The 71,786-nt window shown below is 39.4% G+C and overlaps 3 protein-coding genes across 4 annotated transcripts in view; all 3 read left to right on the plus strand.

The window, feature by feature from the left end:
- Positions 1-16,548: 16,548 nt before the first annotated feature.
- LOC138991214 (uncharacterized) lies at positions 16,549-24,450 on the plus strand. Its single transcript, XM_070384523.1, has 2 exons — positions 16,549-17,485; positions 24,314-24,450. The coding sequence occupies exon 1, from the start codon at positions 16,549-16,551 to the stop codon at positions 16,645-16,647; it is 99 nt and encodes a 32-aa protein (XP_070240624.1). The 3' UTR covers positions 16,648-17,485; positions 24,314-24,450.
- ZC3H11A (zinc finger CCCH-type containing 11A) lies at positions 24,380-54,204 on the plus strand. Its single transcript, XM_070384522.1, has 16 exons — positions 24,380-24,513; positions 25,612-25,731; positions 32,964-33,087; positions 34,185-34,388; positions 34,512-34,628; positions 34,903-34,983; positions 37,183-37,293; positions 38,098-38,160; positions 39,434-39,532; positions 41,027-41,095; positions 46,638-47,141; positions 47,954-48,033; positions 50,272-50,602; positions 51,129-51,295; positions 51,726-51,793; positions 52,210-54,204. The coding sequence occupies exons 1-16, from the start codon at positions 24,460-24,462 to the stop codon at positions 52,466-52,468; spliced, it is 2,451 nt and encodes an 816-aa protein (XP_070240623.1). The 5' UTR covers positions 24,380-24,459; the 3' UTR covers positions 52,469-54,204.
- A 10,774-nt stretch (positions 54,205-64,978) lies between these two features.
- The window catches only part of SNRPE (small nuclear ribonucleoprotein polypeptide E), a 16,736-nt gene continuing 9,928 nt past the window's right edge, over positions 64,979-71,786 (plus strand). The window contains exons 1-5 of one of the 2 annotated variants that reach the window (XM_005891895.3): positions 64,979-65,115; positions 65,836-65,862; positions 67,758-67,820; positions 68,744-68,822; positions 71,221-71,786. The exon at positions 71,221-71,786 is cut by the window's right edge and continues 9,928 nt beyond it. In XM_005891895.3, coding sequence (XP_005891957.1) covers positions 65,062-65,115; positions 65,836-65,862; positions 67,758-67,820; positions 68,744-68,822; positions 71,221-71,276 — 279 coding nt within the window. In that variant the 5' untranslated portion in view covers positions 64,979-65,061 and the 3' untranslated portion in view covers positions 71,277-71,786. The remainder of the gene's footprint in view (positions 65,116-65,835; positions 65,863-67,757; positions 67,821-68,743; positions 68,823-71,220) is intronic. The other variant, XM_070384524.1, reaches the window with a different exon arrangement.

The raw sequence follows: 71,786 nt of genomic DNA on the forward strand, positions 1-71,786 counted from the left end.
AATCAATGAAGTGGGAACATACCCTCACACCATACACAAAAATAAACCCAAAATGGCTTAAAGACATGATACCATAAAACTCCTAGAAGAGAGCATAGGCAAAACATTCTGACATAAATCATATCAATGTTTTCTTAGGTCAGTCTCCCAAGGAAAGAAATAAAAGCAAAAGTAAACAAATGGAAACTAATCAAATTTGCAAGTTTTGCACAGAAGGGAAACCATAAACAAAACAAAAAGACAACATACAGACTGGGAGAAAATATTTGCAAATGATGCAAGTGATAACGGCTTAATTCCCAAAACATACAAATAACCCATACAACTCAATAACAAAAAAGCAAACAACCCAATTGAAAAGTGTGCAGAAGACCAAAACAGACATTTACCCAAAGAAGACACAAACAATCAATAGGCCCATTACTACGTGCTGCGTCACTTATGTCCGACTCTTTGCAACCCTAGGGACTACAGCCTGCCAGGCTCCTCTGTCCATGGGATTCTCCAGGCAAGAATACCGGAGTGAGTTGCCACGCCCTTCTCCAGGGGACCTTCCCAACCTAGGGATTGAACCCGTATCTCTTATGTCTCTGGCATTGGCAAGTGGGTTCTTTACCACTAGCACCATCTAGGAAGAAATAGGCACATTAGGAGATACTTAACATCTCTAATTATTGGAGAAATGCAAATCAAAATGACAGTGAGTCAGAAATTACAGTCAGACCATGTCACACTGGTCAGAATGGCTATCATTAAAAAGTCCACAAATAACCAATGCTGGTGAGGGTGTGGAGAAAAGGGAACTCTTCTACACTGTTGGTGGGAATTTAAGTTGCAGCCACTACGGAAAACAGCATGCAGGGTCATTAAAAAACTCAAAATAGAATTGCCATATGATCCAGCAATCCCACTGCTGGGCATATATCTGGAGAAAATTATAATTTGAAAAAGTACATGGACCCCAATGTTCATAGCAGTACTATTTACAATAGCCAAGACATGGAAACATCTTAAATGTCCATTGACAGACGAGTGGATCAAAAAGATTGTGTGTGTGTGTGTGTGTGTGTGTGTTGGAATACCACTCAACCATAAAAAAGAATGAAATAATACCATTTGCAGCAACATGGATAAAACTAGAGATTATCACACTGAAGTGAAACAAGTTACAAAAAGAAAGACAAATACTGTGTGATATCACTCATATATGGAATCTAAAATACGACACAAATGAAATTATTTATGAAATAGAAACAAACTCACAAACATAAAAAACAAACTTACAGTTACCAAAGAGAAAAGAGGGTAGAGGAGGGGTAAATCAGCAATTTCAGATTAGCAGATACAGACTACTATGTACAAAATGGGTAAACAGCAAGTCCTACTGCACAGCACAGGGAGCTATACTCAATATCCTGTGATAAACTGCAGTGGAGAAGAACATGAAAAAGAGTGTGTATGCATACATGTAACAAACTCTTTGCTGTACTCTAGAAATGAAAACAACATTGTAAATCAACTATAGTTCAATAATTTTTTTTTAAATACAAGACACAAGAGGTGGCCATGGGTAAGATCAATACGGGACCACTCCTTGATACTCCCATTGACTCTTATTGCCATTACTCCTGCTGAACATTACCCCTAGTTTAGGCTTTATGAAACACAAGTCTGCAAATATCACGTCCTCGGCTTTGTTGTCCCTGTTTCAAAGCTATCAAGGAATTCCTGTGGTCCAAGGAATATTATTGAAATGTCTTCCCAACATTCAAGGCCCTCCATAATCTTGCTATGTCTACAATGCTATATGTATACAATCCCTATAATCTGTAGACTTCCCCAGCTGAATTTCTCTCCTAGCTCCTTCAGGGATCCCCTTAACAATGTCTTCACTTACCGCTTGCTCTGTCCTAATTGAAGGTCAGCTTATACCTCCAGAAAGTCTTTCCTGGAACACTACACTTTTCAATGATCCCCTCTTCCTTTCTAACTCTCCTAGAACTAGAGTGACAAGCCAGGCCACGAAGTGAGTTTTTTCTTTGTTTCATTTTAAGCAGTGTAATTAGAAGTTTTCACATAAAAATCTGAATTTTTGGCTTCTTTTGAAAAATCAGGCCTTCTCTCCTGGCAAGTCTGGACTGGAGTTGAATGTAAAGTGGGCCCGTCATCTAGGGTGTGCATTCTTAAGTTTTATTTTTATACCTGGCTCATCACTCTCATACACACTTGTGCCTGACTCATGTAAACATTTGAGTTTGTAAACCCAAGTCTAAACTGTAGCCGGACACTTGGTGTACAGTTCAGTTCAGTTCAGTCGCTCAGTCGTGTCCGACTCTTTGCGACCCCATGAATCGTAGCACGCCAGGCCTCCCTGTCCATCACCAACTCCCGGAGTTCACCCAGACTCAACGCCCATCGAGTCAGTGATGCCATCCAGCCATCCCATCCTCTGTCGTCCCCTTCTCCTCCTGCCCCCAATCCCTCCCAGCATCAGAGTCTTTTCCAATGAGTCAGCTCTTCGCATGAGGTGGCCAAAGTACTGGAGTTTCAGCTTTAGCATCATTCCTTCCAAAGAAATCCCAGGGCTGATCTCCTTTAGAATGGACTGGTTGGATCTCCTTGCAGTCCAAGGGACTCTCAAGAGTCTTTGCCAACACCACAGTTCAAAAGCATCAATTCTTCGGCGCTTAGCCTTCTTCACAGTCCAACTCTCACATCCATACATGACCACAGGAAAAACCATAGCCTTGATTAGACAGACCTTTTTTGGCAAAGTAATGTCTCTGGTTTTGAATATGCTATCTAGGTTGGTCATAACTTTCCTTCCAAGGAGTAAGCGTCTTTTAATTTCATGGCTACAGTCACCATCTGCAGTGATTTTGGAGCCCAAAAAAATAAAGTCTGACACTGTTTCCATTGTTTCCCCATCTATTTCCCATGAAGTGATGGGACAGGATGCCATGATCTTCGTTTTCTGAATGTTGAGCTTTAAGCCAACTTTTTCACTCTCTACTTTCACTTTCATCAAGAGGCTTTTGAGTTCCTCTTCACTTTCTGCCATAAGGGTGGTGTCATCTCCATATCTGAGGTTATTGATATTTCTCCCGGCAATCTTGATTCCAGCTTGTGTTTCTTCCAGTCTAGCGTTTCTCATGATATACTCTGCATGTAAGTTAAATAAACAGGGTGACAATATACAGCCTCGATGTACTCCTTTTCCTATTTGGAACCAGTCTGTTGTTCCGTGTCCAGTTCTAACTGTTGCTTCCTGACCTGCATACAAATTTCTCAAGAGGCAGATCAGGTGGTCTGGTATTCCCATCTCTTGAAGAATTTTCCAGTTTCTTGTGATCCACACAGTCAAAGGCTTTCACATAGTCAATAAAGCAGAAATAGATGTTTTTCTGGAACTCTTTTGCTTTTTCCATGATCCAGTGGATGTTGGTAATTTGATCTCTGGTTCCTCTGCCTTTTCTAAAACCAGCTTGAACATCAGGAAGTTCACGGTTTACATATTGCTGAAGCCTGGGCTGGAGAATTTTGAGCATTACTTTACTAGCGTGTGAGATGAGTGCAATTGTGCGGTAGTTTGAGCATTCTTTGGCATTGCCTTTCTTTGGGATTGGAATGAAAACTGACCTTTCCAGTCCTGTGGCCACTGCTGAGTTTTCCAAATTTGCTGGCATATTGAGTGCAGCATCTTTACATTTCTCATGTTTCCTGGAAAAGTTCCACATGGAACTTTTATGCCTACTTGGGATTCCCCACAATGCCTAGCACAGCAACCTAAACATAGAATATTTTGTATAAGATAAATGGGGTCCCATCACTTCATGGGAAATAGATGGGGAAACAGTGGAAACAGTGTCAGACTTTATTTTTGGGGGCTCCAAAATCACTGCAGATGGTGATTCCATCTGCATTTAATTCCATAAAGTTAAAAGACGCTTACTCCTTGGAAGGAAAGTTATGACCAACCTAGACAGCACATTAAAAAGCAGAGACATTACTTTGCCAACAAAGGTCTGTACAGGCAAGGCTATGGTTTTTCCAGTGGTCATGTATGGATGTGAGAGTTGGACTGCAAAGAAAGCTGAGCACCAAAGAATTGATGCTTTTGAACTGTTGTGTTGGAGAAGACTCTTGAGAGTCCCTTAGACTGCAAGGAGGTCCAACCAGTCCATCCTAAAGGAGACCAGTCTTGGGTGTTCACTGGAAGGACTGATGCTGAGGCTGAAACTCCAGTACTTTGGCCACCTCATGTGAAGAGTTGACTCATTGGAAAAGACCCTGATGCTGGGAGGGATTGGGGGCAGGAGGAGAAGGGGACGACAGAGGATGAGATGGCTGGATGGCATCACTGACTCGATGGACATGAGTTTGAGTGTACTCCGGGAGTTGGTGATGGACAGGGAGGCCTGGCGTGCTGTGATTCATGGGGTCGCAAAGAGTTGGACACGACTGAGCGACTGAACTGAACTGAACTAACTGAAATGGGAATGAGAACCTAATCTGCCTTTTCTTAACTAACCCATCACCCAACAAAACTACAGTTATCCCATTTCAAAAATAAATTCCAAGGAAAAAATTCTGTACGTGGAAACAAGAAAGCACTGAGAGTGAGGAGGGGAAGGCAGTCCTAGAAACGTTGATTTCAGTGATACCAGCTCTGTCTTGCAGCTGGAGCAAGAGGTTTGAAATTTATCCGTTGCAGTTAGCAGATATTTGTGACTCTTATCAAGGCTTCAGGCTAGGAGACTCTGTTGATTCTTATTTCCTCACTCAGGTCAGATGGTTGAGACTCAAAGGCAGGAAGAAAAAGAGCAAGGATGATGGATAGTGGTGATCAGAACTGCTTATATGGTAGTTCCTCTCCCACTTTATTCTCTAATGTGGGAAATACAAACAGAGGGCCATTGCCAACTTGTACAGCGTACAGAGTTGATTAGAGCTTCAGGGGAGGGACAGGCCATGATTTGAATCCTGATCGTATGATGCCACAGTCAACACATCCTAACACTATGCCAAGAAAGGAGGATTTGCCATGAAGTTAACAAACTTTAACCTTCAGGACCACTTCCTTGCACAACCCCTTTTCAAGGCTCTGGGCAAGGCCTTAGCAATGTGCTCATACGATCATTATAAAATTCTATAAGTAAAGTATTCTCATAGCAATGATTAAGATCCCTGTATCCTTTCACTCAGACTCTCTCTCCAATACCTTCCCCCTGTTAGACATTTCTGGGATCTGCTAAGAGGAAGTTGAGTTGGGATACAAATATTTTGAATTGTATTTATGTGGTATACAGTCATTTTCACTTAGAGTCATTGCCACACATGTAAATGTAGAAATGGCTCTCAAGAATGTCTCTAATACCTGCTATGTAGACTCATTTGGCGTTATGGCCCATAGTTGTAGGACCAGAGGTCACATCTTGATATAAGTGGCATGTAGATTGTGGAGGAGAGACAGGTTTGAAAGTTATGCAATCAGAAGTTAATTTTTGGAAAAATCTTCCAATCATCACGTGAAAAATTTCTAATGGAGGATTCAGTTATCATTAACACATGATACAATAGCAAGCATTCAAGATAATAAGCTCTGTCTCCTGTTATTCATATCCCACTCCCCTCCCACATTATGTCAGTATTGATCAATAGAATACAGAAGAGGTGGTGGCATGTCACTTCCAAGGCTAGGTCAGGATACCCATTGCAGCTTACACCTTCTGTCTCAGTCTCCCTCTTTCTCGCCTTCTTTCTCTCTCTCTCAGGAAGGAGCCAGAAGCCCATAAGATGAGCTGCCTGGTGGAGTGGTCCATATGGTAAGAAACCGAGGTCCCCTGTTAACAGTTGCATGAGAGAATTTTGAAATGGATCCTCTAGCCTCAGTCAAGTCTTCAGATGACTTGTAGAGATGGCTGACAAATCGATCACCACTTTATGAGAAAACCTGAGCCAGAACCACCCAGCTAAACTGCTCCTGAATTAGTGACCCACAGAAGCCATGGGGTGATAAATGTTTGTTGTTTTAAGTCAGTAAATTTAGGGATAACATATATAGCAATAGATAACTAATACATCTACCAAAAAGGACTCTTCTCTCTTGGCTAAGAATATATTAAATAATTCAATATTAACTCTACAAAGTTTTAGTGCTTATATATGTAAGAAACTTGATAGAAGTTTCCCTAAATTTGACAACAATCTAAAATTGTCACCAATTTCACCAGTAAGTTATGAAATACACTTTTCTAAACTATCATGGATAAAAACTATTTTTATTAAAAATGCCAGCGAGAGGGCTCCCTGGTGGCACAGTAGATGAGAGTCTACCTGCCGATGCAGGGAACAGGTGGATTTCTGGTCCAGGAAGATTCTACATGCTGTAGAGCAACTGAGTCCGAGCGTCACAATTACTGAGCCCGCGCTCCAGAGCCCGCGAGCCACAACTCCCGAGCCTGCGTGCTGCACCCACTGCAGCCCAGGCACCTAGAACCTGTGCTCCGCAACAAGAAGAGCCACCGCAGCGAGAAGCCCGCGCACGGCAACGGAGAGTAGCCCCCACTGGTGGCAAATAGAGAAAGCCCCTGTGCAGCAAGGAAGACTCAGCCAGCCAAAAAAATAAAATAAAATGCCAGAGGGAAGACCGGTCTACTTTTATACTCTTTATAGAAGATATTTTAATACTTTTTTTATAAAAAGAAGATACTTTTTATCGAAGATATTACAAAATTGTCATATGAAAAGACAAAGACTATGTAGCTAAACATATAGAAAAATCTATTATAGAAGATTATAGAGTCTATTGGTTAAAAAATGACTTTTTTAGTTTGTAGTGTATATGGTTTAAGATCATTTTTATATGCAGTTTATTGTTCCTCGTCTAAATAAATGTTCACTTTTATTTTATTCTGTTTTTGGCTGTGCTGGGTGTTCATTGCCACGAGGTCGTTTCTCTAGCTGTGGCAACTGGGGGGCTACTCTCATTGCAGTGTCTTCTCTTCTTGTGGAGCACACGCTATAGGGCGTGAGGGCTTCAGTCGTTGCTGTACGTGGGCTCAGTAACCACGGTTCCTGGGCTCTAGAGCATGGGCTCAATAGTTGTGGTGTACATACCTACTTACTCTGCTGTATGTGGGCTCTTCCTGGATCAGGGATCGAACCTGAGCCTCCTGCATTGGCAGGCAGATTCTTTACCACTGAGCCACCAGGGAAGCCCCAAATAATCACTTTTTAATCTAATTTTCTCACAGTTGTGTCCAACTCTGAACAGTCCAAATCCCATGGACTGTGACTGTTCATGGAATCCTCTAGGCCAGAATACTGGAACGCATAGCCTTTCCCTTCTCCAGGGGATCTTCCCAACCTAGGGATCAAACCCAGGTCTCCCACATTGCAGGCAGATTCTTTACCAGCTGAGCCACAAGGGAAGCCCAAGAATACCGGAGTGGGTAGCCTATCCCTTCTCCAGGGGATCTTCCCAACCCAGGAATCGAACCCTGGTCTCCTGCATTGCAGGCGGATCCTTTACCAACTGAGCTATCAGGGAAGCCCAGAGGGCTAGGCTACAAAACCTTTGCTCTGACACTGGACACCGTAAAATGTTTCATCAATTATTTACTAAAGAGGTCTTTATTTACTAAAGAGGTCTAAAAATTGAATTTCATTTAGAATCAAGCGGGGTGGGGTGTGAGTAGAGAAAATCTGGCATTGTGCCTTTGGTCTAGATAATTTAACTCTTTTTAACAAACCAAGAGCAAGCCCACATTCACCCCCTGAGAATTCTGTTTGTATATATGGAGTTGGGTGGGGGGTTCTCACCTGGACTTCAGAGGATCTCCTAACTGGTTCTCCCTCTTTCTAATTGCCCTAGCTTTAAACTTCTGACCCCTTCAGTGTCCCTAATACTCCATTATTTTTCCTTCCCGCTTTGGGAAAAACTAAATAATCATGATTATTTCCATCAAAAAGGAACTAGGGCAGTTTACTGCAAAAGAGACTTACTGTGTTACCAGAGCTGCTAAAAAAGAATATGGTAGGCCTCTAAGAATTGATGACCATTAAAAGATAAAGCTATATTGTAAAGGGGGGTGGGGTGGGGTGAGGGTGGGGGAAGCAAGTTGCAAAACAATATGCATAGTTGTAGCCTGTTCTTATCCTAAAATTACTATATTTCATTCATTCTAAGATACACACACATACTATCAAATTTTAACATCTCTGATCAATGGTCTATCAGAGTTTAATTGGCAGTTTTTTCTCTTAGAGGTCTAGAAAATAAAATACATAATCAATGATACCTTAGATTTGATGAAATACAACAATTGTTAAAGAACAAAACTTGAACTAAATAAGTTTAAAGATGAAATTTACTTTATTCAACGATTCATGAACCAGACAGAAGACAAATAGAAGGACAGAGTTGTACAAAATGGAAGTTTTGCTAAGAGGAAATAGAAGCTTTTTTACAGGCAGAAAGAGGATAGGACAAGGAAGTTTAAAGTGGATTATTTGGGGAAGTTTACCTTTCCTTTGAAAGGTGGGTGGAATCTTAGTAGGCAGATTGCCTCACTAGTGCAGACCAGGACATTTCAGACTGATTGGTTTAAAATGTCTCACTCTTGGGAGAGGCCAAAACTACCTTAGGTATTAGGTCTTGGTGGTGCTTAGCATAAGTGACCCCATTTGGGGGCTCCTGCTTCTTTTTTAACACTGTATATAGCACACTAATCAGACCAGGATGCATCTTGAAAGCCCTAGTCTGGAAAACCCTTCAGCTGTTCAGAAAGCCTTCTATTAAACTGAAAAACCCTAGGTGTTGAGGCACAAACAGAAACTGGTTACCAAGAACCTGCTTGTAGGGCTGGTTGACATGGCAATCAGAGGATTGTCATGTAAGGGAGTGATTGGGGCTGGAATTCCAATGTGGCTTCTCACTTTGAAAGCAGATAAACGTCCAAGTGTGAAGAGACTCAACACCCTTCTGACCTGATTCATGCCCAGTCCTGGACTGGCTGGGACTCTCACATTAAGCTGGTAGCTGAAGGAACAAGACCGAGAGGAAATAAAAGGTGCCTGGAGTCTCAACTGCTTTACCATCAAAGGGTATCCTTTCTTAGCAGCAGGACTGTATCCTTTATCCAAGTTCAGTAAAATGTTATCCTAAGCAAGTTCTGTTGAGCTTATAACCCTAGGGGGATCTTGGGTTCCTACTATATTAGTGTAATATATTCAAATGTATTCGCATACAAAAAAGTTAGAATACAGGATAAATTAATGAGAGATTATTTCTCAGGAATGAGATTAATAGAGATCTAAACTTTGTACTTTTATGTTTCCCTATTATTACCTTTAAAAAAAACTCACTTAAATTATACCTTTATAATCGAAGAAAAAAGGTAAAGATATTCCATTGGGAAAATAAGGTTAATATTAATAATTAAGTGGGTAAGCAACGGATGTATTTCCTTTTCATATCTTAACCCTCAACTTTCTAATGAGCATGAATTGTTTTTTCCAATACGAAAATTTGTTTTAAAAAATAAAACTCCCTTCAAACACATTTCACTTCTGCAAATAAAAATAAAAGCACAAATTCTTCAACATCGCAGGAAAAAATTGTTTATTTCTAAATCAAATTTACACAGGATTTGGATTTATTCATTAAGCAAACACTGGTGAGAATAAACTGAGTGCCTACTGTTGGCTTAAAGAAAACTCTCGCGGCTTTCTCGCTTATTATGTCAATTTGATTTTAAAAATCTGTTTTTAATAAAAGACAGTTTCAAGAAACCTGTAACTTTATAAAACTTCTAAAAGATAAGGGATGCTGCGGCTTAGCGCCTCCCGTCTCACGTGACCCTCCCAAACGGGGAAGCCATCTTAAGCATCGCCTCATAGAGGAAACTACATCTCCCAGAATCCTTATGGCTTGCGTCGTGCTGGCACTTTTACTGGCAGGGTCTTAGAGCTGAGCCTGTAGCCGGGCGCCATCTTTGACTCTGGCAGTCTTGGATTTCTGCTGGTGTTGCTGCTGAGAAGACGGCGGGCGGCAGCGGCTAAGAAAGAAGAAAGACGTGGCAGCAAGCGGGAGTCGGGGATAGTGTCGACGGTTCGGTAAAGTTTCTGTTCTCTGGTAACTAAACCCGTTTTTTGCTTCCCGGGTGGCTTGGGGCCGGGGAGGTGGGGGAGAGGGCGAGGGGAGTGGCCGTGGCCTCCCCTCGCCCCTGGGTCGCGGCCTAGCCCGGAAAGTCAGAGCGGGTCCTTAGGTCTTGCGGTAACGACCCACTCCTCCACCTTCCAGCGGCCGCCGTCGCCAGGGTGGGCTGGGAGCCCCAGGTTCCCGCTTCCAGTTCCCGTCCACCCTGCCCCCACCCCGCCCCCGCCTCACTTCCCCCACCCCCACGGCGCCTGCTCCTTTCCCAACCTTCTTCCCCTCCCCCACATCCGGTGTTGGCGAAACTGGGATCCTGGAGCAGCCCCTGGAAACAGACTTGTTACCCTCCTCCAGAGGAGAACTGACACTAAATCGGTTTCTTCGGGGGCCAGAGTTTCCCTAGTTTAGCGGACCCCTGCTGCGTAAATCGGATTGAGTGCTAGGAGCTGATTTTACCTACTCTCATTCCTCTCTAGGGCCCCACTACTTGGGAGATTTTCTCAAACTCCACACACAGAAAGCCACCGACCTTATTCCGGTATCCTACACCCCTTCCGTACTTTAATTACACTTCCCACCCCCAGCCCTCAGCATCGGAATCAAGAACAACAGGGACACTTCCGTTCTCCTTGTGGGATTGATGAAACCGTAATGAAGAACACCCCCTAAACTCCCATAATCGGTGCGGATTCCTATGGGGAAGGCTCATATTGTTGACATCTTCCAGCCCTTGGTTCTGGACCTTGAGAAGGAGGCTGAACTAGTGATAGCGATGTTTTTTAGGGTAAATGTGTGTAGGTACTGGGGGAAGGGGAGGGATCAACCAAGAAGGCATGAGAATGGTTTAAAGCTAGTATTTCATTTCTTGCTGCTTATATAGAGTCAAACTTAGGAGTTACTCGTTTATAGACTGTACAGCTTCTCCAGTCTAAACATGTCTGAAAACCAAGCATGGATTAACTCTTGATACAAAAAATAAATTGAAAAATCGCTTGTGAGTAAAATTTTAAAGTTTTACTCTGAAAGCTTTTTTTTTTTTTTTTTTTTGCTGCCCATATTTTTAAAAGAACTGTGGTACTGTTTTAGAGTTGAAAGGGCTCAAATAGCATTTTGCTGTTAATGACCAGTATGTGGAGTCTGATTTAACTTTCCAGAATTGACGTTTTGAGTTATATTGCCAAATTGCAGCCCTAAGTGGTGAATGTTGAATGATGCACTATGTTTTTGTTTAAATGAAATTTACGGAAAATAATTAAGTTCATATAGAATTAGGGGAAATTGATGTTGCTATCCTGAGGCAGCATTAAAAAATACATATTTTAAAAGCTGAAGACATTTCAAGGAGGTTTAGTTTTTGTTGAAAGAGAAAGAACATGGACCTAAGATTTAAAAGACCTGGTTTCTAGCTGCTACTTATCAACTTTATTACACTGGGAAAGTGGGTCTCCGTTCTTTTTCTATAAACATGAATAAATTGGACTATTTGAATTCAGAACTCAAAAAGTTGGAAGGGATCTTAAAGCCCTCTATGAAAAAGTTTGGGAATGTTCTCCATTGCTGTCATTTTTCCTCCAAAAATAACCTGGCTTGGAAGTCATTGGTCCAAAGGGAATTTGACTCCCCATAGAAATTGGAGAAAAGGTAATGCAAGTAGAGAGGAACAGCTGTGTATATGTTTGAGGAGTAAACTCAGTAACAGATTCTGGTACGAATTTTGGAGACTTAAAAAGGATGAGTGTATGTACCTTAAGTGTACCAGTTTCCTCACTTTCTCCTGGTAGAAGATGTAGCACTTTTAGTGGTGCTGGGATTCTGGGGTGTGTTCCTGTTACTTCTAATACAGATGAAGAAGATGTGGTAGAGGGAAAGATGGTAGCAGAAGGAATGGATAAAGAGGCAGAATTGCCCACTAAAAAGAAAAGAAAGAAGGGTTTGCGAATTAAGGGGAAAAGGCGGCGAAAGAAACTGATCCTTGCGAAAAAGTTTAGTAAGGATTTGGTATCTGGGAGGCCAGTTGCAGATGCCCCTACTTTGTTAGCTTCTAGTGCCCCTGAGCAGGATGAAGAAAGTCTGTTTGAAAGCAATATAGAAAAACAGATCTATTTACCGAGTACCAGAGCCAAGACCTCCATTGTGTGGCACTTCTTTCATGTGGACCCGCAGTATACCTGGAGGGCTATTTGTAACCTCTGTGAAAAAAGTGTTAGTAGGGGTAAACCAGGCAGCCATCTCGGGACATCTACTCTTCAACGACATCTGCAGGCAAGGCATTCACCTCACTGGACAAGGGCCAACAAATTTGGAGTTACAAGTGGAGAGGAGGATTTTACTTTGGATGCACCTTTATCTCCCTCTTCTGCTGGAAGCAGTGGAAGCTTTGAATATATCCCTGCTGATCCATTAGATAATGGAATGGGTAAGAAACGTGATAAATCAGTATCTGATGCCCTGAGGGCACAAAGAGGGAGATTTCTCATTAAAAGTAACATTGTCAAGCATGCCTTAATTCCTGGAACAAGAGCCAAGACATCTGCAGTTTGGAATTTTTTCTATACTGATCCTCAGCACATCTCAAGAGCTGTGTGTAATATATGTAAACGAAGTGTGAGCCGGGGTAGGCCAGGTTCTCACCTAGGAACTTCAACACTTCAACGACACCTGCAGGCCACTCATCCCATCCATTGGGCAGTTGCCAACAAAGACAGTGGTGCAGTTGGAAATGGATTAGATGAAGCTGAAACTGAGAGAAATGATCTCTTGAGTGACAGTTTGCGTGGAGAGAGGTCTGCAGGCAGCCAAGATGTAGCAGCTGAGCACCTTAGTGACTCTGATTCAGATGAACCTCCTGTATTAGAGGTTGAAAATAGAAGATCTGAGAGTCCTACTCCTGTTGCAGAGCAAGACACTCAAATGCATGCACAAGAGCAAGAAACAGCATACTGTGAAAATTCAACCCCAAGTCAAATAAGTCAGGCAATTATTCAAATGATTGTGGAAGATATGCATCCTTACAACTATTTCTCAACCCCAGCCTTTCAGAGGTTCCTGCAGATTGTGGCCCCTGACTATAGGTTACCGTCTGAAACTTTCTTTTTCACTAAGGCTGTACCTCGATTATATGATTCTGTCAGAGAAAAAATTTTCTTAACTTTGGAGAATGTTCAGACTCAAAAGATCCACCTGACTGTGGACATATGGACCCATGACCCATCCACTGACTATTTCATTGTGACTGTACACTGGGTCTCTTTGGAAACTACACCTTCTTTCAATAATGGCAGGATCCCCAACTTTAGAAGGTGGGCAGTTCTTTGTGTAACAGGTTTAGCCAAAAACTGTTTGATAACCAACGTTTTACAAGAATTAAATGACCAGATTGGTCTGTGGCTTTCTCCTAATTTCCTCATCCCTAGCTTCATTGTCTCTGACAGTTCTTCTAATGTAGTACACGCAGTCAAAGATGGCGGTTTTACCCACGTACCATGCTTCCTGCGTTGTTTAAATATAGTCATTCAGGACTTTTTCTGTGAACACAAAAGCATTGAGAACATGTTAGTGGCTGCCAGGAAAACCTGTCATCATTTTAGTCATTCGGTCAAGGCCCGTCAGATACTGCAAGAGTTCCAAAATGATCACCAACTTCCATGGAAAAATTTAAAACAAGATGAAGCTGGCCATTGGATTTCTACCTTTTATATGTTAAAATGGCTCTTGGAGCATTGCTACTCAGTTCACCATAGTCTTGGTAGAGCCAGTGGAGTTGTGCTCACCTCCCTTCAGTGGACTCTAATGACATATGTTTGTGATATTCTTAAACCATTTGAGGAGGCCACCCAGAAAGTGAGTGTGAAGACCATAGGATTGAATCAGGTGCTACCCCTCATCCATCATCTGCTCCTTTCCCTGCAGAAACTCAGAGAAGATTTTCAAGTTAGAGGTATTACTCAGGCCCTCAATCTGGTAGACAGTTTATCTCTGAAACTTGAAACTGACACCCTACTAAGTGCCATGCTCAAATCCAAGCCCTGTATCTTGGCTACTTTGTTAGATCCTTGCTTTAAAAACAGTTTGGGAGACTTTTTTCCTCAAGGTGCTGATTTGGAAACTTACAAGCAGATCCTTGCAGAAGAAGTTTGTAACTACATGGAATCTTCACCAGAGGTCTCCCATATTGCAACTTCAGAAGCTTCTGGCCCCTCAGCTATAGTAGGAGCTGATTCATTTACCTCATCTATAAGAGAAGGCACCTCCATTTCAGGATCTGTTGATTGTTCAGCTGCAGATAATGTTGCCATTGGAGGCAAAAGCTTCATGTTTCCTTCTGCTATGGCAGTGGTGGATGAATACTTCAAAGAGAAGTATTCAGAGATCTCAGGGGGTGATGACCCTTTGTTTTATTGGCAGAAGAAGGTGAACGTATGGCCAGCTTTGACCCAAGTTGCCATTCAGTATCTGAGCTGCCCCATGTGTAGTTGGCAATCTGAATGTGTCTTTACTGCAAATAGCCACTTCCATCCAAAGCAGATCATGAGCCTGGACTTTGATAATATAGAACAGCTGATGTTTCTGAAAATGAACTTGAAAAATGTTAACTATGATTATTCTGCATTGGTTCTAAGCTGGGATCCTGAGAATGAAGTTATTCAAAGCAATGAAAAAGAAATATTACCTTAATTTCTTTTTCCTTTCTCCATTTAAAATGGGCAACTTATTGCTATGTTAGTGTATCCTAATTGCTATAATTGTTATATGTAGTTATACTAATTATTCTTTATGCACTATCTGGGGAAACCTGAAAACAGAGAAAGGGCAGAAAATTCCTCAGAGGTAATACAGTATCGACAAAGTGAAGATTAACTTTAAAGATTTCATAGTAGTAATTCAGTAAGCTATCACCTGAAATTTTGTTTGTACCAATTGAGAGGGCAAAAGAGATATTTTAATTAGAAAAATATAGTGCAGCATTGAAAGGCCTTAGGCTATTTCTGGCTGGTAGATTGAACTAGTAATTGGTTTTAAATTAAAATTTCTCTCAACTTGGGAAGGTTGATTGCTGTGAAACCAATAAAATAGAGAAAAGGCAGGACTGTATAGTCCATGGGTTCGCAAAGTCAGATGGAGCTGAGCGACTTTACTTTCATACTAAACTGATATATCTCCCCTCCCCCCACCACCAGTATTTTTCTATTTCTTTAAAAACCCTGATTCATACTTACAGCTTGGCAAAAACAAAAGTTGATAAAATTGTTTTATACTTTGGAATTTCTAATTGCCTCCTCATACTGGTCAATTTTATAATTTCAACTTAAGCGTGATAGAGTTGCCCTTTATATTTAAGATTGGTTCTATATAAAATGGAAACATTAGAAAACAATTAGGAAAAAATACTTTTAGTCTTTGAATTGCCCTATTTAACTTTTATTGTAAATACAATAAAAGATTATATAGGTAGTTTTATATAATTTATGGGTAAATGACAAAAAATTTACAGAATTGGAGAAGATTAAATGGGAATAGAAATGAAAGCCCCATGAGCATACTGTGACAAAACCAGTATCCGTTTCCCAAAGAATGTTTCTTTGAGTTTAAGTGATCGTAAATGTCTTCTTAAAAATTACACTGAATGACCCATAATACTGTATTCTTAACTGTGAGATTATTTTGGCCTTAACTCTTACTTCAAAATAAGCAGTCAGTATTTTCATGTGTTAGTAATCATTGCCTCACTGGTAAAATGAAAGAATTGATCTCAGTTGATCTTGTCCCTTTCCACTCTGAGAGTATGTTTTTGTGATCGAGTGGGAGGCCAGTTATGATGACTTTTAGTAAAAGTTTCAGACCAAATAACTAATGTAAGATCCCAATTTTTCCTTTTTTTCATTTTAGATTTGGGGATATTCCCTGCCCAAAAATTTCCTGGAAAATTGACTAGTATTAAGTGTGAGTAAAAGGTGTCCACTTTTTTTAAAGTTTTGATTTTAGTTTTGTCTTGGATAGTATTTGGCAAGATTTAGCCTAGAAATTATGTAGTATTTATTACATGAGAATCAAATTGCTTTGTTACTGGGCTGGTTTCAAAATCTAGAACTCATTTCTATGTATCAAAATCGCTCTTCATTTTTGTTTTTTTTGAAATTCTTAAATGGTAAATGTACCATTGTGAAATGAAATTTGAACTCCCAAAGTTTACCCTTTTACTAAATGGAATAAATGGATAATTACAAAGTCTTTAGTTGTAGCCATCACTAATAAAGAATTTGGAACTAGATTGCATAAGCCTTTGCAGGGCCACTATTGAATGTCATGCCAGTGACACTGGTGTTGTAAAAGAAGAAAAAAAATCTTCCCTTAGATAGAAACTTCCTGTATTTTGACAGTGCCAGTTCAGGATGGCTATAATGCTGCTCTGCCTTCTACAGCTTGCTGAACCACTCTGTAGTTACTCTGTAACTATACATTTCTATCTTTTTTGGTTAAACACTCCCTGAAGATGATAAAAGATGATGTGACAATATACATACATCCATATTATACACATTGATATATGTGTAAGGATTTCCCTTCATTTTTATTTTGTCGGCCGGGCAAAATTTAGTGTAACATTAAAATACTTCATGATACTTTGGTATAAGAGGAAATTCACTATTTTTATAATGACCCAAATTTAAAGGCTTTTGTAGTGTATTTTAAAAGGGAAAACTTACCCAGATGTTTTATTTCTACACATTTGTGTACGTGTGTGTGTGTTTATAAGCCAGTTAGTATATATGTATATGTATATTATACATAAAACACTATATTTTTACATACAAGTATGTTTTTATTATACAGATAATAAAGATGGGGGAAGGTTTCTGTTTTTTTCTTAATAGGTGAAGAAATCTTGAAGACCAGAAATTGGATCTTATTGAATTTTGTGTTTTTTTTTTTTTTTAATTTTTCTTTCTTTTTCTTTTTAAATTAATTGTTGGCTATGGAAGATTGATCTTTTTCTTTTTAATAATCCTTTGAATCTCAAGTTCATTTTTATATGAACTCTTTTTTTGTTGTTTTTTTTTTGTTTTTGAGGAGATAACTAACCCTAGCTGTCTCCAGTTTGACAAAGGTTATTTGAATGGACTTAAACTCTCAGTAGTTGAGAGATATTTTAAAAACACATCCTGTGTTTGAATTGTGGCTGAGAGGTTTCCTTGGCAATGTGAGGAGGAAAATTCTTTCTGCCTCATTATTATTAATTCATGGATTGAGTGTTGGTTCGACCTACAGGCGTAATAAATTGGAACTCAGTGAAGACACAGACATTCCTGTTGAGATCAACCAGCTAATGTAAGTGTGGAAATGGGTTTGTTTTTTTTTTTTAATCATTAAAGGGGTAAACATTTTTGTAATTTATGGCATAATTTTCCTGAACCAGTAAGAAATCAAAAAGATAGTTGTCAACACATTATTTTTTTCTTATAATTGTTTACAAGTTTTGGGGTTTTTTGATAGAAATATCACTACCCCTTCTTTTTTTCTTGATAATATGTACTTATAATAAAAGTAAAAACAATACAGACAAGGTGGATTCTTCCTGTAATTCTGCCTCCTCAGAGAAAACCACCATGAACAGTTCATCATGGCATAGTTCCATGTCCATACTCAGAGCTTTGCCTCACCTCTTTTTAATGACTGTGTTTGTTGCTTTATAAAAATGGATATGCAATAATTTAATATATCCTTCATTGATGGACATTTGAGTTTTTACCATTGAAAACAAAAATAGCCCCTAAAAACAGCTATATATATATATATATACACACACACACACACACACATATATGTGAACTATTTCTTTGAACCAGTTCTTAAATGTGAATTTGTAGAATTGTTATAATTCTCTAAGGAGGTTATACCAATTTACTGTATTAGTGAAGTCTTTTTGATTTTTAAAAGTTCTTAACACACCCCTTTTAGTGAAGGTATTAATCCTTGGCCATGTTGCTGATCTTCTGCTGTACGAATGGTTTTCATTTTATGTAGTCACATCTATGAGTTTTGTCTTGGTTTGTAACTTTGGTATCATGTTTAGGACAGGTTTTTTTTCATCCTGAGCTTACTAAAAAAAAAAAAAAACCCATGCATTTCTTCCCAGTACTTAAGTGTTTACATATTTTATATTAAAATGTAATCTAAGGATTGTAGTTACATGACATTGCCTGTCTTCCTCCCCTTAACCATTGTCAAAAATGCTTTTTAGCTCCTCATAGTTATGAATTCAGAATCTTTCTTATATGGTCCTTTTAGTGAGTTACAGCATCTTTGTCATCCTTGATTTTGTTCTCCTGAAACCTTTTTTGTATGATATAGAATTTATTTTTTTCAAATGGATGGCTAATTTTTTTGTTGTTGTTAATTTCAAATGCCACTTTTTCCAGAAATTGCCTGAATTCTGTTTATCTTGTACTCATTCATTTGCCAATATTACATTTAAATGTTATATTTCACACCTGTGGTAATTACAGGAAGCCCAGGGCCCTCTCATTCTTCTTAAGATTTTCTTAGTTACTCTAAGTAATTTTGCAGTCTGTCAGGTTCCAATAATAAAGTATCATTGAGATTTTGAATTGAATTGTATTCAATCTACTTAAGGTATTTAGGGGAAAAGTAAACTTCTTTAAGCCTCTACTCCATTATCTCTCCATTATCCAGGTCTTCTTGTGCCTTAGTAGTTTAATAGTTTTGGTTTTGTTTCTAATTTGATGGGGTCTTTTATATTTCTTTGTTTTCTTCCTATATATTTTAGTTTTATGGTGACTAGGACTCTTGTTATCATCTGAATGATTGTTGTTGGAACATAAGAAATTTACTGATTTTAAAAAATATGTTAGTTTTTAAAATTTATTTAATTGATTGTTAGATTGTATAGTTTGCAAGCCTGTAATCTACAGATACTAAATTTTTTGCTTCATCCTTTCTAATCTTTGTACTTTTTTCCCTTATTGCATGCATTGAACTCTGAAACGGTGTTGGATGGTAGTACAGACAGGCTTTTTTTTCCCTTGAGTGATTTACTTGTAATGTTTTACCATGTCACATATGATGATAGTTTCTGATCAATTAGTACACTTATGCTAAGAAGGTTCCTTGTAATTTACAGAGTTTTTATTGGGAATAGATGTTTGTAGCTTCTTTTAAAAAGCCATTTTAACTTTTAAAAAACTACAGTTTTAAATATTTTTTCACCATTTTTCTGTTCTTGAAATCTTAAGATACTGCAGAGTTTCCTTTTTTAACCCCTGTTTATTCTAGTAATGAATTTCCTAATGTTAAACCATTCTTAGTTCTGGAATAAACCTTCTTTGATCATGTTTTGTTACTCTTTTGATATACTATATGGTTCAGTTTATTTAGGATTTATCAGCTGTATCATAAATCAGACACCCCCAAGTAGTTGCTTTAAAACTTTTTAAAAAAATAATGAGAAAATGCCTTTTCATTGTTTTGTTCTTTTTCTATTTATTTTTTCTAATTTTTTTTTCTGAAGTTAGACCGCTTCCTTTAGTAATTTTTAAAAGAATATGTGGAGTACATATATGATACATATTTTATGAGACTTTCTAAAACCTTCTTCCCAGTCCTGAGCTTTTCTTGAAATGTAATTTGAAAAGCTCAATCTAGAGTAATAATATCACCTTTAAATTCTGGATATTTTGTCTTTTGAAATTTTAGAGATTCAAATAATGTGTCAGATGTCAAGTCTGATTTTCTTTCCTTTGTTTTCAGTCTGCTTTTTCCTAGAAGTCTGTATAATTCTGCTTTACCATTGGAATTCAAAAATTTCACCATTATATATATGGTATATGGTGAAGTAGTGATGTCTTTAAAGAACATTTCTGCCTGGCATTTGATGAATCCTTTAGTTAAAAGACTTAAGTTCATCCAGTTTAGGGAAATTTCTTTGTATTGTTATTTTATTATCATTTCTACCAGTTCCATTCCAACCTTATATAATTTTCATTGTGTAGAAATTGAATCTTCTGGAATTACTTCCATGTTATGTATCTTTCCTCCCACATTGGCATCTTTTTGCATTCTGGGGAATGTCCTGATAGTGATATCCTATAATTCAGTTTTGTCTTTTTCATCAGTGTTTATTCAGATTTTTATTTATCTTGGGTACTATTTCTTTTTTTAAAAAAAGGAAATGTGCACCATGGTTTTGGACTTTTGTCTTATGTAGTAATAATTACAGTGAATTTTTTACCTCTACATTTTTGGGGGCTATTTTCTTGCATAGCAGTTATAGCCTTCCCCCCACCCCCCAGTGAAAGTTTTAGAAGTTCAGTATGTAAAAGGGATATATGAAAGAACTGTTCTATTTAAACATTAGTAACGTGATGCATATCTATTCAGGATTCAGTCTCTCCATGCCTTGCCTTGCCTACCTCAGGGTGTTTTACAGAATCGATTTTGAAAAAATGGTGGGCAGGGGGGTGGGGAGTACAACTCATGCTATTCTACTATTTCATAAATCTCATTTTGTTTGATTAATATGTAGCAGTCTTACTGAAACCAACAACAGTTCATTTATGTTCTTTGGGATGTTGATTTCAGGGATGAAGGGGACACCAAAGCCTCCTTTCTGTTGTAAAATGTTTCCTTTCTTTCCTGACTAATACTTTTTCTTTTTGTGTGTGTCATTGTAGTTAATTCCTAGAGACTTGATCCCATTGGAGGCAGTTTTTTAGTTTTTATTTTATGTTGTAGTAGAGTTGATGTACAGTGCTCTGTTAGTTTCAGGTGTACAGCAGAGTGATTCAGTTGTGCATATACGTATATCCATTCTTTTTCAGATCCTTTTCCCATATAGGTTATTACAGAGTATTATAATATTCTGTGCTATACAGTAGGTCTTTGTTGATTATTTATTTTACATGTAGTAGTATGTATATGTTAATCTCAAACTAATTTTTCCCACCTCTAAATTTTCTTTCTTTTCTTTGGCCGTTCTGCTTACAGAATCTCAGTTCCCCAACCAGGGATTGAACTCAGGCCATGAAAGTGCCAAATCCTAATCACTGGACCCTCAGGAAATTCCCTCTCTTCCTCTGATTTTTAAAGTTACCTTTTGGTGTACCCTAAATGGTGGAATGCATTCTCTTTGTGGTCAGAGGAATGTTGGTAGTGGACTGGTGAAGTAGTATTAAAAACCCAGTCCTTGTTCTGTTCTGTAGCATATCAACAATGGTCAGGTCAGTTAGGGTAGACTTGAATTTTCTGGTACATCTGTGTTTCATCATATTAGAAAATATAGTGTTATTCTCAGCATAAAATAATAAATAGCCACCTGTAATCCTACCACCGTGACTATAACTACTGCTAACATTTGATCTATATTTTTCTAGCTTTCTTCCTGCTACCATATCCTCACCAGCACTTGGTGGTATCAGTTTTTGGATTTTCGTCAGCCATTCTAAAAGGAATTTGCAACTCCCAGTGATACTGAGTGTCTTTTCATATGCTTGTTTGTCATCTGTATATTTTCTTTGGTGAGGTGTCTGTTTAGATCTTTTGCCCATTTTTAAATTAGTTTTTCTTTAACTTATTTTTTTGGCTGTGCCGCATGGCATGGGTGATGGGATCTTAGTTTCCCACCAGGGATCAAACCTGTGCTCCCTGCATTGGAAGCGTGGAGTCTTAACCACTGGACCACTGGGGAAGTCCCTGATTTGTTTTTCTTATTGTTGCATTTTAAGGGTTCTTTGTATATTTTGAATACCAGTCCTTTATCAGTTATGTGTTTTGCAGAAATTTTCTCCCAGTCTGTAACTTGGCTTTTCATTCTCTTAATAGTGCTTTTGAGAAGTGGAAGTTTTTAATTTTAATTAACTCCAACTTATCAATGGTTTCTTTAATGGACTGTACATTTGGTGTTATGTCTAAAAAGCTATCACCACACCCAGAATCAACTGGATTTTCTCTTGTTTTATTCTCTAGGAGTTTTATAATTTCACATTTGTGATCCATTTTAATTTTTGTGAAAGGTTTAAGATCCCTGTCTAGATATATTTTTTGGCATGCAGGTATCCTCTTCTTCCAGCATTGTATGTTGAAAAGACTGTCCTTTCTTCTTTGAAATTGCCTTGCTTCTTCGGCAAAGATCAGTTGACTCTATTTTTAATGTATATTAGTTTCTTAGGGCTTCCATAACAAAGTACCACACACCTGGGTGTCTTAAAGCAACAGAAGTTTATTATTCACAGTTTCGCAGGTTAGAAGTCTGAAAAGGTGTTGACAGGGTCGTGCTCTCTTTGAAACCTGTAGGGAAATGATCCTTCTTTGCTTTTTTAGCTTCCGGTGTTTGCTGGCAATCCTTGTCATTCCGTGGTTTATAGAAGCATCAGTTTTTGAACATGTAGGTTTCTAGGTGTTTTTTCGTTGTTAGAAGATGGTGATGAACTTTCTTAGGCACTATTCTTTTGCATATTTGTTGAATATTAGTTCAGTTTAGGCGCTCAGTCGTGTCTGACTCTTTGCGAGCCCATGGACTACAGCACTGCAGACCTCCCTGTCCATCACCAGCTCCCACAGTTCACTCAAACTCATGTCCATTGAGTCAGTGATGCCATCCAACCATCTCATCCTCAGTCGTCCCCTTCTCCCGCCTTCAGTCTTTCCCAGCATCAGGGTCTTTTCAAATGAGTCTGTTCTTCGTATCAGGTGCCAAAGTATTGGAGTTTCAGCTTCAGCATCAGTCCTTCCAATGAATTTTCAGGACTGATTTCCTTTAGCATCGACTGGTTGGATCTCCTTGCAGTCCAAGGGACTCTCAAGAGTCTTCTCCAACACCACAGTTCAAAAGCATCCATTCTTTGGCACTCAGCTTTTTTTATAGTCCAACTCTCACATCCATACATGACCACTGGAAAAACCATAGCCATGACTAGATGGACCTTTGTTGGCAAGGTAATGTCTCTGCTTTTTAATATGCTGTCTAGGTTGATTATAACTTTTCTTCCAAGGAGTAAGCGTCTTTTAATTTCATGGCTGCAGTCACCATCTGCGTTGATTTTGGAGCCCCCAAAAATAAAGTCTGTCACTGTTTCCACTGTTGAATATTAATCTCAGGATAAATTCTGGAAATGGAATTGAAAGCCATAGGATATTTAAATTTTGAAGGTTTCGTGTGTGTTTAGTAACATAACTCTTCTAACCTAGGTTGCTGAGTTAAAGGCTGGTTTTACCATGGCCTGCTATTCTTGGATTAGGAATTGTTAGTGGAAAATGTGAATTTGATTCATCTTAATTTCAAGTTGTAGATCAGTGTTTCTCTTTTAAGATCTTTTTGTTTTGTTTTGGCCAAAAGCTTTTGGTACGCGGAACTTCCCCAACCAGGGACCAGTTCCACACTCGGGGTGGTGGAATTGCGAGTCTTAACCACTGGACCACAAGGGAAGTCCCTAGATCCATGTTTCTGAAACTTTGTCCTCTGATGTAGGGGTTTGTAGAAACCCCTTCCAGATTCTGACACGTGCTCTTGTCATGTATTTTTACTTCTGTAGAAGCTTGCTTTCTTGAACCCTTTAGTGTGAGAACTATGGTATGGCAGGAACTAAGGGGAGAGGGAATGCTGGTCATTCTGCATAAGCACTATTTTAGGGATAAGCCCTGAGAACTTCTTTTGCTCCTTTTGTGTAATCGGTGTGCAGCTCTTCGGTCATCTTCATTGTATTAGCTCGCTCTACAGATTTTTCAGGAGTAGTGGTTCACCAGCTATTCCAGTGAGATAGTTTTTTCCACATACTTAGAATTATATACTTTGGAAATAACAAAAATGCTTGTGAATAATTAGATGAAAAAAGTCTAGTTTGTCAGAAATACAGATTTAGCAAATTATCTTGTGTAAAATAGTCCAAGTTAATCTAAACTGCAGATCATTTGTTGAGTATATAATGCTTACATAATTTATGGTGAAGCACCATAGAGAATGCAAAGAAAGAAGCATGGCTGTTTAACAAAAATTTTGCATTGTAGATGAGAATATACAACATTCACAGATTAAAATATGAATCAGAATTTTCATAAGGCTCTGTTCATTGGTCAGGATGATTTGGAGAAGATTGTTGAAAGAATTTACCTGAAATATTTTCATTCATTGTCTTCTCATTTTAGGATTAACATTTAAAAGACGATTTCTGTGATTGACTTGTCTTTTGGAAGATTAAACCCATATCAAGAGGACTTGGAGCTGGTCCTCGCCTAGAGGAAGCAGTGGCTTGTTTTCAAAAAGCCACTTCTCATCTAAGGATCTACTCAGCATGCCTAATCAAGGAGAAGACTGCTATTTTTTTTTCTATTCTACTTGTACTAAAGTAAGAATTAGCATCTCTAAATCAGTTCTTTCTATGATTTCCCTAATAAAATTGAATAAAATTTTCCCAGCATACCAAGGTGTCTTTTGTGTTTTGCTCAATGTTTATTATCTGCTGTCAATTTTTCGTAAAGGATAGCATTCCTAAGGGAATTTATTGCTCATCGTTTTTTTTCCTGTTCATTTTATGTTCTCCATACTCCAGAAGTAAAAAGATAGCATTTAGTCATCATTCGGTGTTCTTATAGCTATAATCAGTCTGTTCAGGGTGCTTTTAAGGAATTAGGAACACTTGACTGTGGCTTGCTAACTTTGATCTTTATCTAGTAAATTTACTTTGTAGTAAATGAATGGGTGGATTGTATTGTATTTATAGAATTGTCGTGGACTGAATTTGACTTCTCCCTTCAGATTTCCTGCTGAATCCTAAAGCCACTTTTCTAAATATGCTTTTGCAGGTTTATTAGAGCTTTTTTCTTTGTTGGAGCTTCCTGCTTTTCAGCTTGTTTCTTCTGCAGCTCCATTTAGATTTATCTATTATTTTCTGTTATTCCTTTGTGACTAATTCTATACATGTTTTTTTTTTCCCCAAGTATTTTTCTTAAATCATTTTGGTACTATATTTTAAATTGTTAGTTTTGAGCAAAGCTTTAACAAGTTGCACAACAGTAGCATTTTGTTTCAAATAGTAGCATTGTATGAAATTTATGGTGAAACATGGAATTATACTTAAATTCTAATTTAAAAATTTCTAAAAATTTCTAATTTTCCATTTAAAGCTAGTTATACAAGTCAGGATATATGAAACAGTTTTGAAGATGAACTGTAAAACATATTTTTTAAGGGTACCTAATATTCCCACTTGTATTTTTGAACCCCGTCTCTCAGCTTGTGTCATTCATGTTGTCAGATCAGATAAAGGATAGGTTTTAGGAAATTAAACATTTCTTGACCTCTGATTGTTCTTACCATCCCACTTCAGTTGTTTTCTCCCTGTCTCTCCGTGTTTGTCTAGGTACCGAGAACTTTACAGTGAGCGTTTTGCCTGGGGCTGGTTTGATCCCACAGTTCTTTTCTGTATTATTCCTTCTGTTCGCAGGGTGACAGCTGTCCATTCCGTCACTGTGAAGCTGCACTGGGAAATGAAACTGTTTGCACATTATGGCAAGAAGGGCGCTGTTTTCGACAGGTGTGCAGGTTTCGGCACATGGAGATTGATGTAAGTCTTCAGTTTGTGTTTTAGTAAGTAGTCTTGTGTCCTGATGGGACAATAAAAAATGTGGCAGTAAAAATCATCTTATGTAACATGTGGGTTAAATTCTTTTTTAATGACCTAGTGAAATTTCTGTCATTAGTGAAATGTTCACTTAATATCGAGATGCTTTATGGTATGAATTAGTATCATATTTCATAAAGGCCGTTTGGTAATTTTGTCTAAAGTGAAAATCATATATGTATATTTAGGGAGTGTTTATATTTCTGTGTTTATTTTAAAACAGTCTGAACTTAGAGAAAAGTTGCAAATATAGTATGAAACTTTCCACTAAACCATAACTGTGATAAACCATCAAAATTAGAATATTAACATTTATATATTACTCTCATTGAATCCTCAGATCCCATTCAGGTTTTGCCCTTGAATTGGTAATGTTCTTTATTGCAATAGGAGTGAGTCCAGAATCATGTGCTGCATTGAGTTTCATAGTGATTTGGCCTTCTGTCTAGAACAGTTGATCAGTCTTTTCTTGCCTTTCATTGACCTTGACATTTTTGGTCGCTATAGGACAGTTATTTTGTGTAATGTTCCTCCCTTTGGGTTTATCTAATACTTCCTCATTGCTAAATTCAGATCTTATATTTTTGGCAGGAATATCACAGAGGTGATATTCTTCTCACTGCTTACCATTGAGTGGTGTACAATTTTAATTATCCCATTACTGATGTTAACTTGCATCACTTCATTAAGGTGGTAGCCACCAGATTGCTTCACCGTACATTTTTTTTTTTTTTTTTGTAATTATGTTTTGGAAAGGTACTTTGAGACCTTGTAATTATCCCATTTCATATCAAATTTTGAATGAAATTTTTTTTTCCAAGTTTTTATGTGTGGTCTCAATGATTTCCTGTTTTATTCAGTGTATTATATGCCATTACTATCATTTTTTCCTCCTCAGATTGATGTTTGGCCAATAAGAGCCCTTAAAGCTGATTTTTGTATCTTTGTGATGTTTCCGTCCTTCTTTGAACACGTCTTCACTTTCTGGCCTAACAAGGTTGTCCAGGTCCACATGCTCTACTCGTTTGCCACCCCCCCCGCCCCCCTTCGGCTCATCCTCTGACAACACTAGACCCCCAATCAGGAAGACCCTGCCTTCCTCACCCTGCTTAGTCTCTGATGCCCCTTCTAGGCTGACCTCCGTGAGTACACCCTCCTCACCCTATCATGAGATTGCTTCTGCACAGAAGCCTTCCTACCCTTCTCAGGCTCCAGCACTGTGCTGGCTATCCTCCTACACAAATGCTTTGCTAACCCTGACAACTTGTGCCAATTCTACTTCATCCCGTGGATGCCTTCCTCATCTCAGTCAGCCTCTACCACTGTGCTCTGGGCCACTTGCCCTTCCTCTCCCAGCATCTGTGCCTACCTCTCTCAGCCTCACATAATGACTTTAGAATTGTTTGAGAAGGGGTGGGGAAAGAAGAAAGAGCCTAAATACGCAGTTTGTAGGTCTGGGGTTACGTAGCCACTCCATTCTGGTTTCAGCTGAGTACCTGGTGGCTCAGTGCTAAAGAATCCACCTGTCTGTGTAAAAGACGTGGGTTCGATCCCTTGGTCAGGAAGATCCCCTGGAGAAGGAAATGGCAACCCACTCCGGTATTCTTGCCCGGGAAATCCCATGGACAAAGGAGTCTGGTGGACTGCAGTCCGTAGGGTTGCAAAGAGTTGGTCATGACTTAGCAAATAAATAACATTCTATTCTGTCTTCCAAATAGATTCACTAAGTACGTTCAGAAAAAGAAATGCTCTTGCAACTTTTAAAAAATCATGCTATAACATTGCAAGCAGAGTAAACTGGCACAACTCTTAGGAACGCTGTGCCAGTCTCAGAACATATATTAGATTGCTGCAGATGTAATAGCTGTTTCAGACTGCAAATTTTAAATCATTATAACTAGCTCGAAACACATCTTTATTAATCAAAATAGAATTAATTACAATCAACACATTTTGCCAATGAGAAATAAATTGCTTCGGGATTTGATGAATTCTTGGAAAACATTTTCTGCATCCTGCTGGTTGTGGAAGCCTTCACCATGCAAAAAGTTGTCCAGATGCTTGAAGAAGTGACGGTTGGTGAGAGGTCAGGTGAATATGGTGAATGAGGCAAAACTTCATAGCCCAATTTGTTCAATTTTTTGAAGTGTTGCTTGTGCAACGGTTGGGCGTTGTTGTGGAGAAGCATTGAGCCCTTTCTGTTGAGGGTGCTGGCTGCAGATGTTGGAGTTTTTTGTGCATCATGTTGATATGCTGAGTATACTTCTCAGATATAATGGTCTTACCTGGATTCAGAAAGCTGTGGTGGGTCAGACTGGCAGCAGACCACCAGTGTCCATGACCTTTTTTTGGTGCGAGTTTGGCTCTGGGAAGTGCTTTGGAGCTTCTCCATCCAGCCACTGAGCTGGTCATCGTCAGTTGTATAAAATCCACCTTTTGTTGCTCATCCCAATATGATCGAGAAATGGTTCGTTGTTGCATAGTATGAGAGAAAACAACACTTCAGATCAGTGATATTTTTGATTTTTGGTCAGATCACGAGGCTTCCACTCTTCAAGCTTTTTCACCTTTCCAATTTGCTTCAAATGCCGAACAACCACAGAATGATCACCTTTGAGTTCTTTGGAGGATCGACTTGAATGATTACTCTCAGTTGGTCATTGTCAACTTCTGACCAGCCACTCTGATCCTCATCTTCAAGGCTTTTGTCTCCTTTGCAAAATTTTTTGGACTACACTGCACTGTATGTTTGTTGGCAGTTCCTGGGCCAAATGCATTGTTGATGGGAGTTGTCTCCACTGCTTTATGACCCATTTTGAACTTGAATAAGAAAATCCCTTGAATTTTCTTTTTGTCTAACATCATTTCTCTAGTCTAAAATAAATATAAAATAAACAGCATGTAATAAGTCATTAGCAGAAAGACATAAAGTGAGAAATGCACATTAAAATTATGTGTAACGTAATCACATTTATTTAAGAATATATTCCAGTATGAAACAGCAACTTTCAACAATGGAAAAACCGCAATTTTGCATCAACCTAATACATTTGGAATTCTCTAGAAAACTCAAGGGACTTAGCATATGGTTGATGCATGCATTCATGCATGCATGTGTGTGTGCTCAGTCGTGTCTGACCTCTTGTGACCCCATGAACTGTAGTCTGCCAGGGTCCTCTGTCCGTGGGATTTTCCAAGAAAGAATACTGGAGTGGGTTGCCATTTCCTCCTCCAGTGGATCTTCCCGACCCAGCGATTGAATATCTATCTCCCACGTTTCCTGCATTTTATGTGAATTCTGATTTATTACAGTGATAGAGTCAGGATACACTGATTATAGAAGACAGCCGTAGTCTGGAGTTATTCATATGTGTGTTTCTGTTATGGTCTCTGCATGAGGGTTCACAAAGAACACACACTTCTCCCAAAGGTGAAAACGCAGCAATACATGTGCATGTTTTGCTCTGGGAAGCCCATTATATGGGGCTTCCCCAGGGGCTTAGTGGATAAAGAATCTGCCTGCAATGCAGGAGACTTAGGTTCAGTCCCTGGGTCCTTAAGGGACAGAATGGTTCCGTATTTGTTAGTTAAATACTTAGGGTAGTTTTATAGTGCATAAACTATGGCAGATGATGAGCATTCACTGTGTATGTTTGGACCAGCTGTATATCTTTGAACCATGTGTTATATATATGGCTTTTTTAAAAGCTAAAGAAATAATCATGTAGGAGAATGTTACTATGAGGGTGTGTTGCTAAGTAAAAATGTACAGAATTACATGGAAAACCTTTCTTTTAAATGTGAATCAATACATTTTACAGTTTTGTTTTTTTTTTTAAGAATTCTATATCAAAATAAGTGACTCACTGTGTAATGGCATAATAGGTATTAATTTTATTTTCCAAGTCATCTTTATTGTTTGTGTATTACTTTTTATTTTGAAATAAAATTCAGTAATGGTATTAAACATGTTAAATAAATGTCCTATGACTTCAGTTTAAAGATAATGCTATCATATCCAGTAATTTGAAGGTTGCTTTTAGGAAAGAAGCAAAGACAGATCCAGGAGCAGGGAAGATTGGCATCAGGTGCTACCTCAAGAAATAATTAGATGTTATTTTAAAGAGCAATGGTAGCTTTTTTTTTTTTTTTAACATTTATTTATGCATTTATGTATTTATTTGTTTGGTTGCATTTCCCTGGTGATAACAGTGGTAGCACCTGGTAGCTTCATGGGTTTCCCTGGTAACTCAGCTGGTTACAGATTCAGTCTTGAATCTGCCTGCAATGCTGGAGACCTGGGTTCGATCCCTGGGTTGGGAAGATTCCCCTGGAGAAGGGAATGGCTAATCACACCAGTATTGTGGCCTGGAGAATTCCATGGACTGTGTATAGTCCGTGGGGTCTCAAAGAGTTGGACAGGACTGAGCGACTTCATTTGGTTGCTTGGGGTCTTTGTTGCTCCTCGTGGGCTTTCTCTAACTGCAGTCAGCGGGGCTACTCTTCATCACAGTACACGGGCCTCTCGTGCGGTAGCTTGTCGTTGCAGAGCACAGGCTTCAGTACTTGCAGCACATGGACTCAGTAGTCATGGCACATGGGCTTAGTTTGCTCCACAGCACGTGGAATCTTCCCAGACTAGGGATCAGACTCATGTTCCCCGAATTAGGTGGATTCTTACCCACTGTACCACCAGGGAAGTGCAGTTGTAGCTATTATACCTAACTTTTAAGGGTAACGGGATACTAATAAATACTATAAAGTTCTTTCAAAGACTGAGTTATTTGCCATACTTTTTTAAAACATGTGGCAGTAAGTGCAGGGCATAATTCTTTTACATTGTTGTTGTTCAGTCTCTCCATCGTGTATGACTCTGCAACCCCATGGACTGCAGCATGTCTGGCTTCTCTGTTCTTCACTGTCTCCCAGAGTTTGCTCAAACTCATGTTCATTGAGTCAGTGATGTCACCCAACCATCTCATCCTCTGTCATCCCCTTCTCTTCCTGCCCTCAATCTTTCCCAGCATCAGGATCTTTTCCAGTGAGTTGGCTCTTTGCATCAGGTGACCAAAGTATTGGAGCTTCAGCATCAGTCCCTCCAGTGAATATTCACAGTTGATTTCCTTTAGGATTTGACTGGCTGACCTCTTTGCTGTCCAAGGGACTCTAAAGAGTCTTCTCCAGCACCACAGTTCTAAAGAATCCATTCTTCAATGTTCAGCCTTCTTTATGGTCCAACTCTCATATCCATACGTGACAACTGAAAAAACAATAGCTTTGACTATACGAACCTTTGTTGGTAAAGTGATGTCTCTGCTTGTTAATACACTGTCTAGGTTTGCCATAGCTTTTCTTCCAAGGAGCAAGCATCTTTTAATTTCATGGCTGCACTCACCGTCTGCAGTGATTTTGGAGCTCAAGAAAGTAAAGTCTGTCACTGTTTCCATTGTTTCCCATCTATTTCCCATGAAGTGATGGGACTGGATGTCATAATCCTGTTAGTTTTTTTGAATGTTGAATTTTAAGCCAGCTTTTTCACTCTCCTCTTTCACTTTGATCAAGAGACTCTTTACTTCCTGTTCACTTTCTGATTAGAGTGGTATCATCTGCATGATTTTTCTCCCGGCAGTCTTGATTCCAGCTTGTGCTTCATCTAACCTGGCATTTCGCATGATGTACTCTGCATATAAGTTAAATAAGCAGGGTGACGTAATTTTTACCAAATTACCTTTGAGAGATGTTGAACTAGTTTACATTTCTGTTACCAGTGTGTGGGACTCATGATTCTTCCACATTCCTACCAACACAGTGTATTATCAATCTCCCAGTTACAGCAGATATTGGAATCATTGCCCTTCTTGATACCTTTAAGGTTCTTTTCGTTTCAGGCATTGTTTCTTTATTTATTTCTTCCATATTGAAAAATGGAAGTTTTTGAATAGTACTGTTGTTCGCCTTGAAATTTAAAGCTTATGCTGCTTTATTATGAGAGATCTAACATAATGCAGGTTATTAATCAGACATTAATTACTTTTCAGAAGTCCTTATTGGGACTTTTTTTTTTGAGTTATATAGAAATGTGCACAAATCATTATCTTACATGTTGAGTTTTCATTGAGTGAGTGTACCTAATAGACCAGCACCCAGATCATGAAATAGAACATTTCCAACCCTGTCTTCCCCCTTTATCTCCTCATTGTCATTCACCACAGTCCCAAAACTAGTCACCATCTTGACTATTCTGCCATAGTAAAGTTTTGACTGTTTGGTTTTTCTGTAAATAGAATCATACAGTGTGTGCTCTTTTGTCTGGCTTCTTTCATTTTGTTCCCATAGTATTGTTTATTCCCACTCATTACTGGATAGCATTGTATTTTATGAATATACTGCAAAGTATTCCAGAATGTATATACTGGAATGTATCCATTCTAGTGTCGCTGTACATTTGGTTTGTTTCCATTTTGGAGCTCTTTTTAATAGTGTTGCTTTGAAATTCTTTATATACATCTAATATCATGTCTGTGTTAGAACTAATATGTATTTCTCTTGGACATATATCCTGTGATCCAGCAAATCATTCTATTCTTGTTTTCCTTGTTCCCTTTTATAAAAGCAAGGTAGCTTGGGAAGGAGACCTTTTTAGTGTGTTACATGAGCCTTTGAGAAGTCACGAATGGGAAGAATTTTTTTATCCAAATCTTGAACTCTCAGCTTCAGATAACAACTGCAGTTTATTGACTCTTCTATCACTAAGTGCTTCTTGTACATTATTTCATTTATTTCTCATAAGAACCTGATTAGATAGCTACTGTACTCCCATTTTATAGCTGAGGAAAGTGAGACTAAGAGGTATTATTTGTCTGATGTTACATGGTCAGTAAGTAATGTGATAGAGAATCAAACACTATTATCTTGGACTCCATAATCTTACCTACTATATTACTCCCCTTTTCTAAATTATGGACATTTAAGAAGAGGGCAAGGAGAAAGAACAGCAAAGTTCTTCCTGCTCTTTGATTTCTCCATCATGCTAGGATATGTCACTTTCAGCAACCCCTTTTCCTCACACTCAAAATCATTTCACATGCCTCAGATTTTTTAACCTTGTGTGAACTTTGTCCAGAAAACACGACCAAGTGAATACAGGTCATACTGATGTCTTTTTCCTCTTACAGAAAAAACGCAGTGAGATTCCTTGTTATTGGGAAAATCAGCCAATGGGATGTCAGAAACTAAACTGTGCTTTCCATCACAACAGAGGACGTTATGTTGATGGCCTTTTCCTACCTCCAAGCAAAAGTGAGTTTCGTTTTTTAATTTTAAAAGGCTAGTTGCTGTATAATGAACACCTACATGCATACTTTATAGAGTACACACTTACAGAGTACATTGCCGTCTCTGTAGTCTTGTGAGAAAGCAGTTTTATTTTCACTTCAGATGAGGAAACTGAACTTTATTACGGTTAAATGACTTGTGCACAGTCATAAGCCAGTAAAGTAGCAGTCATGATTAAAACTTTGTTGACAAAGCTGTGCTGCTTCACAAATGTTTCTTGGCATGACAGTTTAGCTTATTTAGCTTACGTCATTTCCCATTTTCTTACCATGCTTACAGAGATTTTTCAAAAGAAACTTGATTGTCCAGGCCAGGGGTTGGCAATCCTGGTCTTTGACCTGTATTGCAAAGTAAAATTTTATTGAAATGAAGCCCTGCCCGTTTGTTTACATATTTTCTATGGCCAAATTTTGTGCTCCTGCTGCAGAGTTGAGTAGTTGAAACACAGATCTACAAGGCTAAAATATTTACTGTATACTTCTATATATTAAAAAACTTGCTTATCCTGCTCTAGGGTATAATCTAAAATAAAACTCACACTCTGTCAAAAGCTAGTATTTATTTCCATTTAAAATAATTTCCTAATGGAGTGATCAGCCATTTAAAAGCCACATCTCTGTGTGATTAAAATCTGATGGCTGTATATTTTTATCTTCTTTAAGGGGAAAAAAGGCTCACTCCTTTCTGATTTGATTCAAAAGTATTACCCACTGTCTCTTTAAAAAGCTGTTTCTTGATCCTACAGTCTAGAATTTCAGTATTAAAATTTAATGTCTAGAATGTGTAAATAATTACTATGCATCTAGCTTTTATTCTCTGAGTGCCTACTTTGTGTTTACATGGAGTGAATAGTTTTTAGCTAGAAGCCACATTTTCCCTCCTGGAAAGTTTAGAACCTAATTGGGAAAATGGGGAAATTAAAAATTAAATTAAATTTTTAATTAAAAGAGATAAATTAAAAAAGACAATGCTCAAATCACCAAGCTTATTATAGATAATTGGAGTTTTTTGATGAATTGGAACTTTTTTCTTTTAATTTATAACTAATTTTTTATGTCTAGCTGTGTTGCCCACTGTGCCTGAGTCGCCAGAAGAGGACGTGAAAGCTAGCCAGCTCACAGTTCAGCAGAGCAAATTATCTGTCCAGTCTAATCCCTCTCCTCAGCTGCGAAGTGTTATGAAAGTAGAAAGTTCAGAAAACGTTCCCAGCCCTACACACCCACCTGTGGTGATCAATGCTGCAGACGATGATGAAGATGATGATGGTAAGCTTTAGCTCTTTCGTTAGGACAAGTAAAAGATCAGGGTAACTTAGTGAGTTAGCATCAGACTTGAAGCTCTACATCTGTTTTTTAATTGGAAATTTGCCTTAAATGTTGACAATATAGATCAGTTTTCTGAGGAAGGTGATGAAACCAAAACACCTACCCTGCAACCAACTCTTGAAGTTCATAATGGATTACGAATGACTTCTGCCCGGAAACCTGGGATCAATTTAAAACAAGGTAAGAAGGGGCTATTTTGAGGCTAGTTTCTGCTCATAAATCTTACAGCACTATTGAATATGTCCAGACTATCTTAAATACCTTTGAAATTTAATTCCTAATTACCAGCACCTCCCTCTTCCTTGTGGCCATTACACTTACTCACACACACACACTTACATATACTTTCTCGTATTCATTGAGAAGACATTTGAATGCCAGCTGTGTATGTACAAATAAAATGCAAGGGTAAAATGGTGCTAGTTCCTCACGTGGTTGCTATTTGTGTTCCTAGGTGAAAGTTTGAATTTTGGAATAAAAACCCTTGAAGAAATTAAATCAAAGAAAATGAAGGAAAAATCAAAGAAGCAAGGTGGTAAGTTTTCAGGAGTTTTAACATGGAGAATTGAATGTTTCTAGAGAAGACTAAAAAGACACTTGGCACCAACTAAAATGAGCAAATAGATTTTGATTTTTGTGGCTTGTTTAAATTAAAACATAGTCTTATTTAAAACATAGTTGCTTTTTTAAACCGTTGCAGCTGTGTTTCTGTCCCTAACTATTCAGAGATAGGCACGTACAATAAAAAACCTGAAAGAACTTGTTTATTTTGAGAAATATAACTCTAAAGAATAGCATATAAACTTTTTTTGGCCACATTGCATGGCTTGCAGGATCTTGGTTCCCTGACCAGGGATTGAACCCATGCACCTTGCAGTGATAGCTCAGAGTCCTAACCACTGAACCTCCAGGAAATTCCCTAAACTATTATTAAAAGAGGAAAGACTTTATTTTGTAGTAGGTTAATTCTTCCTCAGGAACTGCTAGAATTTTCTTCTAGCGCTTGCCTTAGTCTGGTTGATCTGTATTTCCAACCATAAAAATATTAGGTTAGTGCAAAAGTAATTGCGATTTTACATTGTTGAACTTTGCTGTTTGATACTGGGATACATTGCTAAATAATGTGTGTTATACATCATTTTAATGTTCATTTCTCAGTTTGTTTTTTGCTAGTGACTTATTACTTGCTATGTATTTTATATTTATTTTAGACTAGGGAAATGGTTTTAGACAAAAAGCACATTCAAGTGATTTTCTTAAATCAAGTTCAAAATGAGTCATAAAGCAGCAGAGTCAACTCTCAACATCAGCAACACATTTGGCTCTGGAACTGCTAACAAGCATACAGTGCAGTGGTGGTTCAAGAAGTTTTGCAAAGGAGACTTGAAAATGAAGATCATAGTGGACAGCTATCAGAAGTTGACAGTGACCAACTAAGAGTAGTCATTGAACCTGATCTTACAGCTACATGAGAAGTTGCCAAAGAACTGTGTTGATCATTCTGTGGTCATTCGGTGTTTGAAGCAAATTAGAAAGGTGAAGAAAGTTGCTAAGTGGTAACCTTATGAGCTGACCAAAAACCAAAAAATCGTCATTTTGAAGTGTGATCTCCTCTTATTCTACACAATGACAACGAACCATTCCTTGATCATATGTAACACATATGTACACATTCCTCGATCACATGTAACAAAAATTGGATTGTACATGACAACAGGCTGTAACCAGTTCAGCAGTCAGACTGTTAAGAAGCTCCAAAGGACTTCCAAAGCCAAACTTGCACCAAAAAATGGTCACGGTCTCTCTTTTGTGGTCTGTTGCCAGTTTGATGCACTCCAGCTTTCTGAATCCCAGTGAAACCATTACATCTGAGAAGTATGCTCAGCAAATCAATGCCTGCAGCTGACTTTGGTCAGCAGAAAGGGCCCAGTTCTTCTCCACAACAACGCTTCAAAAGTTGAACAAAATTGGGCTGTGAAGTTTTGCCTTATCTTCCATACTCATTTGACCTCTCCGCCAACTGATAACCACTTCTAAGCACCTCAACAACTTTTTGCAGGGAAAATGGTTTCACAACCAACAGGATACAGAAAATGCTTTTCAAGGGTTCATCAAATGCATGGGTTTTTACACTACAGGAATAAACTTATTTCTCATTGGCAAAAAATGTAATAATTGTAATGGTTCCTATTTTGATTCGTAAAGATGTGTTTGAGCCTAGTTATACTGATTTAAAATTCATGGTCTGAAACCGCAATTACGTTTGTACCAACCTAATAGATATTGTGTGAAATGTATTTAGAAAGAATCAGAGGATTGGTTCTAAGCGCCTTGTTGAAGCTTGTTCTGCAGCGACTTTGGAGTTCCATTTTGCAGACGATTGAGTATGGATGGAAAGAACTAGATTGACACACCTGATGGGGTGTGCTTCTGAGGTTAGGGTTAGTGTAACGTTAGCCTCACTCGTAAGTAAGTAAAAGTAGATTGAGTGCCCGAGGAACTCAGAACAGTTTATATTTTATTTTCACATTGTGCCAAAGGCAGACAAGAGATGAGATTATCTCCCTTTCCCTACTCCCATTTCACTGTAGGCAAACAGGAACAGAAAGATTGCTTGGCTTGTAGTCCAGTGGTCTGTATTGGACTTACCTGGTCTCAAAAAACAAAACTTCTTGATTTATGATAGCTTCATTTTTCATCGATTATTTACTGTTCTTTGACTTTCTTTATTTAGAAGGTTCTTCGGGAGCTTCCAGTCTTTTACTCCAGTCACAGCCCATGCCAGGTCCTGAAAAAGAGAATGTCCGGACTGTGGTGAGGACAGTAACTCTCTCCAGCAAGCAAGGTGAGGTACAGGTAGATCTGAGCAGCTGTGAGTTCCTACTTTTAAGTGGGAGAGCAGAATCCTTGGGTTTGGTGTATTGGTGGATTTGCAGGGAGATTTTGAGTATGTTGATTGGATAGAAGGATGAGAATTAGTGCATTTGACTCTACTGTTTAAAAGGTTGAAATTGTTACCATGCAGCTTTCATATTTATATATTTAAGTTTTACATTGTTTATTTTATGCAATGAATTTATTGACTGTCCATTATAGATAAAGAACTATAATAAACACTTTCATTTAGAGAGAAGTGTAAAAGTCTTTTCCTCTAGTAGTTTTTAAGTCTAATAAGGAATATGACAGAAGTAATTATAGTATGCAGATACATTTAAATGTTTGTGTCATTCAGACAACAACAAAAAAAAGAGTTCACTTCTTGCTGGATCAAGGAAGGTTATAGAGGAGAGTTAGCAGTGAAGTAAAGTATGATTTTATTTAACATATGGATGTGCGCAAGCAAAAATATAGCTTGGGTTTTGTAACCAATTGGTTAGATACAGCGTGTCTTTGTGTTCTTGGTTACTGTTAATAATTAGGACTGTGTTGCTGCTTCCTTTGGACTGTTCATTTGGTTATTTGAATTATTACTCAATAGGTTGATTTTTTTTTCCTCTTTAAATGTCAGTAGTCTTTATTTCTCAAGACTAAGAAGATCTGATTTCCAAGAGACTTTATTAATATCAGAGCATACTTTGTATCCATTAGTAGTTACTGAATACAGGAAAAATTGGATAATGATAGAGAAATTCTGTTTTTGCCATTTTAGGGGATGAACCTCTGGTAAGATTGAGTCTAACCGAGAGACTGGGGAAACGAAAATTTTCAGTAGGTGAGATAAGTTTTATGCGTATTCTTTGTTTTCTGCTTGCTTGTGCATTACTTGATATCTTCTCTAAAATTCTCTTTATACGGATGCCCAATCAGTGTTGATATTGACTCCCTTGTATTTCTGGCTGAAAGCATGTATAAAATCTTTTTATGTTTTTAACATGTGCAAAGTCATACAGATTTAAAATTCAGTTAAATTTATTAGTGCTGTTGTGTACTTAGGGGAAGTATTTTACCAGGTAACTCAATTATTGTGCAGTGACTGTAGTGTGTCTGTCTCAAGAGAGTTATTTTGAAAATCTTAACTGACATCAGAGCTTCTTTCATACTCGTTTAAAATGTGCTTATGCTTATGAGGTCTTACCTGTTTTGTGTTTTGTTTTATACCATTCTTGCTGCCTGAGAAATTTTAGGTAAAAAATTATGGAAATAATCTCTTAATAGCAGCATATGTGTTAACTTTGTGATTTTTTGGTTGTATATTTAAAGTATAAATAAGAGGAGACAGAAAAGTATACTCTGTATAGGGTCTTTAAAGTTTTTACAGAACCCTGCTAAGGTTTATCTTCAGTTAAGGTTTATCTTCAGTTAACTATCCAAAGAATAGTTTTTTAAGACTTCTGATATTTAAATAGCTTGTATTGACCAGTGTAATGTAATAAACCAGGAGTTAGGAATCTTGGTTTAGGTCCTGGCTCTATCACTGACTGACTGATAACTTGGGGGTAAGATACAGCATCTTTCATAATCTTAGCTTTCTTATCTGAAATTGAAGAAAGTGGGGTTTTGGCCTTTGGAGTCTTGTTGTCACAGGAAATTTTTAAATTTTATGGTTCTTTTGCTATACTCCTAATCATCCCAGTTGCATTTAATCACAGAATCTACCTAGATTTCAGCAGTTGGCCAGTTAAAGAGTTTTTTGTGCATGAAGATTTTTTTTCCATATATCCCTAAATCTTGAATTTCAGCTTGAATCAGGGTTTATAATCCTCCATTTTTAGTTTTAATTATTTGGTAAATGTTAATTTGTGCTTTCTAATTTTTTGTCTTCCTTCTCTTTTTTCTGGTACATTTTTATTCTTTTTCTAATATTGAGTTATAAGGAAGCTAGAAGGTGAACATCATATACATGCATCATATATTTATATCATATACATGCATCATATACTTACATCATATACATGCAGAAAACTTGCAAAATTATTCTGTATTGTATTTCTTGACCTTGCTGAAAGTTGACTTGAAATGTGAAGCTGAGTTCCCTCTGTTTGTAGGTGGTGACAGTGATCCTCCATTAAAGCGTAGCCTTGCACAGAGGCTAGGGAAGAAAATTGAAGCTCCAGAGGCTAACACTGACAAAACACCAAAGAAAGGTACCTGTGTTCTAATGCACTTTGTGTGTGTAATCCTGCTGCTTGTCTCTTGTAATGTTAACAGGTATGGTTTGTCATTCTTTTTGCTCAAGTAGATTAGATTTTATCTTCTCATGTCGGTTTTTTCATTCAGCAAACATTTGAAGGTTTACTCTGCTAGATCTTAGGTCACCATTGGGTAAAAAACACCCTCACAGTCTTCAGGAGCTTGTAGTCTCATGGTAGATAGGAATACTTACATATATTGTGATAAATTCTGTGACAGGAAGTGCACAGTGTTACGGGAGCACATAGGAAGGGCACCTGATCTCACCATCTGTCAGGGTCAGGTTCCCAGAGGAAGTGATGTTGACACTCAGACCTGAAACATGGTTTATCCAGGTAAAGTTGAAGGGTTAGAGGCTGAGAGTGTAACACGTGCAAGGCACAGAGCTCAAGGGACTCACTTGTGGCTGAATCAGAATTGGAAAGAAGAGCATGACAATGGGAGAGGATGAAGGGACTGCTGGTCATACAGAGTCTTTTAAGCCTAATATGGCTTAAAATATTAGAGAGTTTGGGCTTATCCGAAGATAGTAGCAAACAATGGGAAGGTTATTAACAAGGATCAGGGTGCCCAGATTGGCATTTTGGAACCACCACCCTGTCTAAGATATGGAGAAGAGGGTTAAGAGTGTTCTCCAGGAAGGAGTTAGCAGGCTTTCAACGTAATACAGGCAAGAGGAGGTAGTGGCGTAGATTTAGTGTTGTAGAAGTTGGTATGAAGAAGCGTGGACTAATTTAGAGGTAGTTGGGAGTTAGAATGATTTTATAGTTGAAGTTTTATATATGGAAAGAGGTAAGTGGTTAGATTTTAATTTTTTCCCATTGTATGACATGCAGTTGAAACAGTGGTGTTAAGTACTAAATAAATAAATAAGGTGTTTTTTCCTTCTTGTATTTAGTTTTAACTAAATACAAGATATTTAGTTAAGATAAGAAATTTCTTTCCACATCTTCCCTAGCACAAGAGGCTTTGATAAATAGACCATCTCGTTTGGTCTATATTCTTTCTTACATTCTCAGACCTGTAAACAGAAGTTACTTTTTTTCTTTGCAATCAAATTTCCTTTCCTGTTGCCTATTAATTACATTGAAGACTCATAGCTAAAGAGCGTATTTCAAAAGGCAGGGTACTTTTTGATGCCAGTAAGATTTCAGAATATTGTACAATAGCAAAACTACGCCCGGAAATTAAGTAGTATTTGCTTTTCAATGTAAAGAGGTGACTTTTTTTTTTTTTGAGCTTTCCAAAGTGCTCTAGAGAATCCGTGATTTCCTATAAATCTTATCTGTACTGTGAAGAAGACAAGTTTTTTAAGACCTAAAGATATTTTTCAAAAGCATTTTCCTTAGAAAACAAGTATAATAAATCTGATTTGTAACCTTTGAAAAAGATTTTTGATCTCTAAGAAGTCTAACTTTTTTTTTAAATCTTTTTCCTTTTTTAAACAGTCCAAGTTTCCAAGTCTCTGAAGGAGCGATTAGGCATGTCAGCTGGTCCAAACAGTGAGGAAGCAGCAGGTAGGTAAACCCTAATGCCAGCTCCTGATAAGTTTTCCTTACTTTAAGAATCTTTTTCTCCAGTTTACCTTTTGACTTAGGTTGAAGGTTATGGGGTTTTTTGTATGTGTATGGGTTTGTTTGTTTTTTAAGTAATATTTTTCTCACTGGTATGAATTCTCTTTTTGTGGTTAAAGATAGCAACATGATTTTTATTTTTATGATAGCAGTAATAACTGGAAACTAGAAACAATCTATTCAACAAAAAGGAATTAAGATAGTTATGTGTTAAAATGGTTGCTGTCATGAAAAGTCATATTCTGAACAATAACGATATGGGAGACTTAGCCCCCTTGTTTTGAATGAAGAGAGGTTATGAAGGAACACATAGTGCTTTTGACTTAGAGCAACATAAACTTTTTTGGTGAGAGGTGGGTAATAAAGTTTATTTTCTTATTATAGAAACATATTCCTCAGAAAATGTCCTTATGTATGAGATGATTTTCAGTTTTATAAAAATAAAACTAAATGCCTAGAAAGAAAAATACACCAAAGTGTTAACATTGGTTTTTATCTGGGTGTTGATAAAAAATTACTTAAAAGTAATTTTAATTTTTAATTTGAGTAATTTTAATTTTCTTCATTAATTTTCCTCCTGTGCTCTAATTTTTATTGTTGTTCAGTTGCTAAGTCATGTCCAACTCTTTGTGATCCCACAAACTACAGCACACCAGGATTCCCAGTCCTTCACTATCTCCTGGAGTTTGCTCAAATTCCTGTCCATAGAGTCAGTGATGCTGTCTAACTGCCTCAACCTCTGCCACAGTCTCCTTTTGCCTTCAGTTTTTCCCAGCATCAGGATCTTTTCTATTGAGTTGACTCTTCGCATCAGTTGGCCAAAGTATTGGAGCTTCAGCTTCAGCATCAGTCCTTCCAATGAATATTCAGAGTTGCTTTCCTTGAGGTTTAATTGATTTAATCTCCTTGTAGTCCAAGGGACTGTCAAAAGAGTGTTCTCCAGCACCACAGTTCAGAAACACCAATCCCTTGGCTCTCAGCCTTCTCTATGGTCCATTTCTCACACCCATACATGAGTACTGGAAAAACCATAGCTTGGACTATACGGATCTTTGTTAGCCAGGTGATGTCTCTGATTTCTAATACATTGTCTAGGTTTGTAATAGGTTTCCTTCCAATGAGCAAGCGTCTTCTTTAATTTCATGGCTGCAGTCACCATCCACAGTGATTTTGGAGCCCAAGAAAATAAAATCTGTCACTATTCCAGTTTCTCCTCTTACATTTGCAATGAAGTCATGGGACCAGATGCCGTGGCCTTAGTTTTTTGAATGTTGAGTTTTAAGCCAACTTTCTTACTCTCCTCTTTCACCGTCATCTTTAGTTCCTTGTCATTGTCTGCTGTTGGAGTGGTATCATCTGCATGTCTGAGGCTGTTGATATTTCTCCCAGCAGTCTTGATTCTAGCTTGTGATTCTTTCTCCTTTAAGAGTTTTCTGTTTCTTCCTGTTATGCTGGGACTCTGGTATGATAGATGTAAACATGGATCTTTTTGTTCATTATGCTTAGTGTTCAGTGGGAGTTTTGAATCTTTAAGGACTTAATTTATTAGTTGTAGAAAATATTCCTCTGACTTTTGTAAGTATGTCCTCTCCACCCTTTTATGTTTTCTCTTTATGAAATTCTTACTAGATGTGGGAACTTTCGGACGTATACTCCACATGTCTTAACCTTGCCTTCATGCTTTCCGTTCCTTTGCTTTTTGCCTCACATTCTGTTATTTTTGCTTGGCTGTTTTCTGGATTAAGAATTGACGTACTTTTTCTGTGAAGGATTCGATGGTAAATATTTTAGGCTTGAGGTCCACAGCCTCTCGCTGCAACTGCTCTTCCACTGACGTGAAAGCAGCCACTTGCAGTATATAAAGAAATAGTGTGGCTGTGTTCCAGTAAAGCTTTATTTATGAAATACAGATCATGACCAGGTTTATTTGCTGACCCTATTCTAGATGGCTGATTTTCTACTGGCCTTGCAGTGTTTTGTTTTTTTTGTTTGTTTGTTTGTTTTTGGTTAGATTTATTTTGTCACTTGGATTTTTATTTTTCAAGAACTTTTCTTACTTAGTTCTCTAATTTGTCCTTTTCCATAGCTTGATATCTCGCAGTTCTGAGGTGTTTTTTTTTTTTTTTTTAATTTGTTGAAGTATACTCGATTTACAGTGTTGCATTAATTTCTTCTATACAGTAAAGTGATTTAGTAACACATATATACATATCCTTTCCATTGTGGTTTATCATAGCATATTGAATATAGTTTCCTGTGCTACATGGTAGGAAGCACTTTGTTATTTATCCATTCTGTGTGTAATAGTTTGCATCTCCTAATCCCAGGTCCCTGTCCATTCCTCTTCTACCCACGCCTGCACCCTCCCAGCCCCTCCCAGGCAGAGCCACAAGTCTGTTTTCTGTGTCTGTGAGTCTGTTTCTCTTCTGTGGGTAAGTTCATTTGTGTCATATTTTAGATTACATACACAAGTAATAGTGCATCAGTCCAGTTCAGTCGCTCAGTCATGTCTGACTCTTTGCGACCCCATGAATCGCAGCACGCCAGGCCTCCCTGTCCATCACCAACTCCCGGAGTTCACTCAGACCCACGTCCATCGAGTCAGTGATACCATCCAGCCATCTCATCCTCTGCCGTCCCCTTCTCCTCTTGCCCCCAATCCCTCCCAGCATCAGAGTCTTTTCCAATGAGTCAGCTCTTCGCATGAGGTGGCCAGAGTACTGGAGTTTCAGCTTCAGCATCGTTCCCTCCAAAGAAATCCCAGGGCTGATCTCCTTCAGAATGGACTGGTTGGATCTCCTTGCAGTCCACAGGACTCTCAAGAGTCTTCTCCAACACCACAGTTCAAAAGCATCAATTCTTCGGCGCTCAGCCTTCTTCACAGTCCAACTCTCACATCCATACCTGACCATAGGAAAAACCATAGCCTTGACCAGACGGACCTTTGTTGGCAAAGTAATGTCTTTGCTTTTGAATATGCTATCTAGGTTGGTCATAACTTTCCTTCCAAGGAGTAAACGTCTTTTAATTTCATGGCTGCAGTCACCATCTGCAGTGATTTTGGACCCCAGAAAAATAAAGTCTGACACTGTTTCCACTGTTTCCCCTGTTTCCCCCATCTATTTCCCATGAAGTGATGGGACAGGATGCCATGATCTTTGTTTTCTGAATGTTGAGCTTTAAGCCAACTTTTTCACTCTCCTCTTTCACTTTCATCAAGAGGCTTTTTAGTTCCTCTTCAGTTTCTGCCATAAGGGTGGTGTCATCTGGATATCTGAGGTTATTGGTATTTCTCCCGGCAATCTTGATTCCAGCTTGTGTTTCTTCCAGCCCAGCGTTTCTCATGATGTACTCTGCATATAAGTTAAATAAACAGGGTGACAATATACAGCCTTGACGTACTCCTTTTCCTATTTGGAACCAGTCTGTTGTTCCATGTCCAGTTCTAACTGTTGCTTCCTGACCTGCATACAGATTTCTCAAGAGGCAGGTCAGGTGGTCTGGTGTTCCCCTCTCTTTCAGAATTTCCCACAGAAGGCTGAGGGCTCATAGAATCGCTATGGTAGAAAAGCCTTGGTTTACTTTCAGAGAGCAAGTAGCTGTTTTCTAGCTTTGCTTTTCCTTTTCCCCCTCATCTCTCCTTTTTTTGCTTGGCATTTGGGAAAGCCTGAAATTTCCATGTTTTACTTCTCTTCCACCCAACATCGTTGTAATGTGCTTCCTTTCCCTACAGAGTCTTCTCTTTTTAGAGAGCAATTCTTAGGAGAAGGTCTTCACTGACTCAACTGTTCTGAAAATCATGCTTTATTTCTACCACTGTTAGTTTTCATACTAGTTTGGCAGATGTTTTTTTGTCTCTTTGAGAAAGAACAGATCTCACTCCTATACTTTTATCTGTTCTTCTGTTTCTGTAATTTCAGACATCTTTCTGTCTCAAATTTCTCAAGACTTATGTCTGCCACTGGCATCCTTGTTTTCCATGGCTATTGTGGGTTTATTCTTTTAATGTCTTCTCTGTTGTTTTGATGAAATTTTGTAGTATACGCAAATGGGGTCTCTGTCGCCATTCATGTACTTAAAGTGATAATTTTGAGATCAGACTACCGTCTTGAAATGGAAGAATTTTTATTTAAAAAAACCTTAGAAATATCAGTGAGTGAATGCTTCCCCTGTAATAGGTTCTATACTAAAACAAATATAGTCACTGTTTTCGTGATGTGGAAATATAAGCAGTTATTGTACTGTGTGATCAGTACCATGATCAGAGAAACAGACTAGACTGGAGGGTATCAGGTTCTGAGCTGAGCTTACTCTAACTAGGCAGCAGCGGAAGTGTGCCCAGTAGGGACTGTTCATGTAGAAAGGACAGCATTTTCAAAGATTCAAAAGATGAGACAGAATGTGGTATGTTTAAGGTTGTAAAAGATATTTTTTGTTTTTGGTGTTTCATTAAAAGGTATTATTTAGTATTAAATATGTGTGTGTATAATCTCCATATTCTTATTTTTCTCACATTACTTCATTATTTCTTTCTTTGACCCCTGCCAAATATGAAATTTGCTCTTTAGTTTAAACACATAAAGAATGATTAATGTATTTTGAAAAATAACTCTTCAGTGGCATGCCAGTCTCTGGGCCTTTTTCATTTTTCTTCTGTCTTAACCTGTTTTACCTCCTTCTCACTCTTTAAATATCACTTAAATATTACTTACTCTGCAAAGCTTCCCTTAACCAAGCTTTGGATGTTCTTGCTGTATACGTCTACATAGCATTATATAGTTGCCTTCAACTACATGGGTTTGAACTGTGTGGGTCCTCTTATATGCAGATTTTTTTTTTTCCAGTATAAGTACTTACTGTAGTACTACCCAATCTATGATGGTTGGTTGAATCCACAGATGCAGAACCATGGATGCAGAGCCCAGTTGTAAAGTTTTATATGGGGGTTTTCAACTGCACAGGATTCAGTGCCCAGATAATCCCACCCCAATCCCTGCATTGTTCAAAGGTCAACTGCACTTCTTTTATCAAAGCTGTTATTATTAGCACACTTTGTTGTTGCTTAATTATTGGTTTGTCAGACTGCAGACTACATGTGTGGGCAGTTTGTGTTTTGCTTACCATTATATTTCTAGTGTAGTATCTGGCAGATGTTTGTATCTATCCATGAGTGGAAGAACTAATTTATTCTTTTTAGTAAGATTTATAATGACAACCCTCTCCAACTAGTAAAAGGCTTTCAGGATCCTCAAGAATAAACTTCTGAATAGATATCCAGATCAGTCATTTTTGCCGCCTCCATGTTTTCCTTGAGGACCACTATCTAAAATTGAGGTTGAAACTAACGTGCTTTTGTTCATTTTAATTTCTTGCCTAAATTATACGACTCTTATTGGACTCTGTCCTGACCCAAGAATAGAGAGATCGTAAGTTGTTAAGAGATGAACTCCACATACAGTGATTTGTTTTCCCCCCATGAAAACAGAGAAAGTTACTAAAGTTGGTGAGATTCATGTGAAGACATTAGAAGAAATTCTTCTTGAAAGAGCCAATCAGAAACGTGGAGAATTGCAAACTAAACTCAAGACAGAAGGACCTTCGAAAGTTGATGATTCTACATCAGGAGCAAGAACCTCCTCCACCATCCGAATCAAAACATTCTCCGAGGTCTTGGCTGAAAAGAAGCACCGGCAGCAGGAAGCAGAGAGACAAAAGGGCAAAAAGGACGTGAGCTGTGTCAAGCCAAAGACTGACAATGAAATGAAAAAAACAGTGATTTTGCCACCCACTGTAGCCAGCAGAGGACAATCAGAGGAACCTGCAGGTAAAGCAAAGTCTATGCAGGAAGTGCATATCAAGACGCTGGAAGAAATTAAACTGGAGAAGGCTCTCCGGGTGCAGCAGAGCTCTGAGAGCAGCACCAGCTCCCAGCCTCAGCCTGAGGCTATGCCAGCGGCAAAACGGCTTCTCCGGATCACTAAGAAAACAGGTAACAAAAGAACTTGATCTGTAGTACCTATTCCCCAGATAATATTTCAAATGGCAGTATTCCGCACAATATTCATAGGATTTCTGTGAGAATTTTTTCTTTACTCAGATAACTTTGAAAACCACTGGATTAAAAGAAATTATACTGGTCCAGTGGTTAGGGCTCTGTACTTACACTGTAAGGAGACACGGGTTCCATCCCTGGTTGGGGGAGTAAGATCCTGCAAGCCACATAGCACCCCGCTCCCCTCTCCCCCCACACACACACACAAAAAGTGAAGCTGTTTCTTTATAGCAGTTTATATAGAGCTTTGATATCTTAATGTGCATTTTGAATCTGTATGAGAACTAAACAAATTTTGTCTACAGTTTTATTTGCCCTATCTTTATTCTTTAAAAAAAATTTTTTTTATTGATTGCTTTATTTTTAGCGGTGCTGGGTCTTCATTGCTGCGTGCGGCTGTCTTTAGCTGTGGTTAGCAGAGGCTGCGCTAGTTGTGTGCGTGCTGCCGCCTGTGGTGGCTCCTCTTGTTGCAGAGCACAGGCTGCAGGACGCTCAGACTTCAGTAGTTGTGGCATTCAGGCTCAGTAGTTATCATGGGAGCTTAGTTGTTCCCAGGCATCTGGGATCGTCCCCAGGTCAGGGATTGAACCCGTGTCTCCTGCACTGGCAGGTGAGTTCTTAACCGCCTCATTAAGAGGATACCAGAGAAGTCCTTATTACTTTTTTGAAGAAAAGTTTTATTTAACTTCATCTGTTATTAAGTTGCAGCATGAATGAAATTATTAATGGTGCTTTTAATGTGAATCTAGGTATAAAAGAAGAGAAGAAACTTCAAGAAGAAAGTGATGTTGCTTCTCAGAGCAGTGTTTCTAGAACAGAAGCTAAAAAGGTGGGTTTATTTAGATTGATTTTATAGGTTTGTCCATGGCAGGCAAAGGTTAGATGAATGATAAGTGTTCTTTTAAGTTTCTGTTTAATACTTCACTGATATATCTTTCACTGTGCTTGTAATTTTCCTTCAGAGTTTTCTGTACTTTTATGTGTATCAATATTTAATGCCCTTTTAAGTTGTTTTTGAAAAGTGTTAGTTGCTCAGTCATGTCCCACTCTGCAACCCCACAGACTGTAGCCCTCTAGGCTTCTCCATCCATGGGATTTTCCAGGCAAGAATACTGGAAACTTTTTAATTGGCCATTAATATTTTTTAAAGTAAGTTTTTCCCCTGCCTTTCAGAGTAATGCTGCTCATTTGTAAAACTAGGGATTTTCTTTTTTAACAATGAGTAACCTCTTTATTCATTCTGGATTGTAGAATAATTCTACAATCCAGATGTTACCACAGTTAGTTTTTTTATGCATTTCTTTCAGGCCTTTTCCTTTATTAAAAAAATATTTACCTGTTTGGCTGCCTCTGGTGTTAGTTGTGGCTTGCAAGGTCTTCATTTCAGCATGCAGGCTTTTCGGTTGCAGTGAGTAGGCTTCTCTTCAGCTGTGGTGCGTGGGCCCAGGGGCTCAGGGCTTTCAGCAGCTGTGGTGCATGGGCCCCGGGGCTGAGGGGTTTCAGCAGCTGTGGTGCGTGGGGCCCGGGGCTCAAGGCTTTCAGCACCTGTGGTGCGTGGGCCCCGGGGCTGAGGGGTTTCAGCAGTTATGGTGCGTGGGCACTGGGGCTCAGGGGTTTCAGCAGCTGGGGTGCGTGGGCCCCGGGGCTCAGGGCTTTCAGCAGCTGTGGTGCGTGGGCCCCGGGGCTCAAGGCTTTCAGCAGCTGTGGTGCGTGGGCCCCAGGGCTCAGGGGTTTCAGCAGCTGTGGTGCGTGGGCCCCGGGGCTCAGGTGTTTCAGCAGCTGTGGTGCGTGGGCCCTGGGGCTCAGGGGTTTCAGCAGCTGTGGTGCGTGGGCCCCGGGGCTCAAGGCTCTCAGCAGCTGTGGTGCATGGGCACCGGGGTTCAAGGCTTTCAGCAGCTGTGGTGCGTGGGCCCCAGGGCTGAGGGGTTTCAGCAGCTGTGGTGCGTGGGCACTGGGGCTGAGGGGTTTCAGCAGCTGTTGTGCGTGGGGCCCGGGGCTCATGGGTTTCAGCAGCTGTGGTGCGTGGGCCCCGGGGCTCAGGGCTTTCAGCAGCTGTGGTGCGTGGGCCCCGGGGCTGAGGGGTTTCAGCAGCAGTGGTGCGTGGGCACTGGGGCTCGGGTTTCAGCATCTGTGGTGTGTCAGCCTCAGGGCTCAGGGGTTTCAGCCGCTGTGGTGCATGGGCCCCGGGGCTCAGTGGTTTCAGCAGCTGTGGTGCTCAGACTTAGTGCCTGCCCCCCCCCACCCCCGCACGTGGACTCCTTCCCCAACCAGGGATTGAACCCACGTCCTCTGCATTGGAAGGCAGATTCTTCTTAACCATTGGACAACCAGGAAAGTCCCTCAAGCCTTTTCTTTATATATTTATGTATGTGAATGTGTTTAATGCTTAACTCATATTTAGAACATAATTGAGAACTCTACAGTGTATCATTTTGCAGCCTACTTTACCATATTAATAATTCTTTCAGATGATAGCTTTTGCTGGTCATTTAGTGTCCTGTTACACAAATATAGTCTGTTTCTGAACTAGATTGTTTTACACAATTAAGATGGTGAACATCTTTGTACAGAATCTTTGAGCAAGTGTCTGATTAGGAAACATTTTGTATTAGACTTACGGTCAGGATTGTCTACCTATAGAATTTGGGTTTTTATTGTTCCACACATCTTCAATCTTTTACCTTGAGTTTTCTACTTAATAGAGGACTTCCCTGGTGGCTCAGACAGTAAAGAATCCGCCTGCAGTGTGGGAGACTTGGGTGCAGTCCCTGGGTCGGGAAGACCCCCTGGAGACGGAGATGACTGCCCACTCCGGTCTTCTTGCCTGGACAGTCCCACGGACAGTACAGTCCATGGGGTCGCAAAAGAGTAGGACATGACTGAGCAGCTAGCACTTTCACTTTCACTTCTGTTTAATATAAAATAAAGAGCAAAAGCTCTTATATTCTGGATCGTATCTAGAAACTGCTTGACTTAGATGTTAGCCTGTTAACTTACAAATAATAATTATCATACAGATTGTTAGAGGTACTGGATTTTTAATTCTGTCATTTAAATTTATCCATAGGCTTCAGATGAGACCACAACAGTTGGCATCACTAAAATTCAAGACAAGAGATGTAAGACAGTGAGAGAAAAGTATGTGCCCAAATTGCCAGAGAAGGGAACCTCACAGAAGGAAAAATCAATTTTGACACCCCTTCGGGGAGATTTACTCTCTTACAGTACCGAGTTAGCTGAGAAACCAGTGCTCACCACCATGCTAGGCATCACACGGCACCTGACTAAGCGGCTTCCTTCAAAGTCATCCCAGAAGGCAAAGGTAGAAACCTCAGGGATTGGGGACTCAATATTGAATGTGAAATGTGCAACACAGCCCTTGGAAAAACGAAGTAAAGGTGAGTGTTTTTACTAGTGCATCTTTCTTTAGAATTTCAAAGTTACTGAGTTTCGGTGACTGCCTGGCAATAATTGGGTTGAATTTCATTTGCCTTTGTTTACTGGTCACACAGGTGGATAGTGATATTTCTGATAATTCTGTTTTTAAAAGACAAAAAGACTAGATGAGTTCCTTTCTCACAATTTAAAATTGATCTTTATAAAGCTTTATCTAAAACTTTCCATGGTGCATTTTTTTCCTCTGGTTTTGAAGGAGAGAAACACGGAAAATGAAGAGCAGTAGCAAATTCAAAAGCCATTGAAATGAATTGTTTCATGGAATAAATATGTGTGTGTGTGTGTTTATGGCTGTGTGTAGTACATATTGCTGATGGGTCATCTTTAATCTGGCTTTCTTGTTTGGTTGGTTTTTAAATTATTTGTGATGTTACTGTTGCTGAGAAGGAATTTTGATATTCCAAATTTTATTCTCCATGTAAAAAGGGGATTATTTTAGCTTTTAATCAGATATTTTCTGTCTTGTAGCTAAACCTAAAGTGAATGTGAAGCCATCTGTGGTTAAAGTTGTCTCATCACCCAAATTGGCTCCAAAACGTAAGGCGGTGGAGGTCCACCCTGCTGTCATTGCAGCTGTGAAGCCACTCAACTCCAGCAGTGTCCTGCTGGAAAGCCCAGCCAAAAAAGCAGCTGTGGTAAGAAGTGGATCAACTCAGGGGCGCTTTGGTCTGTGTGATAGGAAAGCCAGAAAGATTCTTTTTTAGCTCTCTCTATTACGTGTAACATCTTCTGTCACTTCCTAAGTATTTTTTTTTAGTTGTTCAGGTAGTTACTATATTTTATATTTACAGCTTAGGGGTTTTGGGGTTTTTTTTTTTAAGCCTAATTATAATATTTTGCTTATTTGTACATTCTATCTTTGGATTATTGATTCTTGGATCGATCCTTAGATTCCTAGTCTTAAAGAATGGTAGACATGATTCTAGTGAAAAAAAGTGAAAGTCGCCCTGTCGTGTCCAACACTTTGCAACCCCATGATTCTAAGAAGGCAGCAAAAAAAAATGAATCTGCTCAAATTTAAAAGTCTGACTTTCCCACTGAGTTACCTTACTCTCACTTTTGTAGGCTATTGTCCCACTTCTCTCTGAGGACAAATCAGTCACTGTGCCTGAGACAGAAAAACCTAGAGACAGGTAATACCTTGCAGTTCTAATTTAACCAACCTTTAGACCACTATTACCATTTTTGTTTTCTAAAGAATAACACTGCTAGATAATTTGAAATATTTACAATTTAGCTACATCTAAGTACATCTGTTAAACTTCAAATTCACTGCAAAAAACCCTGATATTCAGGGTTGCTGTTCTCTTTTGGTGCTATTGTTTGTATTTTGCCTGTATTATTAAAAAAATGTTTTTAAACACCTATCTGAATTCTCCTTTAAAGGGTGAAACTGGTTTATCCCAAATCAGTAAAACAGTTCTTTATGTGTTTTCTCAAAAACAACTCTTCACTAAAATTCTTTGTGTACCTGGGACCAGGTGATCCGACCTGCCAGCCATTGACAAAGGGCAGTTATCTAATAACCTTTGGGGTTTTTTTCTTACAGTTTTGTACTGCCTCCAGCCCAGTCCTCTTCAGAGCCTCCCCCCCCGGAAGTATCTGGCCCTTCCTCATCCCAGATGGCCACAAAAACTCGCCGACTCAGTTCTGCCTCAACAGGAAAGCCCCCACTTTCAATGGAGGATGATTTTGAGAAACTAATATGGGAGATTTCAGGAGGCAAATTAGAAGCTGAGATTGACCTGGATCCTGGGAAGGATGAAGATGACCTTCTGCTTGAGCTGTCAGAAATGATTGATAGCTGAAGGTGGTAGTAGGACATTTAAAGCAAAACAAACAAAAAAACTCACCAAAAAACTGGACTTAGTTTCATCTATTATAACATTTATCCAAAATGATGATTTCTTTAGTCTAGAATTTGCCCCAAATCAGAAGTGTACGTCTGAATTATCCACATGAGTCCTGGATTCCTTGGGGTCAGATTTTTAAATCCCTTGGTAATCATTTTGTCCATTTGATACCATTGTTCAGCATCTTTGAGAAAAAAGTTCTGTCTTACCCCTCTCTCCACAAAAAGACTGAGCGGGAGACCTAAGTGAAAGGGTGCAAGAAAACTTAGTGACTCCTTGAGGTGTTTGTCAGTTTTTACCTTTTTTCCCTTTATTGTATAATTTCTTTTATGTATTGTCTTAATGTACCTATTGTTAACCTGAGTTCGAAAAGGGTGAAGACAGCTGCTACCATTAAGGACCAAATTTCATGCCACCACTAAAAAAAAAAATCCACTCAGTCTGTGTTAAATTGTATGTCTTTTTAAAGGTATTTGGAGACTTCAACTAAGCTTTTAGAAACAGCTGAGCAGCTCAGGAAACCTGTAATTTGGACATAACTTTTTGGACCTGATTTTCATGCTTCTGCTCTGTAAGCCTCTGAAGGGCAATAGCTAATTTATTATTACTGTAATTTTTTAAGGCTTTAAAGTGCCTCAGGGGTCCTCTGAAACTAATTTTCTATTTCTGGGATTCCCTGGATTCTTAAAAAGAGATGGTGACATAATGATTACAGGAATTTATTTTTTAGCAAGAAAGTTGTCCCTTCTCTTCTTTAGTACTTGCTTCCTTACTAGTGTTGTATTATCACAGGGATAAAAATTGGTTAATTTTTTTCATTTCTGATTCTCCTTGCAAACTCCTCTTGCCCAGTATTTATTTGGTGCCCTTTACCCACCTGAGGGGGAAGAACGAGCTCACTCAAGCTGCCATTATTTATCCATGGACTACAGCAGTACCCAGAATTGTACTGTAGCAGGAGTTACCGAGATGCTCTGGGGGTGTATTGTATGCCTTCCGGTTTTCTTCATTTCTGAATTGAGTTTTCTTTTCTTGATGTTGATCTCCTTCATATCACCTCAAGGTTTAGACTTGTGAAGGAGGAACAAGTACGATGGGGATAATAGTCTTGAAAGGAGACATACTGTACATAATCAAAAGGAAGAGGAAAGGACCTGCCCGTTTTGATACTTTGCTGTAGGTGGCCAGTTTTGTTTCTCAAAAGGAAATCTGACCCACCTGTCATGTTGGCTCCTAAGGAACTGCTGTTGTAAGCGGCTCATCAAGAGTTGAACCTCATGTAGCCTTGTTGGGAATATGAAAAGGAAGAAAGCCACAGGACTGCCCATTTCAGTCTTGGGAAGATCTGGATGATTCTACACAAGCAAAAATGACTTGAAATTTATGTATAGATACTTATCTACCAGTCCATCTTCAGCTGACTGAATGTTGTCTAATAGCCCTTCTCCAAAGCAGGGGTGAAATGTTCTGGTTTCACCACAGATTTTCTACTCATTTCATTTTTGGAATCAGCTTGTAGATTCCAGGTCCCTTTTGTATATAACCTTTATTCTTTTGCTTTTAAAAAAAAATTTTGTTTCATATTTAAAGCCTTGTGTTAGTGATTCATGTTCACCATTATTTGAACAGTTTGCCATTACAGCAAGATAAATACTTATTTGTGTTTTAAATAAAACTGGTGTAGGAATGTCTTGATGTTGTGAATTAAGTAGTCATACATCACTTCGGGCTGAGATCTGCCTCAATAGAGGCTCAATTAGAATGTTGTTGAACCTTTGTGTACATGATCCAATCTCACAGATTCTACTTGTCTTTAGAAACCTTTTACAAGGATATGCTGCCAAACTTCCCCACATGTGAGGATTTTTTTCTGACAGTGATGCTTACCCATTATTATTCTAACTCAAGTAATGTCATTAATTCTTTTTAAAAGGGGTTTAGAAGCGATCTCAGGTGGCTTCAATAATTTAGAATTTTCAAGCATGAAAGCATGTATGAAATTTTTAGTTGAGGGAAGTCCAGTTTTTTGTTATGGAAATACACATAAATTTGTTAACCACCAAAGAATATAGGCCTTCCGAGATGGCACAGTGGTAAAGAATCGCCTGCCAGTCAGTGCCTGGGTTGGGAAGATCCCCTGGAATAGGAAGTCACAACCTGCTCCAGTGTTCTGCCTGGAAGATTGAATGGACAGATGAGCCTGCTGGGCCAGCGTCCATAGGGTTGCAGAGACATGACTCAGCACACACACAACATTAATTTTTCCACATAGTCTAAAAGTCTTCCCCAACAAGTTGAATCAACTTTTCACAGAAAGCAAAAGATTGCATATTCAGTTTTGAGTGATGATGGTTTTCAATTTCAACAGGAAAAAGGTCCAAATGTACAATTTGGCAATAGCCAGAGATTTCAGAATAATGTGCAGCTTGTGTGTTTGTGTCAATAAATGATCCCTCAAAGTTCTGGCCTTAACCTCAAATTCCAGCGGTCCTCTCTCATGTGGCCAGAACATAGTTTATGTTCCTCAGGGCCAGTCTGTGGTCAGTGTTTAGATACAGTTTCAGAAATAAAGCTTATTCTCCATACTGATCAAAGTTTTATGATCCTTTTCGAAAATTGTGGCTTCATTTTGCCAGACTGTTTCTGCAGTTCTTTAAAATAAACTAGCTAACGTGTACTGAGATGTACTGAGTACTTCTTACGTGCCTGTGAATTCACGTATCTATTTCGACACTAATCCTAGACTGCATTGGAAGATTACTGCTTTTTATCCCCACTGTAGTGTCAAAATCAGTATTTTCAGATATTACAATAAGAAAGTATATTTTTATGTGCAGTTGGGTTTGATTTGTTGAACCTTTGAAGAACTTGCTTAAATCAGATCTTTGAAAGCTGCTGAATAAATATATGGAAGTATCCACAGGTTATACATCTGACCATATTAATAATTCTCTAAACTTGTTGAATTTTTGAAATAAAGCTACAGGCATCAATGCAAAAATACTTAATATTTTTTTAACATTTTACAATAAAAGGGTCAGAGTATAAAAATGGCCCCAAATAACAGCAATTAAGAATTTATGTTTTTACCCAAATAGGCAAAAGCCCAAGGTGGCTCCATTCTTTTCAGGCTAAAAAAACAAAAAACATGTATTTTTAAAAATAGGAATCACTAAGTGGGCCCATTAGTAAAGTTTGCTTGGATATGACTGGGAAGGTGTTGCTGCATTGGAATCAGTGGGAATGAGCAAATGGTGGGTTAAAACTCAGTAATGCCTGTTCCTGGCTTTTTGTTCTAGATTCTGTGACTGACTTGTCTTCAGATAGGAAGACAACAGCCTGTTAAGATGAAGGGTAAACTCACCCAATGTTGAGAATGCAGAGGTGGAAAAATGCTCCAGTAAAAGATTATTGTAGGACTCCTGGTGGTCCAGTGGTTGAGACTACACACACCATCCGGGAACCATCTATAGATAGCATCATCCATTTAATACTTATACCCACTTCATTCCTGTTACTTTTTCCTTAAAAGTATTTCAGAGCTGGGCTTTGCTTCATAAATTCACTACACACTTTCACTGCAGCAGGCACAGGTTTGATCCCTGGTCAGGGAACTGAGATTCTGCATGCCATGGCCAAAGAAAAATCGACTGTTTGCTGAATAGACATGACTGAGATAAGGCATTGGATGGAGGAAGAGAAGCTTCAAGGGAAAAGAGAAGTGAAATAGAAGGATCCCTTCCCTGGTAGGTGTATTTGTTAATGAGTTCACTTATTTGGCTTGAGAGGTCAAGGAAGATAGTCAAGTTTAGAAAAACTGAGGAAATGTGAAAGAAATACATTGGTATAACTGCCACAGAAGTATTTTAGACTACCCTCCCTTGAAGAGGCTGAAATTAGAACACAGATTCTTACCTCATTAAACACTGCTGGCCGTTAAGGACAGAGAATTTAGGAAGCAAACCCCAGCTTTGAAATACTTTTAAGGAAAAAGTAACAGGAATGAAATGGGTATAAGTATTAAACGGATGATGCTATCCATAGATGGTTCCCAGGTGGTGCAGTGGTAAAGAATCCACCAGCCAGTGCTGGAGATGCAAAAGATGTGTGTTCAATCTCTGGTTCAGGAAGATCCCCTGGAGTAGGAAATGGCAGTATTCTTGCCTGAAAAATTCGACGAACAGAGGAGCCTGGCAGGCTACAGTCCATAGGGATGCAGAGTCAGACACCACTGAGCAGCCGAGCACACAAAAACAAACATCTATAGAGAGGATGATGAGAGATCAGTGAGCTCCAGACTGGTCAGAGCAGGTTTCCTTGCGATATTAGGTCTGGAATTTTGTATAGTTCAGTAAAGGAGATGATTTGGCTGTAAACAAAGCCAAAAATTTGAGCGGCTAATGTTTGTTTTTAATGATCTCTGATCATCCCATTGGTAGTCTCAGAGTCTGTCTTGTCTTATTCTTGCTCAGATTGCTGACAGCTGTTCCTGGCCAGAGAATAAACTTTTTTTTTTTTTTTTTAAAGGATCTATTTTAAATGTGAATTGGAGTCACTGCTCATAAAATCCTCATGTGCCTTCCTCTTCCCTCCAAAATTAAACTCAAGTGCCTTAGCACAGCATGCAAGGCCCTGTTGTACAAGCCTCTTCCATCACTCACCCTTCACTCTCTACACGTGTAAAACTACTGGCAGTTGACTTCCCTTGTACACTAATCTCACTGTTTGCCTTTGTTAATGCTGTCTTCTCTTTTCTCATCTTTTTTTCTGCTAACTCCTACATACTATACGACTCGCGGATTACCTCTCCCTATACCCTGCTCTCCCTCTCCCAAACTGGGGTCTGGTGCCTGTCTTCTAGGCACTTACTTTGTTTAATCTTCATTGTTTTAAAAGTACCTGTCCATCTTCCTCAGCAGAATATGCACTGCTTCAGATAGAGGCTCTTACTAACCTATATATTCTCAGCACCCAGTACCGATCTGGCTCTGAGAAGAATGCCACAGCCTGGGTGGCTTAAACAACAGAAAGGTATTTTCTCACAGTTCTGTAGGCTAGAATCCCACTATCATGGTGTTGGCTAGTTTGGTTTCTTCTGAGGCCTTTCTCTCTGGCTTGCAGATGGTCCCCTTCTCACTGTGTCCTCATATGAGGCATAGTCTTCCCTCTATGCCCATGTCTGTGGCTTTTATTTATACTTATTTATGGCTGTGCTGGATCCTCGTTGCTGAGTGTGGGTGTTCTCTAGGTTCAGCAAGCAGGGGCCACTCTGCAGTCGTACGAGGGCTTCTTGCCGTGGCTTCTGTTGCTGCAGAGCTTTGGCTCTAGAGCCCATGGGCTTCAGTAGTTGGGGCACATGGTCTTAGCTGCCCCATGACATGTGGAGTCTTCCCAACCCAGAGATCAGACCCCAGTCCCCTGCATTGGCAGGTGGATTCTTAACCACTGGACCACGAGGGAAGTCCCACGTGTCTGTTTCACTCTCTGTAGGAGGACAGTAGCGACCTTGGATTAGGGCCCACCCATGGGTGTGTGCATACGCACTCAGTCATGTCCGACTCTTTGCAACCCCATGGCTCATCTGTCCATGGAATTTTCCAGGGAAGAATATTGGAGCAGTTTACCATTTCCTTCTCGGGGGGATCTTCCCAATCCAGGGCTCAAACCCACAACTCCTGAATCTCCTGTACTGGTAGATGAGTTCTTTAACAGCTGAGCCACCAGAAAAGCCCACCCATGTAACCTCATATACCTGAATTTCCACTTTAAGGACCTATTTCTAAGTAGTCACATTCTAGAGGTACTGGGCATAGCTTCAATACATGAATTTTGAGGGCCACACTTCAGGTCATAACAGAAAGCATTCAATAAATACTGCTGAATGAATGAAAACGTTCTTGACCCATTTCAGGGGCTATTGATCTTTGCTAGACTGCCCCTATCTCTTCCCAACCCCATTCTTTGTCATGCTTCATTCAGCAAGCTGTGAGTCTTCTGGTTGAGATGCAAGAACTTTAAACTGAGAGAAAGGATATTCTTTTTTTTTCTAACTTTATGTCTCTGTGGGCCAGTTGATTTGCAGATAACTGGAAACTTCAGATTTTACAAGAACATCATGACTAGTTGGAACACACAAAAGGAAACAAATGTGCCATAGTACTTTTCACTGATAAGTTCATTGAACCAGTGATAAATTCATTCACAAGTTTCAAAATTCAAAATTTTAAACAGCAAAAGTCCTCCCTGCTCCTGACCCAGCTCCCCGCTTCCCCAAGACCAGTTCTGTTTCTCAGGTATTCTAGAGAGATTTTAGGTTCATATAAGCAAATATATTTCTCTCTAATATTATATATAAAACATATCATCTTGCTTTTTATTATATCATGAACAGGCTTAAATTATGAATTACCAATTGATGACAAATCCTGTTTCACCTATACCCATAGCAGCTATCCACCCCCTGTTCTGGCCCCCAGGACTAGGGCTAGAGTTAGGTGAGCAGAGTGGGCATAATTTAAGGGAGCGCTCACTCTCAGAGTTGTGCTTGCGCATGCAAGTGAGATGACTTAAATTTTGCTCCTTAGGCTTGCCCCATCTGAGATCCAGCTTTGCTGGCTCTGCTAAATTATTTTGAAGTAAACCTCAGATACATCATAGCTTACTTTTTATCTTACTGTATATTAGATATCTTTTCATTTGAGGACACAAAGATCTTCAATTTTTACTATAATTGCATACATAGTATTACGTTCTATGAACATGCAATAATTGAGCTAATTCCTATTGATAGACATTTAGGTTGTTTCCCATCTTGGTATTTTAAACAATGCTGCAATGATTATATCACATATGTAAGTTTATTTGTATGATTAAATATCTAGAAATGGAGCTTAATAATTTATATTGCCACCACTTTTTGATCTTGGCCAGCCTAGTCAGGGAAAACGACTTCTTGGTAGTTTAGTTTGCATTTCTTTTCTAATGAGTGAAGTTGAACCTCTTTTCATATGTTTGAAGAAATTTGTATTTCCTTTGCTAAAATTGCCAATTTTTATTTTGGGTCTTTGTATCAGATGAGAAATGGCTGCAAATTCTTTAATGCACTTCTTTAAAGTGGGCTTTAGGGACGTCCCTGGTGGTCCAGTGGCCAAGACTCCCAGCTGCCAATGCAGGGGGCCTGGGTTCAATCCCTGGTCAGGGAACTAGATCCTGCATGCCACAGCTAAGACTGGCACAGCCAAAAAAAAAGAGAGAAAGATGGACTCTGTTTTTCCAGCCCTTGAATCTGGCCTGGGGGTGAACATTATATTAGTTCTCGACCTGGCTTTTCAGGGTACCGTTAGCTTCAGTCTTGGCTTCTCGGAGCCTTGAGCCCCCATATAATAAAGCATACCTCACGGCCAGAGAGATCATGTGGTGAGGCCCCAAGGCTACATAGACATGGAGGCTGATTCAGGTGGGGCCAGTCTTCCAAATACACATGCCAAATCCTTAGATACACCTTCTGAAGCAGAAAAATCACCCAGCTGAGCCCTATTCAAACTCTTGACCCACTAAGGTCACAAATTTTTTTTTAAAAAGGCTGTTTTGAAACATGTGAAATGTCATGTATGAAACGAGATGCCAGTCCAGGTTCAATGCACGATGCTGGATGCTTGGGGCTGGTGCACTGGGACGACCCAGAGGGATGGTATGGGGAGGGAGGAGGGAGGAGGGTTCAGGATGGGGAACACATGTATAATTTTTTTAAATTAAAATTGAAAAAAAAAAAAAAAAAAAGAAAAGAAAAAGGCTGTTTTAAGCCATTAACCTTCGTAACATTTCTTACACAGTAATTTTTTTTTATGTATTAGTAAAATTACCCATTTGTTTGATGTAGTATAAACATACTTTTCCCAGATCTTCTCATTTTGCTTATTTTGATAGCTTTTTATTCATGGAAAACTATATAATTTTTATATAATTGAATGTATTACTTTTCTTTTCAAAACCAATTAGAGCATACAAATGAGTAAAATACAAATTTTCAGAACAAGAGAGATGAACTATCTATGATTAAACTAGATGAACTACAAAGAAATTAAAACCAAAGAAAACTAATGCCTGTGTACTCAGTCGTATCCAACTCTCTGCAACCCCATGGACTAGCCCACTAGCGCCTCTGTCCATGGGACTTTCCAGGCAAGAATACTGGAGTGGGTTGCCATTTCCTTCTCCAGGGAATCTTCCCCACCCAGGGATTGAATCTGAATCTCCTGCATTGCAGGCAGATTCCAGGGAAACAAAACTAAAAATTTCTCAAAGACTCAAAATTTGAACAAATAGCCACCGTGTACTTAGATTTAAAAAAATTAATTCTAAGTTGTTCTGGGTTTTATATAATCACAGTAAAAATACCAACAGGACTTTTTAAAATTAGGTAAGTTTATCCTAAAGTTTTAAGGAAAAACAAAAATAACTGGAAAAATTCTATGAACTTTTTGTCCTGCCAAATAAAAATAACAATGATACTAGTCTAAATAGACACTAAGATCAACTGAAAAAAATATAAACTCTATACATAAAAACACATACCTACACACACACACTTGATATACTGTAAATGTGGCATTTAAAATTGAATGAGGAACAAAGGGTTATTTTATTTTGTTTGTAATAGTGATGGACAAGTGGATAGCCACCTAGAAACTTTAAAGTTGTATCAGTTCTAGGATATACTGGTATAAATTCTAAATGGATCAAAGATTTAAATGGAAAATGGCAAAATCACTGAGAAAAAGTAAATCTCTTCTCATGGGTTATATGAGTCAACTGACTGGTTGTAAAGATCAATCCTTAAAAGTTAGGAATCGTGCCTTCAGAAATAGGAAAATGTAAAAACAAGTAGCTAAGCATTTCTGCATCTGAGATCAGACAGGTATACTGGTGTGTTCTATTCACACTGTCTTCAAATTCAGCAAATCTCAACTTTTCCATGTGTTTTCTAGGTCCTTTTAAAAAATGACTTTCATGTCCTTTGATCTCACATTTTTATGAGGTTGTTATTACTATTATCCTCTTTAAACAGAAGATCTTAAAACTGAGCCAGGACTCTGTGGGGCCTTCCAGGTGACAGACCCCTTTGTATCCCTTTCCTCTTATTTATAGAAAAGCTTTAACCTCCTAGGCCTTCCCTGAGTGTCTAAGAGTAAATTTAATTAGAGAAGTGAGAAAATGCAGAAACAAAGGAAAACAGTCAAACAAGACAAAATAATGATAGTTTAGCCATGAAACAGAGTCAAGGGCTATAGATAATATCCTGAGCCATATCTTTGAGTTGTTTTGCAGGTACTAAAACTGCTAACTACCTCGTGACCATGAACACATAGCCTTCAGACTGGCTGGGGCCTGAAGATTTTAATACTGACCCCTGTGACCTCAGCTGGTTACCTAACCACCCAGTGAGAGAACTGTGCATGAGCTGACCATGTAGCCTCAACCTTCTCCCTTACTTTGTCTTTAAAGATCCTCTCGTAAAAGTCACCGGGGAGTTTGGGTCTGTTGACGGCGAGCTGCCTGTTCCCCTGGCTGTCCTTCACCACGAACCAGTGTCAACAGCTTGGCTTTACTGCTCCTCCTCGGAGCAGACCCAAGTTTGGTTTGGTAACAATCTCAGTTAAACAAGTTACGATTCTGCTACTTGCAGAAGTGTGTCTAAGTGGTGTCTAAGTGGTGTCCCCTTGGACGAGTCCCTTCAACTCTGAGTTTCAGTTTCCTCATCTATAAAATGGATATTCCAGTTAAAGGAAATTTCTGCCAGCCCGCAGCCCAAGTCCGACCCCTCCCCTCCAGTTGTGTTACCCAGGAAAGGATATGTTGGAAGGCTGAGACCTTAATGTGTACACACGTACACTACTTCTTCATTGGATCTTTAACGCCATGAGGAAGGAACATTTTTATCTCCATTTTGTTAATAACTTAAGCCAAGACAGGGCAAGGGTGAGTAACATTCTTGGTCACACACTATAAACGTGCAGGATTTGAGCCTAGAAATCAGGTTTTAGGGTTTTCATTCAACATTGATCCTCCGCTGCCACCTAACAAATAGCTCTCCAAAAAGCTGATGAGAGTGGAATCAGTTACTGGAGTAACCACAGCACCCGGCTTTGAAATCATATCGTCTGTGGCCCAAAGTGTCAGCTGCGGGAGCCCTGAGTTCGGGCTTCTTGGCGGCCCTACCCTGTCCCCCATGACGCAGCTGTTAAGCCTAAATCCCAGAGGAGCAAGCGTTAGAAAAACCTCTGAAGCACACCATTTCAGAGGAGGTAACGCAAAAAAGCAAAATGGCTGTCTGGGGAGGCCTTACAAATAGCTGTGAAAAGAAGAGAAGCGAAAATCAAAGGAGAAAAGGAAAGATATAAACATCTGAATGCAGAGTTCCAAAGAATAGCAAGAAGAGATAAGAAAGCCTTCTTCAGCGATCAATGCAAAGAAATAGAGGACACAACAGAATGGGAAAGACTAGAGATCTCTTCAAGAAAATCAGAGATACCAAAGGAATATTTCATGCAAAGATGAGCTCAATAAAGGACAGAAATGGTATGGACCTAACAGAAGCACAAGATATTAAAGAGAGATGGCAAGAATACACAGAAGAACTGTACAAAAAGGATCTTCACGACCCAGATAATCACGATGGTGTGATCACTGACCTAGAGCCAGACATCCTGGAATGTGAAGTCAAGTGGGCCTTAGAAAGCATCACTATGAACAAAGCTAGTGGAGGAGATGGAATTCCAGTTGAGCTATTCCAAATCCTGAAAGATGATGCTGTGAAAGTGCTGCACTCAATATGCCAGCAAATTTGGAAAACTCAGCAGTGGCCACAGGACTGGAAAAGGTCCATTTTCATTCCAATCCCAAATAAAGGCAATGCCAAAGAATGCCCAAACTACCGCACAATTGCACTCACCTCACACGCTAGTAAAGTAATGCTCAAAATTCTCCAAGCCAGGCTTCAGCAACATGTGAACCGTGAACTTCCTGATGTTCAAGCTGGTTTTAGGAAAGGCAGAGGAACCAGAGATCAAATTGCCAACATCCGGGGATCATGGAAAAAGCAAGAGAGTTCCAGAAAAACATCTATTTCTGCTTTATTGACTATGCCAAAGCCTTTGACTGTGTGCATCACAAGAAACTGTGGAAAATTCTGAAAGAGATGGGAATACCAGACCACCTGATCTGCCTCTTGAGAAATTTGTATGCAGGTCAGGAAGCAACAGTTAAAACTGGACATGGAACAACAGACTGGTTCCAAATAGGAAAAGGAGTACGTCAAGGCTGTATATTGTCACCCTGTTTATTTAACTTATATGCAGAGTATATCATGAGAAACGCTAGACTGAAAGAAACACAAGCTGGAATCAAGATTGCCAGGAGAAATATCAATAACCTCAGATACGCAGATGACACCACCCTTATGGCACAAAGTGAAGAGGAACTCAAAAGCCTCTTGATGAAAGAGAAAGTGGAGAGTGAAAAAGTTGGCTTAAAGCTCAACATTCAGAAAACGAAGATCATGGCATCCAGTCCCACCACTTCATGGGAAATAGACGGGGAAACAGTGTCAGACTTTATTTTTCTGGGCTCCAAAATCACTACAGATGGTGACTGTAGCCATGAAATTAAAAGACGCTTACTCCTTGGAAGTAAAGTTATGACCAACCTAGATAGCATATTCAAAAGCAGAGACATTACTTTGCCAACAAAGGTTCGTCTAGTCAAGGCTATGGTTTTTCCTGTGATCATGTATGGATGTGAGAGTTGGACTGTGAAGAAGGCTGAGCGCCGAAGAAATGAGGCTTTTGAACTGTGGTATTGGAGAAGACTCTTGAGAGTCCCTTGGACTGCAAGGAGATCCAACCAGTCCATTCTGAAGATCAGCCCTGGGATTTCTCTGGAAGGAATGATGCTAAAGCTGAAATTCCAGTACTTTGGCCACCTCATGCGAAGAGTTGACTCATTGGAAAAGACTCTGATGCTGGGAGGGATTGGGGGCAGCAGGAGAAGGGGACGACAGAGGATGAGATGGCTGGATGGCATCACTGACTCGATGGACGTGAGTCTGAGTGAACTCCGGGAGTTGGTGATGGACAGGGAGGCCTGACGTGCTGCGATTCATGGGGTCGCAAAGAGTCGGACACGACTGAGCGACTGATCTGATCTGATCTGAACGCGGGGGAACGATCCGGCTCATAAAACCGACTCAAAAGCGAAGTCGCGATGGGCAGCCGCGGTCGCCGCACAATCGAAGCCGCGCTCCCCCTCCAACTTCCCTCCAGGTGGCGCTGCAGGACCAACCCGCCTTCCGAAACGGAGTCGCCGCCGTGCGGCCTCCCCGGGATGCTCTGGAGCACCGAAATAACCGACTCCTGTGGCTAGAGAGGTATTTCCCAGGAACCGCCCACGTCGCCGCCTGAGCATCACGCACTTCCGCTTCCGGCTCGTTGTTCCGGAAGTTGCTTTCTGAGAGAGAGTGTGGAGCATTGTGGTGCTTGTGAGCTTCCAGCATGGCGTACCGGGGCCAGGGCCAGAAGGTGCAGAAGGTGATGGTGCAGCCCATCGTATCCTGCTCGATGCGTGAGCAGTAGGAGCTTTGGGCCGGGAAATGAGGGGCGAAGGAGGAGACGGGGTAGGCCCGAGGGAGCGGAGTGCGGCCGCTTATCCCATGAGCCCCTGGGGCGGCCGAGGCTAGGAGAAAGCGCGGGGAGTTGAAGAACCAGTTATGGGCGGGAGGTAGGCTCGGGCAGACCCTGCGTTGGAGAATGCGGTAGTGGTGGGGTGAGCGGGGAAGACGACTTTAATTATATACTGACTGAAAGCGGGTGTTACTGCTTTCCACCGGGAGGGAGACCTCGGCGCGGAAGAAACTCCAGGAAGATGAGAGTGGGAGCTATTCCTTTATAGTATTTAGTGATGTCCTAATGGGTGTTTGGACTTACCAGGTGGCTCAGAATCCTTCTGCCGATGCGGGAGACGGGATTTTTGATCCCAGAGTGGGGAAGATCCCATGGAGAAGGAAGTGGCAGCCCACCCCAGACTTCTTGCCTGAAAAGTCCCATGGACAGAGGAACCTGGGGGGCTACAGTCCATGGGGTCACAAGAGTGGGACAGGACCTAGCGACTGAACAGCAACAGTGGGTACCTAGTTGGGCACTTTCTTTGCCTAGGCACAGAGTTCGCGTTCAGAAAAATGAGATGCGGGTAGATTTAACGAGTTCCAGGAAGCAGAGTCTATGCTTTGCGTGTGGTTTTTTTTTTTTTTTCCTTAACTCCTGCTGCAGAATCTCATCTTCAGATACTTGCAAAATGTAAGTTGTTGTCTGTTTTGTTATTTTTAAGTTAAAGGTGAATTTATTTGGCTGTTTGTATCATTCTGTCTGATCATTGTTCTAGAGCCAAAAAATGAAACTGGAGATTGGGAGGGCACTTGAGGAGAAGGAGTGCCAGGAAAGCTCTAATGTGACAAAATGGTATGTAGCCATGCCATGAGCTTCCCTGGTGGCTCAGACGGGAAAGAATCTTCCTGCAATGCAGGAGACCCAGCTTGGATTCCTGGGTGGGGAAGATCCCCTGAATGGCAACGCACTCCAGCATCCTTACCTGGAGAATTCCATGGATAGAAGAGCCTGGAAAGCTACAGTCCATGGGGTCTCAAAGAGTTGGTCATGACTGAGCCCCTAACACAGCCATGCCAACTCCAAGCATGCAAAGAACTGTGTTGTTACTACTTTGCAAGACCAAAATTACTAATTTCGAAAAGTAATTACTGGCTGACATGATAGCGGCACTTGGGTATTGGTACTTTCCTTGGGATTATGGCAAGAACATTGGAACCTTTCCATGGCACCTCAGGATGAGACACTGGAAGAAAATTTCAGTCAGCTTTTACTAGGTCATAAGGTGGTGTGCTAAGCACTTTGGGAGGTGGAGACACACTTATCGATAGAAAAGACACTGGAAAAGGAAGATTGGAGGGATAGGTTCAGAGGATTTAGTGAACCCTTTCACTAAACCCTTTCACTCCCTTTCCTTTGGAGGGATTTTTATCAACTCAAAATTTGACCTGGCAGAGCAGAGTATTTATCCCTGAAGGAAAATGTGTTTCCTGTGGTTCTGACAAATTTTAGTATGTGACAACTACTCAGCCATTAAAAAGAATACATTTGAATCAGTTCTAATGAGGTGGATGAAACTGGAGCCTATTATACAGAGTGAAGTAAGCCAGAAGGAAAAACACCAATACAGTATACTAACGCATATATATGGAATTTAGAAAGATGGTAACGATAACCCTGTATACGAGACAGCAAAAGAGACACTGATGTATAGAACAGGCTTATGGACTCTGTGGGAGAGGGAGAGGGTGGGAAGATTTGGGAGAATGGCATTGAAACATGTGAAATGTCATGTATGAAACGAGATGCCAGTCCAGGTTCAATGCACGATGCTGGATGCTTGGGGCTGGTGCACTGGGACGACCCAGAGGGATGGTATGGGGAGGGAGGAGGGAGGAGGGTTCAGGATGGGGAACACATGTTTTAAAATTATTAAATTTAAGAATTAAAAAAAAAGAAAAGAAAAGCATTAATTTCGAGCTGTTGTAATTTTTAATCACAGGAGTTGAGGGTCTCACTCCTGGTTATTAGGGCTTCCCAGGTGGCACTAGTAGTAAAGAACCTGCCTGCCAGCGCAGGAGATGAGAAGAGATTCGGGTTCCGTCCCTGGGTCAGGATGATCCCCTGGAGGAGGGCATGGCAACGCACTCCAGTGTTCTTGCTTGGAGGCTCCATCCCTTGGATAGAGGAGGCAGGCTACAGCCCATGGGATTGCAAAGAGTCGGACACAACTTACGCGTTCCTGGTTATTAGGTGTGAGACGTGGAAAACTGAGACGCTAGAGAAGACTGTCTTGCAGCTGGAGTTTGCTCTGGTAGATAAGAAAGAAGCCCCTTTTGCTATCTTGTCACATTTTCACTCTAAATGTACAGAGACTATAAGCAACAGAAATATGATTGAGTCTCAAAAACACAGGAATATTATTAGTTCCAGTGTAGCATTTATTAAGTGAGAATGTTTCATGTTAAGTAACTTGTCTTGGCTTTTATTTGTCAAAGTTTTTTAGGAGCCGTATTTGTCTGTTTGACCAAAATGGTTGGATTTTGTTCACTTAGTTCTTAACATTTCTGTTTTTCTGATTATTTCAGAGATCGCGGATTCAGGTGTGGCTTTATGAGCAAGTGAATATGCGGATAGAGGGCTGTATCATTGTAAGTCATGATATTTTACCTCAGAGCATGTTGTTCAAAGAAAAAAATTTCCTAAAAGATGGCCAACAGAGCAATATACAAAAAAATCAAAGACCCAACCCACGGAAAGTCCTTCAGGACTCACTGTCCTTGTCTCATTGTTCTACTTAATAGGGATTAGGTAATTCACAAAAGAGAGGGAAAATTAATTTTATAAAATATTTAAACAATGGTATTAGTCTTTAAAGGAGGGATCATAAATAAAATGAGGAGGGAGAAAGATGAGAATTCTTGGTTAGTGATACCTGAATAGAACTGGATGTCCAAGGTAGCAGAGTAATTTAAATAATGTTTTAAAGAAAGAAAATATGGGTGGAAGTGTTATACTAAGAGTCTGGTATTTCTTTGAGACAGTGTAGTAGATTCCGTCGGTAATCTCCCCTTCCCCTGTTTGTTAGTTGAAAAAACAAGCTCGGTGGTTGGTAGTGATAGTGTATTTGTGGGAACATGGGAAAATTAATATATGTACGCACACTGTACTGAGTAGGTTATAAAAGATGTGAATGATGACTTTTTGGCATAGTTAATGAAGTCTAAAGTCCCCAAAGTTCCAGAAGTAATTTGAAGTACATTCCCTCTTTTGTCGTTATTTAAAAAGAGACTTAGGGAGTTTCCTAGTGGCAAAGTAGTTACGATATCAGGCTTTCAATACTGTGGCCTGGGTTCAATTCCTGGTTGGGGAACTAAGATCCTGCAAGCTGTGTGGGGCACTCCCCCTCCCAAAAAAAAAAGGAAGGAGAGGCTTGAGATGTGGTGTTTCAGCTGGAAGATCAGTGGAGAGATAAATTTCTGAACTTGGTGTTTTTATATATTGCCATATTAATTTAGAACGGTTTGGATATGATTTTACATGAAGATGACAGTCAATTGACTTATTTTTCTAGGGTTTTGATGAGTATATGAACCTCGTATTAGATGACGCAGAAGAGATTCATTCTAAAACAAAGTCAAGAAAACAACTGGGTAAGAATATAGATGGCCTCAAAGAATTATAGAAATTTTTATTCACTTGCAGAATTGAATGAATTGCAACTCATTTCATGTTTAAATTTAGTTTGTATATGAGAAATTATTTGGGAGAGTAGTGTATTCTTAATCATCTTTTGCCACTTATTGTTTATCTCACTCCATTTCTACTTCTGTCTCTCCAGTTGGGAGCTTTCACCAAGGTTACCAAAGACTAATGGTGTTAAATCTAATGGTCCCCATTTTATTGAGCTCTAAATGGCATTTGGCTCTGTGATACTATAGTCAGCTTTTCACTTTTCATTACTAGTTGTTCCTTTTTGAGACTTCTATATATTCATTCTTTAGGACCCAGCCATTAAATGTTTGAGTTGCTTAAGTCTTGGTTCTCAGTCCTCCTGTCACTCAATATTATTTCCTAGGTACTCAAGACTACACTAACAGTTATATTTATATGTTGACTTGCAAATGTACATTTGTAGCTCTAGACCTCTCTCAGCCTCTTCAGTATTTCTACTTGGATGTCTCAAAGGCTCCTCAAAATTAGCATATCAGAATCAAACTCAGTTCCAATGCCTGACACACTATTTAGAGCTATATTAGTGTTTCCTGCCGTAGTAAATGGGACCAGTTCTATTCAGTTTACTAATAAATTTCTCTGCAACTCCAATTTGCTCTGCAGACTCCAGTCATCTTTTTAAAACACTGGCCTGAATTCGTTATCTCTTTGCTTGAAATCCTTTGGTGGCTTCCTGTTGCTCATAGGATAAGAAAATCTTTAATATATCCTTCAAAGTCCTTCATGATCTGGCTTTACCTCCCTCTGCTCATTTTGTATCACTCTGTACTTCATTTTCTGAGGACCATCCACACTTCTTTCAATTCTTGGAATCTGCACATTTGTCTCATCATAAATTTTTGTGTGTGCTGTCCCCTGTGTCTTTGAGACTCAGGTCAGATACCACTTCCTGCCAGGGTTAGGTGGTGTTTTGCCTGGGGTGGGGATGGAGGGAGGGTATGCTGTGCTGCATTTGTAGTAAAACATTCATTATCGGGGTTGTTAATGTCTGCCACTGGACCACATGCTCCACTAGTGCATGAGTCCTCTCTGTTTTGCTCCCTAATGTACTTAGTGCATGCCACATAGTAGAAATTTTAAAATATTTGAATAGTGAAGTCAGTTTCTTGACCCATGTTCTTTAGGATTTATGGCTTCCTCAAGGCTTAAATAATTTCTGTTAAAATTGCATTAAGTTGAGGTTTATTTAGGCATTTTGTCTTTAACTGTTTAATGCCCCAATTGACAGCTCACTAGTATTTTTAAAAGTGGTAGTTTTCAAGTGCCTCTTTTTTCCAGTCCCTGAGAATTCTCTTGAGCCTTATCTTAGCTGTGTGCAAAGTAGATTCTGGGAGTGGTATAATGTTTTGCTTAGCTTCTTCCTGCCTAGGCTTTTTGAAAACCTGGATTTTTCAAATATAAACGTGTCTTATCAGGAAGTGCAAGCTCACCTTACTGACATTATTTATAAATTATTTGCAAAGTATTGATTGCTCATGGTAATATCAACTCTGTAAAACAGGTTTAATATTACTTCTTGTGGAATTGCTGATGGTGTTGATTAACATTTCTCAAAGTGTTCTATTGAACACCAATATTCCTGCAGATATTTATAGATATTTCTCAGGAAGAGTGCCCTTTGCTCAAACAGATTTAGACAGTGTTAGGTAAAACTTAAACAAGTTTGTATATCACAGAATGAAATCCTTATTAAGAACTCTTAAGAATGAGGTTATAGTATGCTGCTGCTAAGTCGTTTCAGTCGTGTCTGACTCTGTGCGACCCCATAGATGGCAGCCCACCAGGCTCCACTGACCCTGGGATTCTCCAGGCGAGAACACCGGAGTGGGTTGCCATTGCCTTCTCCAATGCATGGAAGTGAAAAGTGAAAGTGAAGTCGCTCAGTCGTGTCAGACTTTTCGCGACCCCATGGACTGCAGCCTCCCAGGCTCCTCCATCCATGGGATTTTCCAGGCAAGAGTACTGGAGTGGGTTGCCATTGCCTTCTCTGTATAGTATGCTGCAGTTCCTAAAAAATTCATTTCTCAGCTTCTGCAAAATCAGCTTTAGGAAATGTTGGGATAGTTCACTTAGTCTGCAGACACTGTACTTTTCATAAAGTAACATTTCTCTGCCTTCATTAGGTTATTGTTGGAAAAGTGCGTATGGTCTGATATGCACAGCCTTTCAAACATTGGAACATGTCACATAATTTCACAGACGAGAAAGCATTTTTAGAATCACTCAAGAACGATCTAAAATTCTGAAGCTAAAAGTTACAGTTTTCTGAGTGACTATTAATGGCTTATTTTTTTTTTTTTTAATTTTGTGTTGCAGGTCGGATCATGCTAAAAGGAGATAACATTACTCTGCTCCAAAGTGTCTCCAACTAGAAGTGACAGATGAAGTGAGAAATTGTTTGGCAATACCGTTGGTTTTTTTAGGTGTCCTTTGTTAGAGATGTAGTTCTAAAACATGTATTCATATTGTTCTGCTCACCCTTATGTTATTACCAGATGACAATAAATGCTGTGGGACTGTTTTTATCAAAATATTTACCTTATTTTTTCTATCCAGTTATAGAGTTTTTACACAATGTCACCGTTAGCTGTTAGTGTTTATTTTAAAGTTTTCTGAGGGATGGCACTTGCCCTGAACATTTCTGTGAAAAACATTCTGTTTTTCACAGAACTGGGATTTGTAGATCCTTAAGGCAAAGACTAGGAATTCTGCCTGATGTGACTTCTGATACTGGGTGGTGTAGCAGGGGAGCGTTCACAAAAGTAAAGATTATGGTGCTAATATATGTTTTCATCATCAGTTCTAATTCTGGAAGCTGGGACACCAGGGCTTCTAGCCACATTATGTTGAGAACATTATAAGGGCTCAGTATCTGCTTAGCA

This window comes from Bos mutus, chromosome 16, assembly GCF_027580195.1.
Source record: "Bos mutus isolate GX-2022 chromosome 16, NWIPB_WYAK_1.1, whole genome shotgun sequence".
NCBI classification, from domain to species: Eukaryota; Metazoa; Chordata; class Mammalia; order Artiodactyla; family Bovidae; genus Bos; species Bos mutus.

What these genes read in the sequence shown, in the direction of transcription:
- LOC138991214 (XM_070384523.1), top strand. Translation starts at nt 16,549, where the DNA reads ATGGCTATAATGCTGCTCTGCCTTCTACAGCTTGCTGAACCACTCTGT.
- ZC3H11A (XM_070384522.1), top strand. Translation starts at nt 24,460, where the DNA reads ATGCCTAATCAAGGAGAAGACTGCTATTTTTTTTTCTATTCTACTTGT. An exon ending in TTTCCTACCTCCAAGCAAAA is followed by an intron (nt 33,088 to 34,184) that starts GTGAGTTTCGTT and finishes TTTTATGTCTAG; the next exon opens with CTGTGTTGCCCACTGTGCCT. An exon ending in CTAGAACAGAAGCTAAAAAG is followed by an intron (nt 48,034 to 50,271) that starts GTGGGTTTATTT and finishes ATTTATCCATAG; the next exon opens with GCTTCAGATGAGACCACAAC.